The 72,089-nt window shown below is 37.9% G+C and overlaps 1 protein-coding gene across 1 annotated transcript; it reads left to right on the top strand.

Annotated features, from left to right (window-relative positions):
- Positions 1 to 38,632: 38,632 nt before the first annotated feature.
- On the top strand, positions 38,633 to 60,888 carry LOC150089793 (uncharacterized). Its single transcript, XM_090390102.1, has 5 exons — positions 38,633 to 38,746; positions 43,847 to 43,908; positions 54,651 to 54,776; positions 60,332 to 60,427; positions 60,829 to 60,888. The coding sequence occupies exons 1-5, from the start codon at positions 38,656 to 38,658 to the stop codon at positions 60,886 to 60,888; spliced, it is 435 nt and encodes a 144-aa protein (XP_090246228.1). The 5' UTR covers positions 38,633 to 38,655.
- Positions 60,889 to 72,089: the final 11,201 nt, after the last annotated feature.

Here is a 72,089-nt window from a genome sequence, read left to right as displayed (position 1 = left end):
TACAACTACTGTACAAGAAGCTCACCTGCACACACAAGTACCTAGCAGAGAAGTTCACACGAAAGATAATACACTCGGAGACAATCCCGAAGTTCCTCACCGAAGGAGTCACATATCTGAAGCCTAAAGATGAAGATGCAAGAAACCTGGCGAAATACAGGCCAATCACTTGCCTTCCAACAATGAACATGATCCAGATCAGCTGCATAACCAAGAAGATATCAGACCACTTAGAGAGTCAAAACATAATGGCCGAACAGCAGAAAGGATGCAAGCGGAGGCGCAACGGATGCAAAGAGCAATTAACCCTAGATTCCGCAGTTATGCAGCAAGCCTACTAGAAGCACCGCAACCTATACAAGGCCTACATCGACTACCGCAAGGCCTTCGACTCCGTAACTCATAGCAGGCTAATAGAGACCCTGAATATCTAACAAGGTCAATCCGATAGTGATAAACGTTCAAGAAGCAACAATTGCTAAATGAAGTACCACCATTAAGGTCGAGAACATCACAACCAGGCCAGTCCCCATTAGAAGAGGAAGCTTTCAAGGAGATGTTCTGAGCCCACTGTGGTCCTGTCTAGCACTCAACCCGCTATCCACCATGCATAACGGCAGCAAGTATGGATATAATCTCAAAGAAGGAAGAAAGAACCTGTACACCCTCACCCACCTGATGGACATGGATGACATCAAGCTCTATGCGCCAACCGAGAAACAACTCCAGCAACTAGTCCGGATCACCGAAGAATTCAGCAAGGACACCAGGATGGAATTTGGTCTAGACAAATGGAAGACCCACACACCAGGGAAAATTAGTTGGACGAAACTACCAGCTGCTGACTGGTAAAGAGATTAAAGCTATGAAGAAGGAGAGACCTACAAATACCTAGGGATGATGAAGGATGGGCAGTTAGAACACAAGGAATTCAAGAAGTGCCTGACCGAAAAATATCATCAGAGACTCAGAAGCCTGCTGAAATCAAAATTGAACGGAGGGAACACATTTAAAGCCATAAACACCTATGCAGCTCCAGTATTAACATACGCCTTCGGGGTCATAGATTGGACTAACAACGAGTTAGAAGATATCATGTGAATGACAAGGACAATGATGACCAAGAGCCGCCAACACCACCCGAAGTCAGCAGTGGAGAGACTAACAATTGCTCGGAAAGAGGGAGGAAGGGACCTGATAGACTTGATAGGGCAACAGAAAACAGCGAGAGTTAACCTGAAGGATTACTTCGAGAACAATACAGACCCACTCCATCAGGTAGGCCATAAGGAAGATAGCTAAGTGGTTTACCCCACTCAACCTAAGCGATTAACCCCCACCCATACGTTACAAGAAACGAAGTTAGAAAGATGGACAAAGAAGACCCTCCATAGCAGACAATACAATGACCGCCATCGAGATCATATCGATAACATTGCTTCCAATGCATGGCTCACAAGCAGGACGCTCTTACTCGAGACTGAAGGATCCATGTTGACCATTCAAGACCAGGTAATCAACACCAGGAACTATAGAAAGTACATCGCAAAGGAGCCCGGAATGTCAGATGGCACATGTCGATGATGCCACCTCAGAAACGATCCAACACATCACCAAGGATTGGAAGGTGATCACCCAGACTGAATACACTAATAGACACGACCAGGTAGACAGAATCCCAGTAAAGCGAGGTAATCGGTCGCACCATTTTGTGCTCTGCTGAACGTAAGTTAAAAATAATAACTGATTAAATATTACTTGTTTTACCGGTAACTTAACTTAATACAGTCCTCTTTTGTACATATGATTTTAATGTTTGAATCTATATCAATGTTTATCGTCCTGTTGGATTTCATGTAATTGTTATTATGTTTATTGATCTGATCTCAGACACACTGTTAATGGTTACCTGTTGTGTATCTTGTTATTAATAAAAATAAAAATAAAAAATAAAAAATATATTTTCAACCACTGCAGATGTCCATTTGATACTGCAAGAATCCTTGTTCCAACACACGGCTAAATACCATAAAAGGGATAATAGTCGTTCACGTAAATAGATATCTTATATTATTATCATTTTTGAATGCTCTTTATGACGACTGGCACTCGCATATTCTGCATAGCTTCTATTAACTCCACTTATCCTCAGTAATCCTAGCCTACAGCGATCGTAGCGTTGTCTCTGCTGAGGGAAGAACACCTGTCCGCGTCTCAACGCCTTGAGCAGTGGCCGGATGGAACTGACGCTATTAACCCTATACGAAGTCTGCGTGAGTAGCACAGTGGTACCGTCACCGTCTTCCCCACACCGGGTGGAAAAGGCCCGGGTTCGATTCCCGTCGATGATGGGAGGAACTTTAGTGGTATTTTCCCCCCGTGGCTGAGTTAGTTGGTCTCAGGCGTAGATAGCAAGGTTTTTTCCTCAGAAACTGGGATTTTTTCGTCCAGCAAAACAGGCAAATCGACCAGAGAACACAGGCAATTTACAGACACGAATACGGGTTAATGTATATAATTACGGGAAACCCTAAAATAATAATAATAATAATAATAATAACCCTATACGAAATTGAAAGCCCACAAACAATAGCGATCGTCCCTCTTTGTGTCTGCTCTAAAAGAATTATGTGGAAGTCACTGCAAAAGAATTCGGATCAACGTTAAAATTTGCTGCCTTCAAATAGTAGCAGTGAAATAAGCAATATGCGGGTGGAAGATTGTATACACACTTGTCAGGCCTGTCTGAAGAAGGTCAAACATATACTAATATGCAATAGTGATTGCGGCTGCTCCTTATGCGGAAACTGCTCTGGACGGTCACAAATCTTTAAAATGTCAAAGTTAGCTAAAGAGCGTTAGGTTTGTGCTCATTGCCAGAGGGTATCCCCGAGGAAATCTGAAATCTCACCGGAGAAACCCGGTTCGACGTCACAAGACGTGAATCGAGTTCAGAAACAGGAGGGCACACAGCCAGCAACTTCGACCACTGATACTTAAAGTGGCACTCCGTTCCTCGGACTAATTGACTCTGAGGATACTCCCAGTGAAACCAGTAACGCTAAAGCGATCCCCACGACAAAGTGCACCATCGGAACACAGCACGATCGGAATCCTACCTCTCACGTCAGCACTGCCTTAGAGACTGAATGGACCTGCGCACCCGACGCCGCCGCGTCGAGTGTCAGCATGTACCCTGATGCGGAGGTCACAACGGAAATAAATAGGGAGTATTTAATATGGCTGCGAAATGAAAACCCTTCTGTTCGTTCCGCCCAACCTCATATAACTGATGAGCTGCTGTTGCCAATGATGAGTAACTTCAAGGCTACGCTGCTAAAACGTGTACAATCGGAGTTTGACATATTCCACGATAAGTGTTACGAGCTCTTCTCTAGCAAAATTCGTGAGGATATAAAACGCAGCATAAGTCATTCTATTCCTGCCTCACAGTGCTGTGGAATAGCTGCAGAAAGCAATCACTACACAGGAAAAATGTCGCATTCCCATGCAAAAGGCAATAATATACCTGCAATGTGGTCCTCACTGAAACGTCAAATGAAAAGGTAAAAATTCCACCGAGTGACCATTCCATGTCCCTTCCAACCAGCCGTAGCACAGCCATCATGAGTGTCTCACAACCTATACACGTCCACAATTCATGCAGTCGTGAAGAAAGTCCAGAAATGATGCCATCGGTACACACGAGCATTGCACCAAGAAGTGTCATCAGCCATCATACGAAACCGCTAGTTCACGATGCTGAAATTCGCCCTAATAAAAAGGCCATCAGAACAACATGAGCAGGAATTGTGGCTAGATCTCAACCCCATCCCACTCACAACACTCCATCACCAAAGGTCAAACAGTCACACGAACCAGGTGCGCGAATAAAAAATGCATGTGTAACAGCCACGTCAAATTCTTCTAGGCTCAGACCCATTATGCCACATCCCAACAAAACATCTAAGGATTTCTTCATTTCCAGGCTGCATCCCCTAACAACTCCTGAACAAGTAGCTAACGTCCTCCTTCAGGACCTCTACGTCAGTGCGAAAGTCACTAAGCTACCTACCAAGAGCAATAATTACGCTTCATTCAAGTTATCCTGTGAAGCAGCGTTCGTCGAAGCTATCGGTAACCCCTCTTCCTGGCCGATTGGTGTTATTGTTCGACCGTTCTACCCAAGCAACAGCGTCAAAAGGAGAAACATCGCGGAGCACGCATCGGACGCCGGACTAAATGGAAGCTGACTCAAGATCCTGGCTCTACATTGGTCGCGCCCCTTATGCCATACACAAAACAAGACAGTCGGTTCAACCACCGCAATAGACAACAACCCCATTTTACCACATAGCCCAAATTCTCCGAGCAAGCAAGACAAGCTACGCTGGCCGATGCCAACCGTGATCACAATGAGACACCCACGACTTCATGTGGTATTTCCTCCTTCGAGGTCCAAAAATTTAATTCAAGTGTACCGCTCTGATAATGTAAGTGTATTGTTTCAGAACGTTGTTTCAGAATGCGAAATAAAATGGAGACTACGGAGCAAATCTTGGTAGCAGGCGAATTCGATATTTTAGCTAAATCCGAAACATGGCTTGAGCACGAGAAACAGAATATAGTGATAGCTACACCAGCAGGCTATGTGGCAGAGTTCACCTCCAGGAGGAATAGAAGAGGAGGTGGTGTTGCTATGTTCTTCAAAGACGCGACCTTCAAATTGATCAACACTATCTCATCATTTTTTTTTTTTTTCATTTATTTACACACCCAAATATTATGTACAATTTCAAGAAACATAAACAATAATCTATATACAATTTTATGTACATTTTCATTCTCATATATATAATTACCCTAGCATATATATATATATATATATATTTTGTTCACAATACAGTTGAGGAAACAGTACAAAACACGTGTGTGTGTGTCCTGGTATCAAGGGTGGCCCCTAGGCATAGCCCATCTCCACCTAGTAGATCTGTATTGAATGTAGGACCTCTGCAAAGGAGCAGCCAATACCTGTGCAGCTGCTGTCTATCCCCAGGCGCGAGTAGCCAGGCCTGGGTTTTTTTTTTTTTTTAAACTTTCACATGCCAAAGTGCACGAAATCCCGCACCCACTGGAGGTAGTGCAATACCAGTGGGTGCCCGCTATCCCGCTCACAGGCTGCCCAGGCCTAGAGCCAGCAAAAAAAAAAAAAAAAACAAGGCTGGAGCTCCAAAAACCCATTGAAGTCACACAGCCAAGACAAACATTTTTAAAGAGACCTGCAGTTATCAGCAGCATTATATATCAGTTATCCTATTAAGTTTAGCATTAACAAGGAAATAAACTGTTATCATTGATCACTATTTACATTACAGTGAGATTTACCAGTCTCTCTGTTTGACAGTTCTAGCAACAAAATTTCAGAATTATTTACAGTCGTTTTTACAGCAACATTAGTTGTTACTTACCAATAGTTACATGTATTTCTGTTTTATACAATTGTAAAGACTGTCCAGTAGTCTAACTGTTCAGGAAATATTGTCTAACTGTTCAGGAAATATAGAGTCTCATTTAATTTCTTCCCCGGTAGAATCTGAGTTTGTAGAGTAGGGCTATAGAAGTTCCTCGAGGCGATTTCCATGTGGATAGTTCACATATTACTCCTGAGATTTAGGCAGGAGAGGAAGTTCCCAGCATGCATTAAAGGACTCGCAGTAACACTAGCGTTCTTGCAGAAGGTTTTTCTATACGTGTAGCTATAAATTTTGTATACGTGTAGCTATAAATTTTGTATACGTGTAGCATTACATCAGTCACAGAGCAGAAATTGGAGTTTTTTGTGTTCAATTGGCTTGATGGCATTTCAGATTATTGCAGGATTCATCCTATGTGGAGAAGATCTTATTTTATTTATTTATTTTTATTATTTTTTTTTTATTTTTTCTTTTTTAAATAAGATTTCATGAGAGAGAAGCGTGTTGGGGTGCGCAGAAGTATGGATATTCTTAACTGTACGTTAAGCAATTATTTACAATTCTTCGAGGTTAGCTTCCTAATAATTTAGGCCCGTTTATACACAAAGCTTCTTGGAATCCCATCCAGCATCACTTAGAGGAGAAAGGGGTCTACCTGTCATTTCCTGTTGCGTTGATGGCTATCTTCCGATATGTTCTTCCCAAAAGTGAGTTAATCTGGATCATTATGACACCGCAGTAGAGTTTCTAGCAACAAGTCTTTTCTTGAAAACTGCCGCAGAGAACTGTTGAAATGTAGTGAAGACATCAGAATTTTCGATGAGCAAATACATTATTTTCTGAGAAATTATTTATTTTACTCAGCAGTATCTGTCTTTCATTCAAATAATCATTACATTCAAAGAGAACGTGCTGCCATGTCTCAGATGCTCCGCAGTGACAGAAAGGATCAGGCTCAAGGCTCCTTTCGAAAAGTTTAGCCCTGAGCGATCCGTGGCCAGTCATTAAATATGATGTAGTCATGCTAGGCACAAACCATTTTGACACTGTGGGTAATGATGCGAATTCAACATTTGAAATGTATCTTCGTGTAACCTCACCGTGTTCACTTTCAGCCCATCTTTGCTGCCAAACAGCGGTGAGTTCCTTCCAGAGTCTTCGTTTTTCCTCTTTTATTCTGTTCGTAGGGTCTGTTACAATATTGAAAATATTTACAGAAATTCCTTTTTTGAGATTGTAGATCATACCCCTGTAGGAGATATAAAGGTCCAGAGGCAGGGTTCCTGCTAGAACTTGTAGGGCATTATTCGACACCGTCCGAGGAGCTAGTAGAAGTGTGAGCAACACCGAACGCTGTAATGAAAGAAGTTTAGTCCTGGTCTTAGTTTTTGAGATCAACACTATCTTTTTTTTTTTTTTTTTTTTTTTTTTTACATACATACATACATTTTTATTACATATATACACAGATACAAACACTTTCTATTTACAATCGTCGCATTCTGCGTAAAAAAAAACAAAACAATTTTAATTATACAGCTTCACTTGCAAGCAATAAAACAATAAAAGATATACTATGTGTATATGTATGCGGATGTACTTGTTTTGGGTGGCACCTGGACGTTTAGTCGAACTCCACCTTGTAAAATCTGTGTTGAGTGAGAAAGAGAGTTACTGTAGCTACACTGTACAGCGATCAACACCCTGTCAACCACTGCCCATTTCTGAGCATGAGTAGTTGTGCCTGCTTCTATTATCTAGTGGTGCTGCACCAATTTGTCGTCCAGTGGAAGGAGTGCAATACCAAAGGACAGGAGCTCTCAGGCTGCCCAACCCGAGGGGAAAAAAAATAAAATAAAATAATAAAAAATAATAATAAACAAAAAAAAATAAATAAATAATAGTAATAATAAAAAAAAAAAGTTAAAATAAAATAAAAATATGTATAGTTAATACCATTATATACATTGAATGTTGCTACTAATTTAAGAACACAACAGTTAGTTTCTAAGTTAACAGCTGTTTGACCTAGTAAGGTAGAAATATAAGTTCATGAACACATCACTCTACTGTCCACTTCTAGAATTAGAAAACAAGGTGCGTCTTCTTTTAAACACCTTGTCAGAAAAGGATTGGAATGCTGCAAAGTTCTTGGCATCTTGAATCAAAATATCGAGGTTGTCAGTCCTAATAGGTTGAGTGCTGTTAAATAGGTCTTGTCTGAAGTCGTCATAAGCCGGGCAGTAAAGCAGAACATGCCTCCAATCTTCTACAACCCCACAAAAACACAAAGGGTCAGGTTCAAGTCCAAATTTACACAATTTATCCCGTAGTGAGCCATGTCCAGTAATTAAATACGACGTTGTCATAGAAAGATAAAACCATCCCATAACTTTCTTATTTACAGCAAATGTTGCATCTTCAATGAACTCCCTGGTAGTGAGTCCTGTTTCACTGGATTGCCATCTGTATTTCCACTTCTCAGTGAATTTTGTCCAAAGATTAATTTTCTCCTGCCGAATGTCCGTCCGTGGCCGGATTACTTGCAATGTCGAGGATTTGAGTTGCCAAACCTTTCTTTAAGTTAGAAATCATGCCTCGGTATGCCACATAAAGGTCAATCGGAATACAACCTGAGATCACTTGTAAAGCATTGGTTGATGTCGTTCTGCAGCATCTGTGTGTTGCCAATATCATCTTTCTCTGCAATGATAAGAGTTTGGCCTTCACTGTGACGTGAGTAACCCTAGGAAACCATATGGCAGCCGCATATACTACAATTGGCAAAAATATAGCCTTATAATATAATGCCAAAGTTTTGTGCTTTATACCCCATTCTGCTCTTGAGAGCCTAATCACATTGGCAGTAAACTTGTTAATCTTTTCAGCTAAGTTCTTTACGTGGGGGATAAAAGAAAATTTATCATCAATTATGAGACCAAGATATTTATTTTGAGAAACATAAGGAATTTGGACATTGTTAATATGGAGTTTAGGAGGTCTGTTATAATCCAGTTTATTGTTGAAGATCATCATTTTAGTTTTCGTCTGAGAAATTTTTAATTTGTTTATTCTAGACCATTCCAGCAAATCATCCAGGATTTCTTTCCCATGTGTTTCTAGCATAAGTCTTGACCTGCCTGGTATGCACAGCGCTAAATCGTCGGCAAATGCTATTTTATTGCAAATTTGACTTTCTTTTAGTAACCACTGGTCTAAAACAGAATTCCAGACGAGAGGCCCAAGGACCGAGCCTTGTGGGCATCCTCTGGAAATGAATTTTGAAAATACCAAGTGTTGTGAGATGACTTTTATCTGCCTATTTGAAAAATAAGATCTCATAACCTGATATAGTAAATCATCACATTCTGCCTCTCGAAGTGACCTGAGGGCGCTCTCCCACCAGAGTGTATCGAAAGCGCCCTCAAAGTCGATAAAAACAACCATCATGTATTTTTTGTCTGTAGTTTTGCATAGATTCACCAAATTTCTGATGGCGTCTTCAGTGGAGGAGCCTTTTTTAAAGCCGAATTGTGAATTAGAACTCATATTACTTGCAGCCAAAACCTTCTGCATCCTAGGCGCTAATAATCTCTCATAAAGCTTTCCAAGATTTCCTAGAAGGGATATTGGGCGATATGCCTTGGGATCCGTTGCCAATTTTCCAGGCTTTCTGAGCATCTTTACTAATGCAATCTTCCAAAAATTTGGAAAAGTCCCCTCTAATAGACATTTGTTGAAAACATTCAACAATATATGTGGAAAATATTGGTGAAATCTTTTGATTGCCACATTTTCAACTAAGTCCATTCCAGGACATTTTGACTGATTGATTTTAGAAATTGCAAGTGCAAGTTCATCTAGACTAAATAGTTCTGTGTCATTTGATCCCTTGTAAGATCCGTTAACGAACCTTATGTGAGCTTGTTCGGTTGTGTCTTGCTCTGGGTGATCATCACGGAAAAGTCTCTCTATAATAGCTTCAACCGTGGAGAGCCAATCAGTAGTCAGACTTCCGTTAGAGTAAACAGAACTATATATCTCAGGAGTTGCAAGTTTGTCAAGACAAATTTTGTATATTAATCCCCATGGGTCAGAATTTCCTGTCTGGGACACTAGTTTCTGCCATGAGGATCTTTTGGCTTCCGCAATAGCTTCGAAATATTCCTTACGTAATTGACAATAGACTTCTTTTAGTCTCCTAACATCTGTTTCTGTTAAGTATCTGTGCCTCTGGAAATTCTTCCTTGCATCTATAACCCGTCTTCTCAAAAGAGATAACTGGGGATTCCACCGTGGGGTGGAGCCAGGTCTCCTAACTTTCCTTTTAGTGGATTCAGTCAAAGCTCTGTAAAGAGTGTTTTGCACAAAGTAAGCATATTCTACTGCAGATAAACTGTTCAATTGTGCAATTTTATCATCTGAAAATTCTTGTTGCAAGACTTGCTTAAATTTGGTCCAGTTCGTGGTTCTCATAGAGAAGCGGTTTAAATCCTGAAGGTGACCTGAAGAACCTCCATCCGTGCCATTTAATACTAAATCAAAAGTGATAGCACGGTGATCGCTATTGCATACATCCGGGTAGATCATCCAGTTTTTTACATGCTGCGACAAGCATGGAGAGGAAAGGGTGAGGTCTATGTTAGACCGTCCGTGAACGTTCCAAAAGGTTGTTGGCATGTTTGGAAGATTATGCACATTCCAATGGTTAGTCAATATAAATTCTTCAAACACAGAACCTCTAGCGTCGTTGCGTTCGCTAAACCAAAGTTGAGATTTTGCATTGGAGTCAGTTGAAACCAATATATTTGCACTAGGAAAAGTGCTTAAAATTTCTTCCAAAAGGTGCATTGGTACCTCGATATTATCATTTGGAGCGCAATATAAAGAGACCATGTAGAAGTCTAAAAACTGGGTAGAAATATGGATGCAGGTAGAAAAGGATGTACAAAAACGAGATATGACTGTTACAGTTAGAGCTCCATTAAATACAACAATGGCAGTTTTTGGCTGCTTGGATTCATATGCAACGACTCTAGCTACTAACGGGTATCCAACAACGTGATATAATTTATCCGTTTGTCTATACATCGAGTAGGGCTCCTGAATAGCCAAAATGTCTACTTTATCCTGCAAACATGAAGCTCTTAGTTCATCTGCAACGCAACGTGAACGTTGCGCGTTCACCTGCATTATTTTTAGGAAGTATTTGTTGGTAGATCTATTGTAATTTAGATGGTTTATTTGTGTATTATTCATTAGCAATTTTCAGTCTTGCAAGTTCAGCTGCCTTCTGATATTCTGGGCAGAGTGGATCCCTTACAGAATGTGCATTGTCCCTGTTCCTCCTCTTACAGTTTATACATCTCGGGGGTTGTTCTTTATGGGGACAATCTGAGTATATATGTCCCCCAGCCGCACAATGACCGCAAGATACAGTCTTGTGGGTGCAAAACTGCGTGTGGTGACCAAATCCCAAGCAACGGAAGCATTTTGTCACTATTGTAAATTTCCTGTATTTATGGGCTGAGAATCCCAAGAAAATTCTATCGTTTTCTAAAATATGTCTAAATAATCTCGGTGAGAGACCTATTACCCAATTTATCACTTTTGTCTTTGTACCGGAGCTAAAACGTAACATCACCTCTTCCTGAATTTCTTCGAAAGTAAAGCCATAATCTTTAAGATTTTTCATAAAGATGTCCTCTACTATTTCTTCCTTAGTCAAATCTCTTGAAACGTCATAAACTAGTAGGGTAGGAAATGTCATTTTTGGTTTGTCCGATTGTAGTCCAACATCTTTAAATGTGGACGATTGTCTAAGCAGCTCTAAATCCTCCTTGTTAGATGTTTCAACGATCACTCCATTATTTCTCACAATTCTGACGTTTTTAATTTTTAAATTTTTATGTTCAGAACGCAGAGATTTGGCTATTACTTCTTTAACCTCAGTCCCCGAGGCCAGCTTGGAGCCGTCCACCGGTCTAAAGATCGCCACATGCTGAGGGGCACTGATTTGTGTTGTGACAGTTTTAGCTTCCATAAGTATCCTATCTCTAGAGTCAGTTATATTATAGTGTTGCCCTCGTTCCACTCTATCCCCTTCAGAATACATCTGCTTCGTTTGTGTCGAGCTGATCCTGACTTTATCGACGTAAGATTGCTGTAAAGGTGGCATCAAACCAGCCTTGCCACTCATGATTTGGTCAAACATATTAGCTCTTACTTGTAGTTCCTCTGTCTTGACTTTTAACTTCTCATTTTGAATTATCAATGACGTGGTAATAGTTTCCATTTCTGCCCAAAAGCTATGGATTATGTTTGAGGCTGCCTTAGTTACTTTATTGGTTTCAGCAGCCATGAAATCACTCAAGTTTTTCTTTATTTTCGTCAAAGCCACCTGCATACTAGCACTATCTGCAAGGCATTCTGCATCAATCATAAAACCTGGGTCTGTCTTCGACTTATCAGTATTCATTTTATCCGGGCGTTCTTTGTCTTTTATGCCCTTAACCTCAAGAACACCCTTTAACCTGAGAAGTAGACGCGTTAAATTCAGAATCGCTTTGTTCAATATTTACACAAGAAGTCGTACTTTCAGCTTCGATGTCTTTGTCTCCTGACTCAAAACGTATAGTTTTATGAGAAGTGGAGGTAGGTTTAACCCGATCCTGAGCCAGAGGAGGTAAATACTGCTGTGTCAGTTGAGTAACGTGATTAGCGAGGGCGTCCGTAAGCGCGTTTATCAACTCTCCATAGATCACTTGGCCACTCTTATCGCCATTGCCTTTATCAGGATTCAATATAGAGTTTTCTGATGTGGTCAGATTTTCCCTTTGAGAGATGTCTGGGGGTGTAATTCCTACACTTTCCTGATTTTCCTGGGTAACTGGACTTTCTGTCTCTTCTCCAGATGTCAATTCTTTAGTTGTCAGATCTGGTTTTGTGTTAGTTCTCGCGCTGCCACGACAAAAATCACAAGACCATTTTAGTCGCCTTTCTTTCTTTAACTTTTTAAATGAGGGACCTAGGCAGGCTGTACAAAAATTACGGCTACATGTACAGCATTTAAAGATGGCCTCAGGGTTCTGGTGACAGATAACGCATTCCTGTGTCATTTTAGAGCTGATATCCCTTTCAGATTACATACTTTAATTTTAATTTTAACTCGCTTCTACACTTGCCTCTGTGTTACGGTTAAATTTTGGTGTTTGCGAAATTTACAAAGAAACTACTCGGGGTCTACTCTTAATCCTCGTGTTTGTTCTTAGATACTTGCTTCAGGAGGGTTATATCCCTCGGGTATTAACCCTACTCAGTGCGGTGAGTACTTCCTAGTTTAGTGCTTTGCTATTGGCCAGTATACATCAGACCATTCTTATGATTTTTAGTCTTGCATACAAGAAATGACAACAAGATATCGTCCATCTTGGAAAAATTCATTGTCGCAGGCCAAAAAGGGAAAATTATAAAATACTTATCTTTGGCTGGAGCAACGCAGCTGAAATTTCATGCACCAGTAGACAGGCACTTACTGATGACCTCTGTATCACTTGGACGGTCGAGCATTCACTGTAATTCACATAAATCACCTTTAATTAGGAGCACGAAATGCACCAGGTATATAACTAGACGCCACCTGGCGGACCGATCAACACTATCTACAGTGACTCACCAAATTTCGAAACCTTAGCCATGGCACTGCTCCGAAACGCATCCACAATAGATATCTGCGTAATGTATGTCCCGCCGGTACCCACAACTGATATCATTAATGAGGCAGCCAACTGGGCAATCACCCACTTTCACACCTCAGCTCACCATATCGCCATCGGGGATTTCAACCTCATTCCACAGCTCACTGCCCAAAACAAGATCCTTGTTGACTACATGAAGTCAGCGAATATACACCTAATCGATCACTGCCCTACTAGAGGAGAAATCCACCTTGACTTGCTATTTTCCTGCTTAGCATGTATGATTGAAAAACCACCTGAGACGCACTACAAATCGGATCACGACCCTATTTACGCAAAATTAATTATTCCTACTCTGGGACCTCCTGGCCGAAAAAACGTTCAAACCGCCGTCATTGTCAGCCCCAAGCTTCTTAACATCCAAAAATGCATGCAAGCTGCCACCCTTATACCTTGGTATGTCCTTGAAACGTGTGACGTCCCGCTTGCGGTAACACTATTAACAAATTGGGTAAATATCATTGCACAATATTCAGCATCAAAGAAGATAAGGATCTCATCTTACTCCAAAGCCTGGTGGAATCCAACTGTACGCATGGCCTTCCTATTAAACCAGCAGCTACACCAGATCTGGAAAAGAACTCAACAGACTTCCGACCGGATATCTTATTCAAGAGCACGAGCGCAATTTATTAGGGAGAAATCACCAGCAATAACAGAACACCTGGGCACCCAACTTAAAAAAGAGAAAATCCCATACCGCTCACAGATCAACTAAACTCTCTTTTATGTCCTGACAATGAATTACAACAAGACATCTTGCATTCTATCACCATCTCTACACACCAGCTGACAGCAGCGATAAACTCCCTTCCAGCGACAGCAACCGCTGGAAGGGAGTTTAATTTTCCTAAAGCCTGAAATAGCTACCTTGTCAGACCACATCCAAAAGTTCGAAATCCCACTCTACCCAGGCACTTTCGGCCGATAACTAACTCCTCAACGCTCCTGAAAATCCTGGAAAAATCTATGCTGCCCATATTAATGAATCAGATTCTTGGAAATAGGCAGCCACAGGTCCACTACGCCATCCGAAACCGATCCACAGTGACGAACCTCCTTGCAATCACATGTAATATATTGTCCGCCTTTGAACAGCAAAAGGAACTCGCAATCACGTACCTGGATATTGAAGCTGCCTTTGACGCCATCAACGTGTCGGTGCTTCTCCGCTTAATGGAAGACTACTATCTAATCCAAGGTAATATCCTCTGGTTCATAGCATCACTGCTCTATGATAGGGTACTACAAGTCGATGCCTATGGACAATCGCACAAGAAGGCAATTTCTACTGGTGTTCCGCAAGGCGGAGTCCTATCTGGGTTACTATTTACAGCCATAATTGCACCTCTTGTCCGTAACAATGAGAAAATCATCAAGTATGCAAATGATATAAAACTTCTAACACCTATGAATTGTTGCGTCCAACAATCATCTTGAAGCTACAGCAAGCATTAATGATAGCCTCATCAACGTCGCTTCTTACCTCAAACAATATGGACTCTCGATCAACCCACAAAAAAAAAAAAAACTAATAGTGTTCTCTCTCAGACCAACCCCTACAATAATAGCCCCAACACTCGATGAAACTGTAATATCTGCCACTTCTGCACATGCGGATTTGGGAATAGTATTTGACCCAAAACTCCGGTTTCACGCTCATGTAGAAAGCTCACTTCCAGAGCAGCCTCTCTCCGATTGCTAGCTAAACAACAACTAATTTATGTTAAGGAGCCATGTGTAATTAAGAAATTCATCAGAACAGTAATCTGCTCGCCACTCCTCTATGCTGCTGAAGTCTGGGTATCAGCAGCTACTACAACGAAGAAACAAATCCTCGCTGCAGAATTCTGGCTAGGTAAATGGGCTAATCGGAAAGCTTGTCTCCCACCACAGAACAGAACCACAGCCTTAGCTACCTCACTGGGGATGCAGTGATAGCTACAGTTAAAATGATCACGGGCCAGATCTCAACACCGTCCATTTGGGATTCGTGTTACTGGCGAATACCCAAGCCAGAACTTCGGTCAACCCCGATGGAATCGGAAACTCGAGGAATCGGAAGATTCATATCTCAGACCGCTTCCTCCCAAACCAAATGCTACCGGAAGTACAGCACCTCGACGCTGACTTGCAGAGGTTTTGCAGAAATAAAACCTACAGGAAAGAAGTGTTAGCAGCTCGCTCCAATCCCAGAATCGAATGAGAACAAGTTCGTTCGCCCTCCACACCATCTGCCAAGCTCTTCTGTGCCACGACAAAATTCGTTTGACAGAGAAGTTCCATTCATGTATATTATATATTTTTATTATAAATAAAATTGTAAATAAGATCAGCTGTCAGCCTCTAGCACCCATGTAGGTAACTTATTCCAGTAATTTATAACTCGCTGACTCAAATAAAACTTCCTGCAATCCCGTTTAAACAACTCCCCCCCTAACTTAAATTTATGGCCCCTAATTCTAGATCATTTATAATCGTGAAAATTTCGTCCTCATTCCTTTACTTTTTATTATGCCTCTCAGAGCTTTAAACCCCTCAATCAAGTCTCCTCTAAGGTGTCTATTTCCAAGGCTGTGTAATCCACATATTCGAAGTCTTTCCTCATGAGGACATCCTTTTTTACTAATCTCGCCAGGCGAATTACTCGTCAAATAATAGGCCAAACAAATAAATTACTCTTTATAATTTTCCCAAAAATAAATTATATTTGTAAACTTTAAAATCCATGTATTCTGTCATCGTTGAATTATTACAATATAACACCATCAACAAATTGATCAACCACATCTGCTTCATCGGCTTGAATGACATTGCCGGATGTATAAATACATCCGGCAATGTCATCTGGATGTATAAATACAAAATACAAAACAGCATCGCTGCTCTAAAGAGCAGCGATGCTGTTTTGTATTTTGTTATTTCTTGACATTAATGTCACTATACGCTAGCATTATGGAGATTGCATTAGGACTATGATCGGTAGAAAAGATATTTCAGGCTGTACATCAATTAGACAGCTACCAGAAGATAGAATCAGGTCAAATTTATTTTCACCTCTTGTGCGTTGTTGAGTGAGATGGATCATGGCTGCAGCCTATTCAACGTGGTGTCCAGTAGGTTGTTCAGCTATGGTGGAAGGTTGAAATCTTCACATACTCTTTGGGTGGCTGACACATGTAATGTGTTGAGCAAATATGTTAAAACAAAAGTAAAAAAACATCGGAACAAAAGCTTCATGCTGTAAGAGTTTAATTAATACTGGCAGTGAAGTTCTGAGAATCTAAGGGTGACACGAGTAATTACAGACCTGTTAGTTTTGTTCTGGGGAAAATTGTGGCGACACTGGTTAAAGAAGCGTTGCATGATCATCAAGACAAGACAACAGTTATACTTCAGACACAGCATGAGTTTGTTAAGGGGAGATCTTGTCTGACCTATTTCATTGTGTACAATGATGTGGTCACAAAGGAACGGGACGCAAAAAATAATTTTGATATTATATCATTCGATTTCAGGAAAGATATTGATACTGTTGAATGTGAAATTGGTCAAGAACTGTACAAATTGGAGCCGTATGACTTTAAGGACAATTTAAACAGTACCTCTTCAACATAAAACCGGCTCTAAAGAATGCAATAAATCGTCACTCAGATCTTGGAAAATTCATCAGAGAGAGTATAGAATGGAGGCTGCAACTTCCAAATGCCATAAGAGAGACAATAAACCATCGAGGATGGTTGGGCAGACGAATCGACTGATATCGAAAATGTGATCAAGAAAATTTAACAAGTGAGGAATCTTTTTAAAGAAAAAGCAAAAGGAACATTTTCGGAATTAGGGGATCTGCTTCTGCAGATAATGCAGAACCATGCAAAACTCTCTCGACAAATAAGAGAACGTATTTTAGAGAGGAGATTAGAAATACTAGAAGAAATTAGGAATGCTATTAACGGAAATACTAAACATGGCGATCTCACAGAAAAAGCGATAGAAGATGGATGGAATAATGTGTGGGAAGAAGTGGAAAATGAAATACGGGAGGATGCTGATCTTCGAGATTAATTTATTAAAGCTTTGAATCAGCGAACATCACAGTTGAGGCAACTGGTTCAGGACGGAATCAAGAAGAATGTAGAATTCCGCAGGAGAATAAAATAATCAATTTTAGACAAGGCGTGGTATACGAGAAGGCATTCGAGATTCGGAGATTCGGTAAGAGTCATTCGGAACTTAACACTCTGACAAGAAAAGCTGTGAGGAATGGAAAATCAAATGGGTGGGATGTTGTTGAGGGCGTCGTAAATATACGTGCAGGAATCAGAAAAGCAATTAAAGATGGACGATCGCAAATACGCAGTTTCGTAAAGTTGAAAATCAAGAGAGAGAGAACTGTTTCTCAAGAGACAGGAAAAAGAAGCAGTTCTAGACGGTTGGATTAACATACGTTAAGCGATTTCCGATGCTATTGAACACAATCGAACGAATGAAACAATATAATCTTGGAAATTGAGAACGAAGAAAAGGAAACGACTCTGGAAGCTGTTACTGAAATCTTCAATGATGATTTTGATATGCACCGGGAGATCAGAGAGTCAGTGGTGAGGACTTGGATAGTTGTTAAGAAAGTTGTCATGGAAACTGTGAACAGAAAACTCTGAACTGTGAAACTATCCTCGGCAAGCGGATATCCTCTGTTATTTTATTGCAATCGAATCGATGTTTTCTGTTTTACCTCTTTTATCCCCTTGCTTAACTGCATTCTAATTTTAAAATCTATCTCTATTCATATTCAATGTGATCTGTCTTTCATAAAAACATAGTAAAAGTATTGATTCCGGGTGCTGATGCACGCAGATTTATACAAAACACCTCATTGGTTAAATTTCAACTTTCCCAGCCGCTGCTTGGGTATATTTGGTTTAATATTTGAATCTGCGTTTGGGTTTAAAAGGACTAATTTTGTGATGTTTTCTTCAGTTTACTCACAATTTTACAGCCTTAAAATGTCTTATCACGACAACCTATGTTCGTTATTAGTTGAGCTTTACAGTGAAAGCTCACAGTGCTACTTCCCCCTTGGATTCGATGTAAACCTTTTAGAGATAGATGGTAGTGTTGAAGGTTTTGCTTGGGAGTCATCCTCATATTTTTCCAATATGCGATGTTCAACTTCCGTTAGGGATGAACAATACAGCGCTGGTTCCCTAACTACACAGCGATTACCGCTTGATAGTCAGAGCTTAGACAAAACATTGATGGACTTCTCAAACCATGCATACGAGGCAGATATATCGTCATCAAATATATCTCGGTTGGCCTCGGTGCTATCAATACGTTCGGCAGAGGGCGGGAGTGAGGTTCGGGCACCACACATTGATTCTAACGAAGAATATGAAGACATAGTGAATGCTGACATTAATGCACAGTGGAATTTATATGCTGCTGACAAAAGTGGGTTTTCATCTGGAGTGGCCGGAGCTACGAGGTACTTACATCAGATGTTCGGTACTGTAGATGTTGGGTACTCAGCCTTGCCACTATAAGCCCTGATATTTATGCTTTTCTTCAGCGTTTAGAGAATGAAAAAGTCAGCATTTCTACTGATGCAAACTGTTATATTGGAACACCTTCACTGTGTTAGGGATCATCTAAAATCAGATGTGTTTTCAAACTCATTCTCTTTATCTTTTAGCGATGTGAATGGCCATGTGATTCTGTTAAATTTCATCCTTTTCTCTTAATAGTTTAACCTTTTGTGTTTTTGTTTTGTAGCTAACCATGTAAATCTTGTAGCAATAAAAAATATCTTTTGTAAATATTGCGTCTGTCTTTTCTTAGCTACAAGAGAAAAAACTTTGTAAAATTTTACAGTTAATCAATAGTTTTAAAACCTTAAACAACTTGGAGAAATTACTTTTAGAATGATAGTTATACTTTTGATTATATTTTAAATATAGAGAAAAAAATTAAGTTGCAGAAAAGACCGATAGATGGTGCTACCAATCATTGCCTAACATTGGTAAATATATTTTCACATCAAACTGTATAGAACGCATAAAAAAAAAATCTTTACTTTTCAGGTTTTCGAATGTAAAGTATGCCTCTAAACAAGGGAGACATAAATAGTATTAGTACAGAAAAAAAAAAGGTACATTCTAGAATAAGAAGGAAATTTTTTTTCAGCTTGCACAAAGGACCGATAGATGGAGCTACCATTCATAGCCTAAGTTATGGGTAAAATATATAATAGATATATATATATATATATATATATATATATATATATATATATATATATATATATATATATATATATTTAACAATAAAATACATAAAATAAAATTTTAAAAAATCTTTACTTTCAGATTTTTCGCAGGCAAAGTGAACTAACAATAACACAGTATATATTTTAAATAGTATCATTATTGGAAATAAAAAAAAAAAAAATTTTGTTTCAGGTACATCGAACCAGAAGCAATAAACAACGCTCAACGCCAGAGCCTCCCCCACCCCCACCAGTTCATTGCAGAATACAGGTCTCTTGACGTCACTCACACGTTTATACCTATAATTACGACATTTACACACATTCATGCAATAGAAAGGGTAGCACAGTGGGTAGGCACCTGACAGCAGCCACAGAAGACATGGATTTGAACCCCAGCAAGAAAATAAATAAAAATTAGTAAAAGAAAAAACGACATTACTAATGCACAGTGGAATCCATATGCTGCAGACAAAAGTGGGTTTCATCTGGAGTGACTGGATCCCCATCTATTGAAAAAAATTATAATTAAATGATTCTTTTTGTTCCCCTCAACTCAACAACCAATCACAGAGCCAACCTCAACAGCCAATCACAGAACAGGATGGGGCTATATCAATTCCCCGACTCAGCAGACTGTTTCATTACCCCAAATAAACCGCCAATGGCAAAACTGTTTATATCACCGCTTTACCTACTCATCCCCCATGCTCTTCGGCAAAGAGTGCCCTGATACTTTCTGCTTTTGTTTCTTGTCTCAGTCTGGAAACAAAAATTCTCTCTCGGGTCTGGACAGCTGAAATATAAACAGTTTTATATTATATATAATATTATATATCTCCTCAAGTCTCCACGACAGTGGGACTGAGGCAGGTTCGGTTTAACCGACATATTAGGCTACTGGGATGGAATTCTGTTCCCTTGCCTTTTTCACAGCCAAAAAGCTTTGTGCGCAAGCCATTTGTGGGTTATGTCTGGGAAATTGTGCATGAGATTTAAATTGATCAGAGAGACAGAGGCACCCCCTTGAGTGTAGATCCGCACCTCCCTATTTTGACGTGGGGTTTCTCTTATCTCCGTCATGTTGTAACAGTGATGAGGCTGCCTCGAAACCTAGACACCAAGCTTCTTCTGACATCTTCTGCAATGTTGGTAGAGATTAGATTCGCCAGGAATCATGCACTTATCCTGGATAAAAGGATTGTCAGCCTCGAATGTCGGACCGCGCTAATCAGGGCAGGTGTGTGCCGCATGAGGGCCTAAAGGGTTCAACTCCACGGACGAGGCAACGATCTGTTGAGTCGTTCTGTCTGCAAAAAGAGGCGAAAAGTACAAATTTTTGAGATCTGTTGTTGGACACGCCCAATTTGTGTTGAGGGTCTTATAATGCTAATTAAGGCAAAAAATGAAATAAAAATTAAAAATGAAAATAAAATCAAGTAAAAATTAAAAATGAAAATAAAAACAAATAAATTATTTGAAAGCAAAGGAAGGGTCGCTATGATTCACATATCCAGAAGGGAGTACAATTGTACAGTTAAATTTCTTCGCTCACTTTAGAGGAACACATTAAAATAAAATAAATTTCAAAGCTCAGATAACAGATGTATTTGACATTTAAGTTGTTTCTTGAAGAGTCGGTGGACATCATATATCTCCAAATTTGCAATGTTTTTTAATCTTGCCTTCCTGTTACATTAGTTGAAATACGCTTAATATGTCCTTGCATCGGATGCTTTCAGCACTGGATAATATCTTGATGCTCTATACAATGCATTGAAGTTTAATTTTGTAACTCATTTGGAGCAATTAAGAGAATAGAACCGTTTAACAGCTTATTAAATAAGAGAAAATCGGCATTTTATATTCTTTCTTCCAGCGTTTCAAGCTCAAAGAATTCACACCCGTCTTGATAGAATTTCTCACTGTAATGTAATGGTATTACTCTTCTTTTGTTTTGCTTTTTTTGGGGGGTATTTTCTAATTAAAATTTTTGGTAGGCTACATGGGGAGACCAAACCTGTGAATCATGATCTTGGGTTGGCATAACATAAATTTCATAAAGAAACATAAATAATGCCAATTAATAAAATCTCTGATATATATTTTAAGAAAATCTAACTTATTGCTAGTTGGCTTCACAATGTTTTATCAATTAGCCATTGGTTCGGCCTATGGAGAAAGCCTACAAGAGCCCCATCCTGTAAAGTTCTACATCGGCTGTCACAAGGACTTCAAACCACTCCTCATAGATAGACTTCGTAGAAGCAAACATATCAAAGTGGAGAACCACCATCAAGCTCAAAAATAACACAACCAAGACTATCCACATTAGAAGAAGAATCTTGCAGAAAAGTCCCCTGGCTATTTTTCTTTCTAGCACTTAATGCAGTGTACACCATGCTCAACAACAGCAAGTATATATATATCATTAAAGAAGGGAGAAAAAACATAAAAAAACTCTCTCATGTGATGTACATGAATGATAAAAAAATCTTTGTTGCAACGGAAAATCCACTCCAAATAATCGATGACTCCAGCACTGACACCAGGATACAATTTAGGTGAGACAAATACAGGACCTATTTATTATATCAAGGAAATCCACTCAGCAGACTCTACCAGCTGCAGATCGGTAAAGAGATCACAGCCATGACAGAGCGAGAGACCTTCAGAAATTTGCAGGTGATGCATGCGAATTCAACAGCTAGAACACAAGAGCCTTACTGGCTGAGAAATAGCATCAGAGATGTAGTTCTTAGCCAGCCAGGCCTTAATTGTTCCTGCCTGCAAAATACCATTTCTGATTGTATTTCCCAGGCAGGAACATGATCAGTGCCATAAACATCTACGCAGTTCCAGTACTAACATACTCCTTCGGAATCAGAGGTTGGATCAACAACTAGCTGGAGGAGATTATCAGATCCATCATTATAATGTTGACTAAGAGCCGCCAACACCACCCGCAGGCTGCCGTTGGAAAATTCATTGAATTGAAAATTCATTGAACAACTGAGGAAAGCAATAACGAACCTGTGCAATTACTTTCAGGAAGAAGCAGCGCCAATCTACCAAGTCATAAAGAAGATAGACAAATAGCACACACCGCTCAACCTCAACAAGGAGCCCGCATTCACTCAGACAAAAGAAACAAAGACAGAACGGCTGGCGACGAACGCGCTCCATGGCACACATTCAATGACATCAGGTCTACATTGATACGATGGATTACAATGGACGGCTTACGAGCGGTAGCTCGTTTCCGAGACCACCGATTCATGCTCGCCATACAAGACCACATAATTTAACCAGGATGTACAGGAAATACATGTCTAAGGAGACTCCAGAGTGACAGATGATACATGTCGACGAAGCAAACTAGCTCCAGAAACAATCCAGCACATCACCGCTGGGTACAGCTTGATCACCCAGACGGAGTACATTCGTAGACTTGACGAAGTCTCTAGATAATTCACCTGATGCTTGTGCAAAAATATCAGCTGATCAAAGAAAGTATACCGTATCACATGTACGAACCCTCAGGCTGTACTAAAGATTACCCTGGTCAACACGTAAAATGTTACGAAAAGGAAAATACCCAATCTTCACTAATTTTATGCTGGTGAGCAAGAAAATCACGTTAAAATTTGTCGATTGGCACTTGTTTTCGAATTACAGTTGAAGTTTCATATTAGCGAGTTACTCTACAATATATTATCAACTACGGCTCTCGGCAAAACATGTGGCAAAACACCTTACTTTCAGTAACCCCATGCTCTTATCACGTCGAAGGCAACTTTCGCCTCACTCTTCATGATGTGGAAAGTTGCTGTCGCCTCAATTGGGTCTTCGAATCTGTTGCAGTAATCCACGAATACGGTTAGGTACTGAAGGATGATTATTTCCAGTTAACGGTTGTTCTCTGTGAGATTCCTACTTCTTGTGCAGTATTTGTGTCGCGTAAGATTTATATGCCCGCGGTTGTGTGAATATTCAGGATGACTTCTGTAACATATGTAAAGAAGTCATTACCTTCAAGAAGGCGTCCCTTTAAACGAGTCATAAAAAAGGGCTACTTCTTGTACTTTGCGTGTTGAGTAGGCGACAAGGACAAGGACTGGGCTCCACACAAATTCCGCACAACCTGTTGGTCAAAACAAAATGCGTGGGTATATAGAAATGGACGTTTTATGCCTTCCGCAATATCCATGATATGGAGAGAGCCAACAAAACATATCACAGACTTGTTGTTGTTGTTATTTTTTAGGAGCATTAGTAACTAAGGCCATATTGCTCCGGTATATGCGTGGTCATTCCCTGACCTTTCCGCATTCTCCGTATTTGGTGGTGACGGACTCGAACCCCGGTCTAATCAAGAAGCGTGTGCTACGCACTGTTGCTCCTGCCCACCTGGCTACGGAGGCGGCACACAGACTTGTACTTATGTATGGAACCTCCTATTAGAAAAGGGATGGCAATGAGATAAAGTGGCCAGTGACATGACCAAATATTCCATATGGAATTCGTCCCGTGCCTTAGGGCGAAGGGCTACCTATTCCTGAACTTTCTGACCGCTTCTCTGTAATCCAAGTTAGAGAGAGAGAGAAAGAGAGAGAGAGAGAGAGAGAGAGAGAGAGAGAGAGAGAGAGAGAGAGAGAGAGAAAACTTGGAGTCATTCCAGCTCAGAGGAAGCCAGACGCACGAGGTTTCTAGACTAAACGTTGACCTCACCAATTGTGGAAACCTAGCTCGTATGTTAGACAGGTGCTTACTACAAGCACAAGAGCTTGCAATTCACCCGAGGCCCTCGCGACTGTCACACGGTACCTACTGCTTATATTCCGTATTTACCGAGCGCCTCAGACCAGATGTCTAAGAACACACCTGAGTACAACGTGAAATGAATACAACTTCCTGGTAGGAGTTTACGATCTCCGGTCTCGAGAGTAAAAACGCTCATCGTCCCTCTCCTTCGCAGCGGCACTGTATACCGGATCACCTACCACGATTATGGCATCTGCTGTGTAGGAGAAAGCTCTACACGTTTTCAGGACCACCTCCCGGAACATGACAGGTCCATCCGCCTGGGTAACTCTGAGCACTCCTCAATCGCACAGCACTTCTGGTCAACTCAACATGACCTCAACCCCAAGTGCGATAGTGAGGTGATCGACCAATCTTGACACTACTATCACTGTCCATGGTTGAAGTCCCTAAATATATCCAGCTGTCACAAAGTTTTAATCGCAGGAGGGTACAAGGCTACAACCAATTTTGGAGTCAGTAGTTTTGAAGCACGACAAACGCTTGCAGCAATCCCGTATGCGCGCCGCGTACAAACACCAGTCAGGTGATCTGGCCTAGTAACTGAATGAACACTCTGGCGTGCATGTACGCGCTCTTCCAGTCGTCTGAGCCCGCACAGACTATTTAGTTTATTATTATTATCATCAGTTTATTCAACAAACACCCTGTACAGAAATTATCCAGGAGGGTGGCTCATACATACATCCAACTAAACTTATTAGAGTGTAACATAGAATAAAATATCAGCAAATACATAAAATAAATAAATATAGAGGGAAAATTACAAAACTGTACATACACAGAAAAATGGGACCGTCATTTAATCTACGAATTGATTCTGATTGTCATTCTCTGAACAAATAGGAACACCCTCAGTCCTATAAGAGTCTTTTAGAGACATTATAAATCGTTCATTTCAGATTTTTATCAGTTCGAGGGCACTTGAAGTCTTTCTTTAATTATGTTCTTTATCACACTTGTAGCTTCGTATAGAGATCCGCTGCAATGCGGTTCCTGTAAGTTTTCTCATGGCAGTACCTGTCCGGGTCTATTTTGAGGTCTCTAAAGAGCTCCAGAGTATTGGCAGGAAACATCCGCCTTAATCTGTCCGTGTTATTGAGAGCACTTCGGAGACTAAGAGGGTTGCGGCTGCGGACTCCGGAGCGGGGATCAGAAGTTCTGCCAGAGTGCAGATGTTACGTATTGATGTAAGGATGTTACGTACATATCTTAGGCCCATTCTCTTTTATAATGATTTTGCTTCATTTTCCCCTTCACAAACGAACAAAATCCAATCTAAAGAACTGAAGTACCATTAAATGGCTATTTTTTTTTTTTTTTTTTTATAAATCTTTACCCTTCTGAATATCATCATTAACAACAATAGTATTTCATAAAATATCACTTCAAATAAAATTAATTTGAAACTATGTTTCCCGTTGAAGTTCAAATAGCATTTCACTAATTTTACTGACACAAAATGCAATAAAGTTTTATTTTGGAGAATTGTTAAAATCTGGGCACTTCAACTGCGTACAGAAAAATCTGTATTGGACGAGGTATATGTCTTGGAGGTTTGGTAGTTAGGATCCAATTTCTTCAGTGATTGCTGTCTTTTTTGTTATGACTTTATGTTTGAAGTTGAAGTGTAGAAAGGACTTCAGTTCATTCAACAACATGCGTTTCTTATAGAAATATGACAGATTTCTCTCAGAAGTGCCTAAATTTACACTTTTTTTACTTTGATTTTCCCGCGCATTATGCCTTTAAAAGAACAACTGGGTTGCTATTTTTAAAGAGAAACATTTCTTCAAAATGTATAGTCTAATAGGCATATCCAAAATCTTTATTGTTTGTTCACCTTAGTGAAATGCCAAATATTTTCAATCCTGTTGTATTCACTGAAAGGGCAGAATTAAGTGGACAGATGGTTCCTGGGCAACGCACTTACCCCTCTCGCTAGTGGACGAATCCACCTCTTTGCAGGTATATAGGTAAACTGCATCACTGTATTCACTTAGACGGAAATTCGATATCACTATCGATAAACGTTGTGATTCAACCGATTTTGAAAGAGAGATGATAGATGGGTGCTCGACGGATGGGTCATTTTATTACGGAGGTGGTACAGAAATTGCACTATATCCGTTCGTCAGTAACAAGAGTGTAGCGAGAATAGGCCATTTCTGGAATAACATCTCATCATGGATAGCGCTGTAAACTCTTGTGGAGTTTACAAGATACACAGAATACAAGAAACAGCACCGTATTCAGCAGTCACGGTCTTGAACCACCGGTCACTCAAGGCACGTGTACTGATGCACCCACGCGCCTGACCACTAGGCTACTGCGGCCTTCTTATAGTTGAACGTGGCCGTCCACTTCTGCCTCACATTGTTTCATCCACCCGGAGAGCGACAGTGGCACAAATCACCGCCGACTTCCACGAAGGAGGTGCCAGAAACGTATCCACCAAGACTATAACAGGGCTGACGAGCGCCTCCGTAGCCAGGTGGGAAGGAGCAGCAGTGCGTGGGAAGGAGCAGCGACCGGGGTTCGAGCCGGTCGCCACCAAATACGGAGGATGCGGAAAGGTCAATGGAATGACCACCGCATATTCCCGGAGCAATATTGCCTTAGTTGCTAATGCTCCTAAAAACCAAAACAACAACAGGGCTGACAGTAGAGGAACCAGTAGCAGGAAGTGATCAGGGAGTTCTACTGTGGATGATGATGAGAGGGGAAGCAGTAGTAAAAGGCAAAGGAATGGGTTATAATTTCAGAGAAGGAAATTACGATGCCTTAAGGTACTACATGGACTCTATTAACTTGGTAGATATCGCACAGAGAATGAATACATTTGAACTGTGGTATGCTTTTAAAACATTAATCACAGATGCCTTGAATGCGTATTTACCATTAAGAAAAATACTCCACGAGGAGGTTTCCAAGTTGGATGAATAGCGAAGTTGCCACCTTACTTGAGCAAAATAAGGTGGCATGGAAAGGTTACAGAGCAATAAAAAGTACTGAAGCCTATAACAGCTACAAGGTGATGTGTAATAGAGCCACAGAAAAGGTTCGACAGGCAAAGGCAGTTTATGAGAAATCACTAGCAAACAGAGCAAAGAGGGGGGATAAAGAATTCTTCACATATATAAATGCCAAGAAGAGCAGGACAAACCAGATCGGACCTTTACGTAAGGGAAAAGGGATAGTAATAAATACACCAGCTGCCGTTGCAGATGAACTCAACAGTTATTTTGCATCGATATTTACAAATGAAAAGCCGTTTGTGGCAATGGGAAATTGTGGGAGCGAAGTTAAAAAATATGTAATTAATGATATTGAAATTTCGCAAGATTATTTAATTAAAAAACTTTCGCTAGTAAGGCTCCTGGAGTTGATGGAATATACCCTATAATCCTAAGAGAGGCGGCAAGTGAGTGCATTGGACCATTGAGGCTAATTATGCGAGCATCACTAGACTCTGGGGAAATTCCCTTGGATTGGAAAAGTGCAAATGTATCTCCCATACATAAGGGTGGCTCTAAAAGTGAAGTGGGAAATTATCGACCTGTCAGTCTGACTTCAATGGTAGGGAAAATCATGGAGGCAATGATCAAGGGTGGAATTCAGGATCATTTGGATCGAATTGAAATTCTCAAGGATAGTCAGCATGGTTTTGTAAAGGGAAATCATGTTTAACAAATCTGGTTCACTATTTTGAAAGGGTCACTCACGAGCTGGATTTAGGGAATAATTTCGACATTGTTTATTTAGATTTCAGCAAAGTTTTTGACTCAGCCCCACATGAGCGGTTGCTTTATAAGCTGGAACAGGTTGGAATCACTAGGAAAATCCTTAGATGGACAGCAGGATGACTTCAGAGCAAGAGGCGGAGGGTTGTGATAAATGGCTATTCCTAAGATTGGGTTGACAACTTTCCTTCATGCGTATTTCCTGAAAATTACAGTTTACAGAAGTTCAAGTCTAATGTAAACAGATATCTTCTTTCGTCTTCTCAACCTCTAACCCATGCACGATACTATAGGTTCTAATACCTCTCGTGTTTGGAGTATTCATAAAAAAAAAATAAATGAATAACTAAATAAGCAACAAAAATTAATGTTTACTTACTCCTTTATAAAACGCTTTGTCTAGACATTTGACAAACTTAATTCTGTCTTTTTCTAATAGACCTAGTAAAAAATGAATAGTTATTTAATATGTGAGGATCACACATAATATATTAAGCGACTGCTCGCTAGAAATATGAAATATAATTAATAATCTGCATTTGCCAATATTGTTGATTAGCATTCAGTTTTTCATAATAATTCCAATTAGAATTAAACTCTCTCTGAATTAATTGTTTATTTATCCCATGCAGAGAACTTCTTAAATAGAAGAAACATTACAGAATCAAGCATTTAACCTTAAGTAATTTTTTTTGTTGGAACCGTTAAAAGGAGAATATAATTAATCATCATAATACAAATAAAACACTTAAAGCACAAACGGAGTCGTTTCAATATTCATCAGGATCTCGTAATCAGGTCTGAAAGTGGAAATAACAAAAATTTGGACAATAACAAACTACACTATAAGAATGAAAATGGAAGGGGTTACGGATGGGAAGCGTTGAGGAAGCGTTGAATGGATTTTGATTAATCAAATCAGCGTGATGACGAATACTGAAAAACTCTTTCATGTAGTGTGAAGAGAGTACAAACAGTTTATTAACGATACGTAGAAAGTTAGATTTGCGTGTAAGAAGTTGTACGGAAATAAAAGGAATGTAAAAAATGTCGAAAGGGAAGAAAAGACTCAAAGCATGACAGATATCATACCATGCTGCATAGTAATGCGAAGTGAACGGTGGCACCATTTTGTACTCTGCTGAACGTAAGTTTAAAATAATAACATTTTCAAAGACCAGATGTCCATTTGATACTGCCGGAATCCTTGTGCCAACATGCGTCTAAATACAGCCATACCAGCGATAATAGTCATTCAGGTAAATAGATATCTTATATTATTATCATGTTTGAATGCTCTTTATGACGATTGGCAGTCGCATATTCTGCATAGTTTCTATTAACTCCACTTATCTTCAGTAATCGTATTCTACAGCGATCGTAGCATTGTCTCTACTGAGGGAAGAACACCTGTCCGCGTCTCAACGCCTTGAGCAGTGGAAGGACGCCAACTGACAATATTAGCCCTATACGAAATTGAAAGCCCACAAACAATAGTGACCTTCCTTCTTTCTGTCTGCTCTAAAAGAATTACGTGGAAGTCACTGCAAAAGAATTCAGATCAACGTTAAAATTTGTTGCCTTCAAATAGTAGCAGTAAAATAAGCAATATGCAGGTGGAAGATTGTATACACACTTGTCAGGCCTCTCTGAAGAAGGTCAAACATATACTAATATGCAATAGTGACTGCGGCCGCTCCTTATGCGGAAACTGCTGTGGACGGTCACAAATCTTTAAAATGTCAAAGTCAGCTAAAGAGCGTTACATCTGTGCTCATTGCCGGAGGGTATCCCCGAGGAAATCTGAAATCTCACCGGAGAAATCCGGTTCGACGTCACAAGACGTGAATCAAGCTCAGAAACCTGAGGGCACACAGCCAGCTACTTCGACCACTGATACTGAAAGTGCCACTCCGTTCCACGGACTAATTGACTCTGAGGATACTCCCAGCGAAACCAGTAACGCTAAAGAGATCCCCACGACCAAGCGCACCATCGGAACACAGCACGATCTGAATCCTACCTCTCACGTCAGCAATGCCTCACAGAATGAATGGACCCACGCACCCGAGGCTGCCGCGTCGATTTGGACGGCAAGGAGTGTCAGCATGTACCCTGATGCGGATTTAAACGGAAACGAATAGGCAGTATTCAATAGGGCTGCGAAATGAAAACCGTCCTGTTCGTTCCACCCAACGTCATATAACTATTGAGTTCCTGATGCCAATGTTCAGTAACTTCAAGGCTGCGCTACTAAAACGTGTACAATTGGAGTTTGATACATTCTACGATAAGTGTTACGAGTTTTTCTCTAGCAAATTTCGTGAGGATGTGAAACGCAGCATAAGTCATTCTATTCCTGCTTCACCGTGCTGTGGAAAAGTTGCAGAAAGCGATCACTACACAGGAAAAATATCGCATTCCCATGCAAAAGGCATGGAGCATTATCTATTATCTATATGCATTATGTATTATCTCTTTGTCTATTCTGATGTGAGCCCCTGGCCGTTGGCCGTGACGGGACAATTTCAACTTCATTTAAATCTATATATGTACATTGTATTCATTATTTAGTTGCAATAAAGAATTTCTCTCTCTCTCTCTCTCTCTCTCTCTCTCTCTCTCTCTCTCTCTGACTTAGTGCATTGAGAAAAGCTGCTGTTACAAAGGTCGACCGTAATTATTCATGAGAGCAATAGTTAGAAAAACGTAGAATAAACAAAGAGTAATAAAGAAAACGTAAAAAAAAAAAAAAAAAAAATCCTGAGAAAATTTCCTTGATCACGTGTTCATATGTATGTTCTCCACTATCCTGGAAAAATTACTGAAATTTGCAGAGGTTTGAAAGTTTTTGTTCTAGTATAGAGCTAAGATGAAACTCCTGTGAAATTTGTAATTAAAATTGGTCCAGTAGAAAATGAGTTAAACTGGAATAAATTTTCGTAATGCTTTTTTCATGACGTTTGGTCGTTACAAAATTTTTGGAATGACCCCAGTAAAAATGTGTTTAAGGTTAAAACACCGGAAACCATTAATCGTAGTAATCGAAATTGTTTACGACCATAACTAAAAATTACAAAACGCTTAATACCAAAAAGAAACATCGAAATTATTGGTTAGACTGGAGATTAATCCTTAACGGTATCGGATAACATCCCATTGCTTTTCTTGTGACAGACTTCAGGTAGTGTTAGTGTTTGCTAGCTAGAGCGGTTTTAGAGCAGCAGCTTGTGTATTGATTGGTCTTACATGTACAGGTACAGTGTAAAAAGAAGTGCTACTGCGACGAACTCAAAAATTACTCAGTCAGTTTTAGTTTCGCGCATCCCTCTATGCCCTAGTCCAGAAAACGTCGTTGACTGGCTAATTAAAATGCATAAATGTCATCCTCTGGTAAACCTATACGTGACGTAGCTTGCTTATTTTTTAAAAAATTATTATTATTATTATTATTATTTATTTCCATTTTTTTAAAATAAAGATTCGTTTCTGAAGAAACAGTGGGAAAGTCGCTCTGGTCCGTACATTGGTTCCTCTACTGTTAATGGTTGTTAGTCGTCATAATAATTTTAATTCTTACTTCACTGATTTTATACCATAAAATGATTATTTTTATTAGTTTTGACAACGAAAATAAGAGCAACCGTCCGCTGAGTTCTGGTCCCTTCCAGTAAACCTAAAGCATGCATAGAATTTTCAAATAAGTTAAACGTTTTCGAAAAAAAAGAAAAGAAAAGAAAAGCTGTGATCTTTCAGCTACCATAGAATATCACTGAATACGCTGCCGCATCATTGATTTTGAAAGATTCATTGCTAGCCAAATGCTCGCTTAGTAGCGTTTGGCTGTGTTTGTGTAGGTGTGTGTTAATCGCAAAAGCAACTAAGACTATGAGGCGGCAGCGTATTATAACTGTAATTGAACGTGTTCTTTGGTCAGTTTGTTATTTGCTAGAAGAAAAAGCTCACGTTTTCGGGAGAAAAACCCATGAAACCACCTCCTCAGACCGGATAACTGAGCCACTTTATTTAAAAAGCTATAAAAATACGTCGTCTCACTAACAAGATTCGAACCCTTTTCCATTTGGTGCGACGAATGGTGATTACGACCACTATGATACGAGTGAGGAAGGCATTTGGTGTGGCTGTAATATCAGCGTCATAGATGAAATCCGTCGACAGCTAAGCGCCTATTTTGCACTCTTACCAAAATGTAAAACGCACTTTAAAAATTCAGAAATTGTAACGCATTCAAAATTAAATTAAATTAACACTTAATTACATGTTAGACGCTAACTAGTAGTTTACTGATTGTAATTTTGGAAATTACTACCATCTAAAACATCCAAGTTTACTGAGACTTTCTGAAATAAATTTGTATTCTGTTGTGAAGTCATTTGACAGCATTAAATACAACTTTACCCAGACAGAAACCAAAGAAAAACTCCTTTCATTTCTGTCTGAAGACAGCAGTGGAGTTAGGTGTAATTCGTTTAATTTACTTTTAGTTAACTTTCATTGCCGAATTATTTAAAACAAATAACAACTTTGTCGCTTAGCGTCAAAGATCGTCACGATTCAAAACAATTAAAAAATACGAATGCAGATAAACAGGAACACCGACTTATACACAGTAACGAATTCATATTTAAACTATTTTGAGTGAAAAATCTATTGAACATCTAAATAGAAAAACAGGAGGAAAGGGCTCTTCGGGACCACTTACTACACTGATGGCAAAAAGATATAGCTGTGATGTCACTGAATGTAGGAACGGCAGGCTGCCACAGAGCCAGAGAAACAAAAACCAAGGCAATCAACTTCAGGTCCATTTTCTTTACTTCTAGAATTAGAAAGTGCTCGAAAAGCGTTGTGCATCCGTATTTAAAGCAAAACGCTGAATGTTAGAAACATTTCCATTGGTTATGAGAGATGGTCGCATATTGTGATTCTGCGTAGTATGCTCTACCATGTTATTCTACACCTGTGCAACCATCCTCCTTCCATCTGTTCTTTTCTCTATGCTTGCCATTTAGTGACAAGCATAGAGAAAAGTGGACATCATGGTGGGCAAACGTTCACAAATATACGGACGCTCTGTAAAAAAGGTTTTTACAACTAAGTTTAAACTACCCACTATTTTTCCAGCACCGACAAGCTTACCGCAGAACCATTATAAATGAGTATGAATAAAAATTTTATATCACTTTTGAAAACAGTTAACACTCTCAGGCATCAATACATAATGTCTATAAGCAGCATATATTCTTGGATCAATTTTAAAAGAAAAGCCCTGCAACTGCCAACTGAGACCGATTAAGACGGCCATGGCGTGAAGATTCTACAACACTATAGTGGGTTGGCCATTTATCGCACGTTTGGAGCGGCAATAATAAACATATTTATGTTTGTACACTGAGACGGGAACCTAGGGTACGAGGAGTTTAAGTTTAGAGAATACAAGAACATTACCGTATTTAGCAGGCTCAACCATGATGAATTCAAACACATTCACTGCTCAGGTCTAGCATTCACTACTTGACTAACACAGGCAGGATTTCGAACCTGTTGAACAATGAAGATTTTGTTATAAATGTAAAAAAAAATTAATAATGTAACCTTTCATTATTCCAGGAAAAAAATAATTAATTTCCTGTACACTATTGATCATCATTTAATCAATAGAGCTTCTACCATCCTAAATTTTGGTATTACATTAACTGATAATTTTTCATTCGTCACGCATATTAATAATATTGTATCTTCACCCAAACTCTACAGAAAACTAGCTTTCATAAAAAGATCCTCCTAATTCTTCTGAATTGTCTTCTATAATTCCCACTCTCTTTTTCTAAACAGTCCGAAGATGTGCCGCCACCAGCCAACATCCATTTACTGTCCAACTTCAAACTCACAGAACCAGCTTTTCATCTTCCTTGTTTATTCATTCAACTGCCATTTTCTGGAACAACCTTCCTTCATACGTATTTCCTGAAAATTACAGTCTACAGATGTTCAATTCCAATGTCAACAATATCTTCTTTCGTCTTCTCAACCTCCAACCCAAGCACGATACTAAGCATTATAGATTCTAATACCTCCCTTGTTTGGGGCAAAAAAAAAAAAAAAAAAAAAAATACCAGCTCTAGTTTAATGTAAACGTTTTACACTACGGTAATTCTCACAGTATTAGTATTTTCTTGTCATATTTGGTTTTTGCACTCCTCTTCACTGATAAAAAAGTTGAAATAAATTCAAGTTCGTATCTTCATTTACCTCCTTAGACAAGGTGAATTGTTAACAATCAGTATCATAAATATCATTCTTACCTTACAAAATACAACGTGATATCTTTATATGTTAGAAGATACCGCATTCTATTCAAGGATTTGGATTATTTATAATGTCATTCACAACAAGTTCCAAAATAGTTATCTACAGGGTTTGTTTGTTTGTTATTTGCTTTTTAGGAGCATTAGCAACTAAGGCCATATTGCTCGGGGAATATGCAGTGGACATTCCCTGACCGTTCCGCATCCTCCGTGTTTGGTGGTCACGGGTTCGAATCCCGGTCTAATCAAGTAGCGTGTGCTACACACTGCTGATCCTGCCCACCTGGCTACGGAGGCGCCTATCTACAGGGGGTCCCCGGTATCCGAATATTCATTATCCGAGTCACCGCAGTTACGAGGATCTGAAAATTGAAGAATTAAAGCTTTTCCCCTTGAGAAAATTGACCAAGTACTTGGATATTTTTTGTGAGAAGGGTCTTCTTCATGATCGTGCAACAAATGTTAAGCGCGAAGTTAAAGACATAACTAAATGCTACGACACAATTTTATCTGAAAAAAGAAGCCACAAAAAAAAAAAAACACGAACACCTCTGTATTCATTCTTTATTCGTACAACTGAAAAATAGTTTAACTTCAATAAACTTTACTTAACCTTACATTGTGTAACATATTATAATAAAAAATGTCTAATAAAATAATTTCTCATTTTCGGTATCCTTCGTCCATTTTTTACTACGTACAAGTACATAATAACCATTACATATAATATCCGTGTAGATACACATATTTACTCATCTTTCACAACGGGTTGCCCATGTATTGCACTACCTCGAATAAGTAACGCTTCACTTGCAATACCAGGGTACCTGTCCACCCACCGATGAAAAGCAAACTTGCTTTGAAACGGTGCTATCTGAGTGGTGGAGCCACCGACAATAAGAAGCAATAGTCTTCTCTATTTATGAACGTTACTTATTCGATGTAGTGCAATACTTGGGCAACTTGTTGTGAAGGATGACACAATATGAGATACAGATGAAATTATGCTTTTCATGCTGCTGTCATAATTTTCTTTAAGAGTTGTCTATGATGCATCTACACCGATATTATATAGATATAGAATCTTAAACTCTTAATTTGTATGCCTTGTTGCATTAGTTTTATTTAAATAATAAACATTACGAAAATTGGTCCCCGTTTAAAGTGGAATTTTCTAGAACCAATTATCCTCGGATAACGAGGATCCCCTGTACTTCCCAAAATGAATTTTATTTTCATTTTATAAGAGAAAAACACGTCATTACAAGAATTTTTCTTTAATTATAAAACGGACAATGGAAAATACAGTCCACTCAGTTCTCATCTTTTCTTAAAAGTCCATTTTGATTTAGATTCCTTCAGAGGTTTCATGAATTCTGAAAATTAAAGAACCTATATTTGCATCAATACTCAGTTAAATTTCGGTAATGTTCACATTGATGAGAGCATTGGCTTGTATATTTTCTTCTTAGCCAAGATTACATTGAAAATATTCTAAATTGTTTAATTTCAATTTTTTATTTTTACAATTATACCCGGTTTTAAATTTTACATTACAAAATTAATGCTTTTAGTTATTACTGTTAAAATTAAATTTATTAGATTGTGTAATATCGTGTGCACTTTTAAATATATCTTCTGAACATTATGTGCATACTGTTATTTAAAGTTTCATCGATTATTTTTACTGACAGTGAAGAAATACTCGCACATTTAAACTGGGAATCTTTTCTGTAATATGCAAATAAAATAAAATAAAATAAAAGTAATAGCAAAAATTAAATAAAGTCCTCTTAGATTGGTGCTGTTAGGAGATGATAAGCTGAGAGAATGAAGACTTTTTCTCCGTGATTTTGTTTTTTTTGGGGGGTTTTAAGTTGTACAATACGAAAATCGGAAAGGGAATACACATGCACAATACAGGACATAAACAAATAGCTATCTCCATTTAATGTCCTTCAATGAAGCACTTTAAATGGGAAGGATAAACTGATGATAAAACTATTCGTTCCTAAAGTGAATAACTTTTAAGTGCCAAAGGAACTAAGACTATGAAGAGTCAGTATATTGCGTCTATTTTATGGTTGATTTGCCTGTTTGCTGGTGGAAAAACCAGAGTTTCCAAGAGAAAAAACCACACCACCCTTGCCTGAGACCAGAGAATACACGCAAGTTGCATGTATTCTGCCCTCTTCTATCTGATGCAGAAAGGACGAAGATTAAATGCTGCTGTGTTATCCACTAGGATATTTAGTTCCTAACTGTAGAAAATAGTCTGGACAGGGAATTTAATGTACCACTTTCGAACTATAAGCATATAAGCACATGAAGAGAACAAAACTCAACTTTCTGTACTAGTTCTTCTTTATTTTTCTTTGCTAAACGCAGTCCACCGGGTGCATAGTGTGTAATACCATATGAACTTGAATATATATATGGTGTTACCGTGTGAAATCACAGATCTATAAGCTTGACCTGTGTTCCATGGGAAAATAATGGATTCAGTAGTTAAAGAAGAATTGCAGGATAATCTTGGTAGGAATGGAGTTATACGGAAATAGCAGCATGGATTTATTACGGGGAGATCTTGTGTGACCAATCTGATTACCAAGTATGACGCAGTAACAAAAGAACTGGAAACAAATCATATACTTAGATTTGAGAAAGCTATCGATACTGTTGCACATTAAAGACTGATGTATATAGAGTAGTGTTTCATTAGGGGATAAACTTCATTATGGATAAAGTGATAATTAAGTGGCAGAAGACAGAGTGTGGTAATCTTTAGACACTGCTCTTCTTGGACTAATTCATTACTGAAGTCGCTCAGGATTCAGTGCTGGGCTCGTCGATGAGATCAGTGATGACATTATCACTGTGAACAGGACGTTGACAAAATTCCTCCCTCAGGTTATTGTATAATAATAATTTACAATAAATAAATTAAATAACTAAATCAAAGAAAGCAATAATAGAACCTTACAATTTTATAGAATAAAGTCATTGGATTGGGTAAAAAAATCAATCATAAATCAAATTTATAACCTGAGGTAAAATCTTACTTTTCTTCTAAACAGGCGCCTCCGTAGCCAGATGGGCAGGAGCAGCAGCAGCGCATAGCACACGCTTCTTGATTAGACCGTGGTTCAAGCCCATGACCGGAGAATGCGGAAAGGTCAGGAAATGACCACCGCAAATACCAGCAGCAATATGCTCCGGAGATATGCGGTGGTCATCCCCTTTGCTAATGCTCCTAAAAATAAATATAAATTATTTTTACATCTGGGATGGCTCCCCAAAACCTAACTCAAGATCCTTAACTAATAATCCAAGCCCATGGATGACCGAATAGCATGTTTTAAGCAACTCCAACTTTCTGAATGAAAGCATACATCAGATACCACACAATCTGTTTTTTTCACTGTCAATAGACTGTTATATGTAGACTGTAATTTAACACCATAATGTCTATTCATTATGGACGTTCATATAACTTTCATCAATGTATAAAAGGCATTCTCATTCATGAAATGAGAAAAAGAAACGGTGAATTTGAATATTGTTCTTGGCAGCTAATTCAAAAGAGGGGAGTTAGGTTAAATAACGACATGTATTGCTTGAAATTTTGCAATCTACGGAAATTCAAGACTAAGCAGTATCCGTTGACTTCTGGGCCTTCCATCCCACACGTACTATAAGTTCTGATATCTTTTTTATTTGCGATTTTCATAAAAAAATCATATTTCAAATCTAAGGCAAAATAAAAAAAAAATTACATAATATTACTAATTTCGATTGTCTCATTAATAATGCTGTACTGTAATATGAAACTCGTATTCAACGTGGAACCCTTTGTGATATAATATGAAACAAAACAGATGTGTGGTTTAGAAATATAACGGAAACATCCGATACTCCAAGGTCCTGGATGACCGAATACCATGTGTTAAGCAACTGTAACTTCCTGAATGAATGCATACGTCAGATACTGCACCATCTGGTTTTGTTATTGTCAATTGACTGTCACATACACCCTATAATTTAGATCCATAATGACTGTTCAATTTTGACATTCATATATCCTTCATTTATGCATAAAAGCCAGCTATTCATGAAATGAGAAAAACAAACGTTCTAATTTGAATATTGTCCTTGGCAGTTTGTGCAATTTGTTAAAAGGTGTAGCTCAGTTTTATTCACAACAGCTCCGTTAAATCCTCATTTCTCACCTGACAAACAGAAGGCTGGAGTACATTTAAAATGATTTTTTGGATTTTCTCAGCATTCTTATTGCAGCCGGTAGTCTGTGGCTTGTATGAGCTCTCTGTGCAGTCATTCTGTTCGGAATGTGGTAGGTGTAACATTGAGAGTGAAAATATTGAATTTCGTATTATTTGCGTATGTTGATGAGCAGGCCCTTTCAGCAGTGTTAAGGGTTATTTGGGCAGTTGTAATTGTTTGCAACACTATTGCAAAACAGAATTATACTTTTATTCCAAATTTTGAGCCTCAGGACCCGTTCCAAATAATGTTGAGGAATATGAGGGGATTTGTTATGACTTGCTCATGAGTATTTTTTATAAACTATGTAGAATATTGGCTATTGGAATCAGAATGTCTATTTTTTCTTGCAACATATTTCTTATTAACAATATTACAGTGCTTGAAGTGCTATTATTATTATTATTATTATTATTATTTAGTAAATAATTTTGTTTAAGCAAATGCTAATATCACTGTTAAAAATAAGATTGAATTCATTTGCTAAAAAGTGATACACCTCAATGCGAAAGATTATCCTTTCTTAATGTGAATTTTTATTTATTAGAAGTGTTATTATTTATGTTTGTATTTAAATATCACTTTATTTATTTGTTAGAGGGCTTATTATTATTCAATTTTTATTTATGGAAATGCTATGTGCAATATGTTGTTATTCAGATTTTTTCTTTATGGTAACACTGAGGTAATCTATGGAATAGCTGTTAAGAAGACAAGAAAGATATTTAATATTCAAAGTTAAGTAACTTTATAAAATAAAAAAAAAAGAGTGCGTGTAAAGTAATATTAGGTAATGTCAGGTGGGCTGGCAATACTTTTGCAAGGAAAGGGGACGGTTTAGTGAATCGTCCTAAAATAGTTATTTCATTGCTAGAATAAAACTTCCATTTTACGATCACCGAATTTAAAGCATTTTTTATCCATTCCGACGAAAGTATCCTAAGAAAAATGCTGTATATTCTTATAAATTACTTTCTTCCTTCAGTTTCCATTTTACTTTAATCGTCACTAGAGTAAAATTACCTTGCTTTTACTTGCTACGTTATTTCTTATTGGTACATTACGGCCTGGCGTATGAACAGGGGGCGAGTATGGACTACCTTGTCCATATTGTAAATTAATGCTAATTTTATTATTTTTTGTTATGGCTTTATTTCACATTTCAACTACTGTTATGGACAAGTATAGAGACGCAGTTCCGGTTACATGGTCAGGTGTAGTCCCCTGAGAAATTACCTGACCATGCATCAATATACTTCAGCTGACATCAGACTTTGCATTTTTGCCATCCCTGTATTTGACTTATAAATAAATTTGTCCACCCATATCTGATAACAGCTCTACTACTTTTTATTATATTTTACTTTATATTGTTTAATGATTTGATATTAATAATTTTACTTTACATTTCATTCACCTCCAAATTGGCTTTGCAATACAGCCCATAATTTTCTTAATTCATCATAACTTTTAGGATATTAACGTTCTTTTGTTTTTTTTCCAATCTACAATACTTCTTTTTTCTACTATCCTTACCCTTCTAGTCCTTGGCACTTTGTGTAATTTTTACCTTTGTATAATTTTGTATATATATATATATATATCATATGGCTTTTAATCATACTGAAAAATCTAACCCTAAGATTTTAGTTTCGATCTTTTTTTTTTGATTTTCACACTAGAGAAATTTTTTTCTGGGGACTTCTGCGATACAAAATGCAACATTATTTATCTATATTATTATTATATGATATTTCACTAGTAATTTTATTACATCAGCGACGTTTATGTGACATTTTTATTAAAATATTAAATAAATGTTACAATTAATCTTACATTAAAAAAAGCTTCCTGTTATCTGGGTTTATAAGAGAATAATTATAAAATTAATGGAAAATTCCTTACAAGCAATAAATCAGTAAACTCAATTTCAATTTTAAATATTCACTTTTTATTTATTTTTTAAATTTTGTATTTTTGATCGTTTTATTGCATTCCTAAAGATCAATTATGAAGATCTTTGTTATGATATGAAATGAAAATACACAATCTATTATTTGAATCCCCAGTCTGAAAGTTATGTTACAGGAACCTGTTTTGAAGGGGGACGAAACTTTTATTCTTTAAATGCTAAAATGTTAGAGCCAGCAGTTTGTGATCACTTGCAGCTTATCCTTCTGTGCCCATATTTCAGAGTGATATTTCGAGTACAACTGCATTATTTTTCTGCAGCTAATGTTCCAGAACACAGGTGAGCAAAGCAGTCAGGTTGACCAATGACAAAATTAGACTTGTACCGGATGAGCTGTAACACGTACATTATTACTTATCGTTCTCGTGTGTATCACTGTTGGTATAGTCACCGTGTTCCCCACGCTGGATGAAAAAATTCCGGATTCGAACCCGTCAATCAAACGAGGAATTTTGATGAATTCACAACGTGGCTGAGTTAATCGGTGTCAGGCGAGAGTAGCATGGCTTATTTCTCCGGAAACTCGAATTTTTCTTCCAGCAACTCGACTACAGAACACACCCAATATACAGACATATACTGGATATGCGGCGAAATATAGCCTAAGTTGCTGACGCGCCTACAGCAACCAAGTGTAAGGCGTCTCGGTATCATCTTGTGGATGGCCCTCTCTTCTTTGGTTACGTGGCACTTATTGTTTGGGTTTACTCGCTTTCTCGCTTCAAGGTGCCATCTTGTTTCCTCTCGTTTCTGTGGGGCGACGCCCTTTTTCCGTCTAGTCGCTCTAACTCGCAATCTCTTAGGACAAAATCCCCGCCCTCGGTCTCCAGAAGTTATATAACCCCTGTGACTGCAGCAAAGGGTTAGCGTTGTGTTAAAGGATCGGACAATCGCAGTGCGTTGACTCGATCCCCCGCATATAACTTATCTTAGTTGGTTCTTACCTGCGCTGGTGTGATTGGATATAGGCAGAGAGGATGAGACTTAGTGAAACACATAACTATATTTATTAACACAAAACAAACTAAATATACAACACTTGCACTCTACTTAGGTGATCAGTTTAAATTGTGGCATTCAGGCATTAGTGACATTTCATAATGTCAAATGTGTGGATCAGATATTAAACTAGTACATTCCACTCTTCATGGAAATCCTACTTGACTCGCAACATTGATCCTTCACAATTCTTACCTTTTGTAGTGAACTAGATCGTCCTAGATTAAACGTTCAGAATGCTCATAGACATTTTTGATACTACTTATGTTCTGAGACTAAACGCGGGTGGGTGTGGCTGCGTTTCATGTCTTGTTATATCTCGGTGCATCCTTCATCATTCTCTGGGACTCAGCGCTTGATCATGCCCGATTGCACTGCACTTTTCTCATGGACATCAGGATGGGAATTTTCGGATGTCTGCGGGAGCATTATAGTCGTTTAACCTACATTATGTTAACATGTAATTCATTTGGGGTTAAGAAAGAAGCATTGAAAAGGTTATCAGTTTAGTTTCGGTTTTTAATTGTTACATTCACACGAATAATACAATGGCTTACGAGTTAATTCGCTCGCTCCTAGAATTCAGTGATACGGCCTTCTTCTCTCCAGCGAAATCTGGGTGGGGTCCTCTACTGGTTTTCGGGCGATTTGTCTGGTGGCCGCTCTGCTTCTTCTCTGCCTCTCTTGCTGCTCTCCTGATCTCCCTACTAGATGTTCGTCTACGAAGAGCCAACTCTCGTCTCTGTCCTCCTCTATCCGTCTGAGTCATCTGAGTGTCCCCGTGTCGTTTTGGGCCTCAGTCTACCCTTATATCTCTCGCTACAGTGCTACTCTCCCCCTTTAACTTTTTTCTTCGTGGATTACTCAAAAAAGAGGAATTCTTTGCTCCCTCCCAATGACAGTGGGGAAAGTCGTAAATATGATAGAGAACTGTTCTTTTAGTTACCTAAGTCTGCATCATAGCCCGGTGTGCGCCTTGTTTCGCGATCAACATAAACCTTCTTTTTTGCTTATTGTCGTTAGCGCGGGACCCAAAGGTCTCGCTGACTCTTTCTTCCCCGTTACGATCCCCTGTTAAGAGCGAAAGTAAGCTTGTATTAGTCATAGGCTATTTGTCTTCTCATTGGTTTGCTCACATCTCCTCCTCAATACTTTTGGTTTGGCTTTCGCTTGCTTAATCATCGCGGGTTCTAACTGAAAACGGTTTTTCGACAATTTAGCCCCAACATCCTAAATATCGGTTCTATTAATCGAATAGGGAATTAGGCTTACCCGATCGTCGTGAGCTGAGAATCTATCAGTCTCACACAAGTACAGTACGTATTCACATATCCTGCATGAAATCTTAGAACGAGAGCTCTTCTTCCTCCGTTTTGAGTCCATTACAGCTGCAGCTCACAAAATAACACATTTATACGCTATTTCTAAATTAGCAGTACGTGATACCAGTGTACCTTGTAATTTTGGCTTACAGTTAAGGCCCACAAGATTAGTAGAAAAAAAATTTCTTTTAACGAAATATGAATTATCACCAGGATTATTATTATTCTTTGTGTTTGTGTATTTCCCAAAGAATGTAAGAAAATTCAATGAATCAATTACTCAGTCTGATTAATTTTGATTAGGAACATTAATAAGTTGTTTAAAATGGATATGGAAAATTAGAATTGTTGCTAAGTAAAAGCTTTTCACAGACATTGGAACATTAAATATGGCAAAATTTTAATATAATGGTTTTATGATCGGAAATTATTGTTTTCATAATTTTTTTTTTTTGACCGTGAAACTGATTTCAAATTAATCATCCAACTAACACCATTAATATATTATCCAATAATTCTTGGAGAAATATGTGAATTTGTATCGTTCTAAGATGAATGTATTGCCAAGAAGATAAATATATTGCTTAGAATTATTGGAATAATATATTCATTAGCCCATGGTCGCCCAGAAATGTCAAATTTCGATTTAATAAAGAGAATTTGATAGTTATCTGTTAACAGCCTCACATTAAAATTTAAAAAAAAAAGTATAATAGTGCCGATTGTTGTTATTTGGAATTAAGTAGAAAAAATGAACTGGGAAAATAAAATAAATTCAACTTGTAACATAAATTAATTTTGTGAAAGTGATTAACATAAGTGCTAGTTTTTAGGAGACAAATTTTACTTAATATAAGATATTATTCTTATTTCACAGTTTTAGCAGTTGAGCCTCACAAAAATTTTCTGATGTGTCTGGATAAAGCATTCGAATTCAAGGTAAATTATTAATGTAACAAATTACAATTTTAAATATTTAATTTTCATTTATTAAAAAAAAACACTTTAATTTTAAGCGGGCATCTTAAAGGGAAAATTTTACATTTTAAATTCGAATAATCGCATTCCTGAACATAAAGGTCTAAATTTGTTTTTAAATTAAAAATGCACAATCTGTTCAAAAGTTCATCTGTTCTTTTGAAGTTTTAAAGTTAAATTTAATGGGCCATTTATATTAAATGTATGTACTGTGGTTCGTTTTAAGAAAACAGGAAACAAAAATTGTCCTAAAGCTTTGCTGTAGACTAATGATAATTGATTTTAATAAACCTACCCGTTATGAAATGACCCTCCATTTAACATATAAGTAGAACTTCAAAAAAGAATTCACCCGTCCACTTTTCAGTGTGAAATTGGTTCTATTGACCTTTTAAATGTAACGAATAAAATTCGCGCAAACATGGACTACATGCCAAATAACATTCTTTACGTTTCGCAAACTTTTAGTTTTTTTTTTTTTTTTAACGCAACATATAGTATGATAGTATTTAATTATTTAAGATACTAATGATCGCATATTTTTGAACAAGTTCCTCTGGGTCTCTCTTATTACAATTTTATTACAGTGCTATTTTTTTTTAAATACACATTGAAAACTGTGTGATCACTGAGGTTTTAAACGTGAAAATTTTAATTAACAGGAATGTCATAAAAATAAATTATAGAAAGTCACTTGGAATCCCAATTGAATGTAATCAGCTCCTGGACATTAGCGAAATGTTTTTTTTAATATAAATGCGAATAAATTTTTATTCGCATTTATATTTAATAAAACACCAAAAACCTCAAATAAAATGAAAATATTATATATCTCAATTTGTTCACCAAAGAGCCTATTTTTAGATAAGAAAAAAAAAAAAAACAATAAACTGTGAAAATTTCTCTTGTACCCTCAGATAGAATGCTATACTACTGCTGTTGTGTATTATTTTACTAAGCGAAATAAGTCAAGAAACAGGCGAATATTGTTTCAAATCTAATATATTCTATTAAAGATAGCAAAGGATATAAACTTTCTAAATTCCAACAAAAAACGAGGTTCATTCCTGAATTTAGAAATGTTAGGAAGAAAGTCTATTTTGACATACTATATTTTACAATAATAATAATAATAAAAAAATAATAATAATAACACTACTACTACACGTTCCATGAAACAGCACCATCGTCACTTACCCCACTACACGTTCAGAAATCGTTGAACACTTTGGGTATTTCTGCCTCTCAACCTTTTCAACGCTTTTTTTTTTTTTTTTGACAAATAAGTTGATTTATTGAAATTTGATTAATATTGTTATATGTTATCTAAGAAACATTTAATTTTAAAAATGAATTTCTGTGAGATCTGACTATTAATAATTAATAGTATCAATAATGATTTAATAATTATTAACCAGTTAATTAAAATTATATAATAATCAATACTTATATATATATTTCTGTGAAATATATATATTTCTGTGATATATTAGTGATGAAAAACAAAGTTAATAATTATAACGACTGTAACTAATATTTATGGGTCAATGCAGTTGCAGAGCAAACAGGCATTACACCCATAATGAATGTAAAATATTAAAGATAGCAGAAAATAATAGAGAAAGTAAATCAATCAAATAATATATTCAGGGATTTAAGAAAACGCAAAAAAAAAAAAAAAAAAATATATATATATATATATATATATATATATATATATATATATATATATATATATATATATATTATCGCTTTTTATTTTTAAAAATAAAAAGCAATAATTTAAAGTCTGGGTGGCTGGCCCCAGTTGAAGTCTTCTGGATTGGGGGTAAAAAGCGATAATTATTATTATAATTATTATTATTTTTTTTTTTTTTTTTGCGTTTTCTGAAACCCTGATTGTATTATTTGATTGATTTGCTTTCTCTATTATTTTCTATTATCTTTAATATTATATATATATATACAGGGTGATTCACTACCAGTGCGACAAACTTGCAGGAGGTGTAGGGGGTACAAAGACGAATCGGCATCACATAGCATTGCAGGGTCCGAAATGCCTTCGTCATGCAGTAGAGGACGTTGAACTGGAGGTCGCTGGAAGTCAGCATTTGCGAACCATTTCTGTTTAAGAAACCAAGTAGCAAAAGTCCTCCGGAGTGGGTAATCCGCAGGCTCCAATGATTGGACGCCTTTGCAGATGGTATTAACTCATTTGGTTTGTTGATAGTATCCTCCATACAGTGGATTGGGAAATACCCAATCGTTGGCCTATCGCTCGAGTACTCGTACTCGGATTGCCTTCTGCAAGATGTAGGACATTCTCCTCATTGTCTGGCGTCCTCGTCGTTCGCTCCCGATTCATGGTACCTCTCGTGAAACAACCATTCTCACGTAACCTTCTGTGCACACGTGCGAAAATCGTATGATGAGGAGCACGCCTGTGCGGGAAACATTCCTGGTACAAGCGCAGAGCGGCGCGCCCGTTACAGTCCGCAGCTCCATACGCGAGGTGCATGTCGGCCAGTTCAACATTTGAATACTCGTCCATCCTACTGCCTCGGAAACCGGTTCGCAAATGCTGACTTCCAGTGGGATCGCTGTTCACGCGACCTCCCGTTCAACGTCCTCTACCGCATGATGAAGGCATTTCGGACCCTGTAATGCTATGTGATTCCGATTCGTCTTTGTGCCCCCTACACCTCGTGCAAGTTTGTCGCACTGGTAGTGAATCACCCTGTATATATATAAGTATGTGGTAGATGACTTACATCAACCGGTGAAATACCACCACTTTGCTTATTGGAGGCTTGAAGTGGTGAAGCCCATGTTTAGTCTCTAGAGCAAAGTTTCCGGCATCCCCCTTCCCCCCATACTTCCCTTCAACCCATGCACGGTACTAAGTACTATGGTTTTGATACCTTTCGTGTTTGGGGTTTTCATAAAAAAAAATAATAATAAAAAAATAAAAATAAAATAAAATAAAATAGAAGAAAATATAGATGGAGAAGTTATTAACCACAAAATGCCAGGCCTAGATGAAGAAAATAAGAGAGAAAGAATGTTAAGAACATATAAAAAAAAAAAAAAATCAAGTGGAATTAATGCTGAATTAACAGGCAAATCATATGTACAAAAGCTGAAAAGGAAATGACTGAAAGTGAGAGGAAATTAATTAATAAAGATATAAATAAAAGTTATTAAAAATTAAATTGAAAATTAAAAAAATTAAAAAATAAATTGGAAAATTAAAAAAAAATAAAATTAAATTAAAAATATTAAAAAAATTAAAATTTAAACTTTTAAAAAATAAATTAGAAAATTGGTACATAGATCAGGTATTTCATCAGGGGGATACGCCTGATCATGTACGAAACACTGTTTCTATGCAAACCAATGTTGATGGAGAAACTATTAAAATAAAATGGATAAAAAAATTTAGTAAAGCATCCCTGATGGAGAAAATATTAAAATAAAATAGATAAAAAATGGATAAAAAATTGATCTCCAGAAACATGAGTAAGGTAGTCCCAACACAGTGTGTTTAGATTAATAAATTAAGTCAAAAGTATGTAGGTTAAAAGTAAAACAAGGTAGCGGCATAGAAAAAGGAAGTAATGCAAGGTAAGGGAGGGAAAAGATATTAAAAATGTAGAGGAGAAGTTAGTGAGAATGTCCGAATCACCCTCGTATTGCACTAATAGTTCAACGGACGGAAGAAAAAAGAGCAGAAAGTAGAAAGGTGTAAAGAGAAGGAAAAGAGTTTAAAGGATACTAGGCAAGCTAGGTATGTAAGTACCGAACCTCATAGAGAGGGCCTTGGCTGTGAGAGTGTTAGTAGAAGTGGAAATTAATACCGCTAGCTTGTAGTGTATATTTTGAGTGTTAGATGTATAAAATATATGATATAAAATATCGGGAGAAAGACTAATGGAAAGGAAGAAAAATAAAATTAAATGCCTTTAGTATTTAGCAGCATCAAAATGGGTAGAATATAATAAAATTAAGAAATGAAGATACAATTATGCGAACATGATTAAAAAGAACCGAATGTAAACAGAGGGAGAACTATGACAACGATGGTGGAGTTGCTCAGAAGAGAAGAACAATAGGAACCCTCTGTAGTCAAAGAAAAATAGAGAAAGTAGGGATAATTATAAGTAATTACTGGTAATGTTAATAAATAAAATAGAACAAATTAAAAAATTAATAGAATAACTTAGAGAGTAAAATAACACGAACATCATTACAATAGAAGTCATAAGGTGTAATCACTTTCCAAGTAGTGGAAATACCACCATTCGAATTTACAACTATACAACTGTACAAGTATCAATAAATAACCCTAATCAAGGTGGAACGTGGTGAATCCGAATTTTTATTTAATAAAATCAGAGAGATTTTTATAAAAAAATTTATGATATTAATTGGAATGTCATTAATGCGAAGTTTGGTATACAGATCATTTAAAGCACCAATGCAAAGTGATTGATTGCTGCTAATATTTGCAAGACGGATAATTTGTGGGTATATTATGTTTTGATGAACCTTAATAGAAATGTTAGAATTCCAATTAGTTAAATAAATAACATTAAAATTAAATTTGCTTCTTTTATCGAATAATTCTAAATTATGACGAAGAGGAGGACTGTTTAAAGCAATATTTAAATCAAGAAATGCATGTTGGTTACCAATATTTTCTTTATTAAGAGTGAGTTCAATAGGATATATGGATTTTGCAATATTGTCAAAATGAATATTGAGAATAAGAATGCCATCAACATAGCGGAATGCAAAAAAATTAAGGTTCGGGTTGTTATGAATATAAAGATCTTCTAGTATTGAAGAAATAAATTGGACACTATACTAGAAATTTGTGAACCCATGGGAACTCCTGTAGATTGTTTATAAGTGTATTTACCATCGTAAATATAATTATTTAAAATACAAAGGTTGATATAGTTATTCCAGGTAACCTCATCTGATGGTATAGTGTTTTTGTATTTAAGAAACATTTGATTAAGTACACTGACAATCAAATGATGTGGTAAGGAAGCAAATAAATTGGTGAAGTCATAAGTTTCGATACTAAATATGCTGGAATAGGGATTGGAATTGAAAATTTTAATGATACTATGGTTATAGTTGATGATCCAAGTGGAAGGAATATTAATGAGAATAGCAGTTAATAATTTGAAAAATTATTAACTGTTTACCTGGTTGATAACAGCCACTTTTTTGGCACTAGTGAGGAATCTAAAGTGAACTGGATGTTCATGGAATTTGGCTATCATATATAAGAAAGGCAGAGTAGAATTGCGATTTTTGGTATGTAATTTTTTATGCAGGGCTATAATTTTTTTGATGATTGTATTAATGCCGAGATTACAGCGTAGAAAGGTGGAACTGCTTTCGACTTCCTTTCTGAGGGTTGCATAATAAAACTGCTTGCAGAAGATTGCAAAGTTGTTGGAAGCTTTATCTACAGGGGTGATAATAAATTTTTGTTGTAAATCTAAGATGGCTTTTTTGAGATTAGAATACCTGATATGTGAATTATTATAAAGGTTGTAAGTCTTAGAAATAATTTTTTAATGTCTTGATATATAACGTTTATCCAGTTATAAAAGGAGTATTGTATACTTATAAGCCATCTTATTGCAAAAGTTTAAGATATTAAGATATAAATCTTTATGTATATTTTTGAGATTGGCCTTATGGACAGGTCTGAATTTGAATCATTTTTCTATGGCAGACTTTAGTGTAATGTTGTTAATAATTTCCAGGTTGCCAGTAATAACATGTCCATGATGCTGATCAACGTAAGGAGTATATATGGGATTATTACAATGACATGGAAGATCTGAAGCTTGCAAGTTGCCTAAATTTGTAGCTAAAGTTTTAAAATTACAAATTTTGAGTCCAATAGGAGATTCATAGCTGATGCAGTGATGGATCTTGAACTTGAAATTGTTATAAAATGGGAGAAAATTATTACGGTTGTTTAGTAAAATGATGCTAAGGAATTTTATCAAACAAACCAGCTATGCGTGAATTTAATTGTACAGTATTCATTACTGTATGTAGTGATACGACCTACTCTAAAGAGAGAGATATCTAAAATAATATGCTTAAGTTGAATATTTTTATACTTAAAATTGCAAATAAATAGAGTTAAGGCTTTTAGTATAGAGTTTTGATATTAAAGAGACAGAGAGAAATGCTATGTATATCAAGAATGGTGTTGTCACAGGAGCTAATAATATTACGAAAATTGTGCCGAATATACCTGTGATGACGATTTGATTTATTTCCACGTTTGAATCTACGCTTATTGTTATTGAAGAAATGACTGAGATGGAATAAATTGTAAATACAGTGGCTGGTGTTTAAACAACCATTGCTTAAAATAATTTTGTTAATTTTCTTCTCCCTTCCTCTTCTTCGTTTTTATATTTTATATATATATATATTATATGAATAAATAAATTATTATATATTAGCATACAATTAATTAATCCATCATTATTTCAAAATATACCTATACCTTCATAAATAATATTTTGTAAACTGCGCTGTTCAAACAATAAAATCGTGTTATATCCTGTTATAGACTCAATTAACCGATAATTGAAAGAAGGTTTACAGTATAAGCTCTCTCTTCAAGTATTATTGAACTTCTATAACGATAATATCTTCTACGCTTTCTATAATGCTATGAAACTCAATGGCCAAGATCTTGTATATAATTATTCAATTATTCATGCCAAATTTTCATAATTTTCACCCCACGGCTTTAATCCTGGGGCTCGGTCATTACCAAACATCAACACCTTTTGCATAGATAAAAAATAAAGTAGTCCGAACTACAGGGGGGTTTGAATAAGTGAGTTTTACTATACATTAAAACAGATGCATTTACTTATTAATTTACTTAAAAATGTTCTAAAACAACACACTTTATGCCATTCTATTTCATCACAGATTTGTTATTTTCAAGATATTTCTGCTGATTTACTTTGCACAAGTTTTTTATTTTGGTACTGACTGAATTTATATGTTTCTGGTTTCTTTAAGATGTTCCTAATTAGTTACTTGAAAACAAATCCATTGCGGGATTTTGTTGGTGCCTGGGGTCGGGCTCCCTAGGTACTGGATGGTAGCATCCACTAGTCTTGCACTTAACAAGTGGACTTTGGATGTTCTCTCTCTTTTTTTTATTATTATTTATTTTATTACATTTCGTTTTTCTCTTTGAATGATCCCAAACTCTTGGGCATTCAGTACGAGCTACTCGAGGTCAGCCACATTACATGCATATTTGTGGCCCACCTCCCGTGGTGTAGGGGAGGTGGGCAGGCTTTCCAGGTGATCGCCTGCCTGGTGAAAAAGAGGCCAGAAAAAACTAAACAACACAAACATAACATTACACCCATTTCTGGCCTGTTACCGTGATTTATAATCACAGTTTACAAAGGCGGAGTTAAACTCACATTCAGGTGCCGTCCCACATAAGATACTATATATATATATATATATATATATATATATATATATATATCTACATGTCTTATCAAAACCGCACAGAAAGTGGCCAGACTAAGCCAAACTTGTCTCCCAGTGGATCCCGTTCAGGCTAGACTGTCTCCAGAGGAAGAAGCTCAGATGAACGTTTAGTTCTAGTAATGTTGTGAGAAAATTTGAGATTTAAAAGGTCTCAGAAGGTAAAAGCTGCTCTGATATCATCAGTTTAGTTCTCAATTTCCCAAGGATCCAAGCCGCATAAAAATTTTTACAACATAGGAACCAATAGCAAGTATTGACCACAGTATCACAAAATGGTTATGTCCAAAGAGATTTCTGTGGTCAGAGGAAAAGGTGAGAGGCTTCAATTTCAAGAGGTGTAGGGTTTGTAGTAGATTGAGATATTTCTTGCACTCTGTTAACTGGAGAGACAATTATATGCTGTTGGAAACGAGTCGATTATGAAAGTATTCAAGGGAAGCCATAAAACGCATTTGTTTCAGTGGAGAAGTTCCTTAAAAAGAAAGATGGACAAACTGATAATAAGAGAATTAAGTAGTTATGATTCTAACTGAGCAAAATAAAAAAAAGCGCGGGATAGTTACTTTTTATATGATTTTTCTGAAAATCACGGAGTAATTTGCTTTTTTATTATATTTGAGAATTATATGCTTACGAAAAGGTAACGAAACCACTGGTGGTGAGAAGACAGGCAATCAAACAAGCTAGATACGACATAAAACAGTTCGATGCAAGGCTGATACCCGAAAGCTAAAACAGGTGTGATTTAAAGCTACGTGGTGATACGTGGTATAGTCGTATTTGCATTTTTATTTCAATTATTATTATAAGTATAATTATATTTTTATATTATTATTATTATTATTATTATTATTATTAAAATCAGTTTATTTCCCAAGAAACCTTGGGTAACTTCGGGACGGCTCTGTGCCAGAAGGGTGTGAATATTTACAGACTAAGGTGCGAGGAACACAATGGACAATAAACAAGAGTACATGCGTGCTCGACCCGAGACTTTTACAGGATTAAATATACAATAATATACAAAATATATTTCCAGTAATATACAAAATATACAATTTCATGAAGACAAAACAAAGTCTTTGTCATATACAAATAGGCAAGTTTAAAAAAAAAAAAAAAAGTCAGTCAGTCATGTCCAGGAGCAGTTCAGTATCACAGGTTCATTATCTGGTAGCAGTTCTTGAGGATTTCCTTCCTGTATAGCTTGTCTTCACAGAACCTATCAGGATGGATCCTAAATTTATTAAAGATCCGAAGACAATTGGCTGGAAACATATTCCTCAGGGAATCAATGCTTGACAGTGTAAGACGCAGAGGGAGACAGGATTTGGGGTGCTCCCCTCTTGCCTTCCTCGGGCCAGAGGTTAATGTGGATACCGATGGAGCATAAATTCGCCTCGTTATAAGCCGTGCAAGCGTGAGGACATTTTTGTCATGATGATATGTCTCCAGGAATTTAAATAATTATATTACAGGCTATAATAAATTTTATTTGAATTATTGTTATAAACATAATAATTACAATAGCAAAGATTGTAATGATTGTTGAAAGTTTCCTACTTCTCAAATGTAAGCAAAAATTCATGACCACCTTATGGTAAATTTCATGATTGTATCATAATCTAAAGACGAAACTGAGAATCACTGATCGTTAATTTTTCAGTTAGCAGTGTTCTGTAGCAATAAGAATCATAATCTATCGAGTTATGAATGATAATTTGATAATTTAATACAATTTGGAGTGCATTTGAATAAATTGAAAAAAAAAATATATATATACAGGATTTTCTAATATCCTGTATACAGGATTAGTAAGATCCTGAGTTGGATGATGGGTTCTAATTTCTTTAATGACCTTGTCAAGGAGAATCTGTCAGAGTTTGCCGGTATTTTGAAAGTACGAAGGATGGTTGCAAATATAATCTGAAAAAAATTCTGCTGAAGTACTATGCTTCTAAATGTATTGCAGGTTTAGCATTTGGGGAACAGAAATTCAGTTACTTTACAAACTAGGGAGTGAGGAAGTAAAAGTGGATCAATACGAAAGATATTTAGGGTTATGGTCTTCTTCTTCCAGTCATCTAGCTCCCTGAAGGGCTGTTGTGTCCACCAACAAATTCCTCCAACTGCATCGATCGCGTGTGTTATACGAGCAGCATCGCAAAGTGTCATGTACAGAAGTTCATTTATCCGCGGTTTTTCCTTCCATTATATTCTTCAACAGAACGTTTTCCTTTCTTGCTATATGACCAAACATCTTGAGTTTTCTTTTGTTGATGTTATGAAGGCCTGATTTTAGGGTTACCAATTTTATTCAATACCCACTCATTTGTTCTTCGATCCAAGTAAAGAATGTCCAGTATTCTCCCGTTACACCACATTTCAAATGCCTCAATTTTCTTCCTGTCAACTCTTTTCAGATTCCATCCTTCACATCCATAAGTGCCAACTGGAAAAATTAACGAATCAGTGATTCTCAGTTTCGTCTTTAGATTATGATACAATCATGAAATTTACCATAAGGTGCAATACATACAGGCAATTCGGAATGCATACGGTGTCCTGTTTATGATCTATAGAATTTTCGCAAATTGTGAGAGGCTGTCCCTTTTCCTGTGCTTAAAAAGATAACGAGATAGTATTCAGAATATTGTATTCAGATCTGGGAGCCATGACTTAACCTCAACCTCTTTTGCATTTACCCCAAATTGTTGACCGGGATGCCAATCGATGTTCCCTATGTAGAACGGTCAGAAGGTGAGGATTGCAAAACCTCAGCTGCTACACATTTTAGCGAAGAGAAGACGTGACTGAAGTGTATAATCCTCAAGGAGTTATTAAATTGAAGGAGGGTGATCTTTGTTGGTAAGAGAGACAAAAACTAGGAAGCATAAATATAAAATGTTAGGGAGAGCAGACTGCTGGATCTCATCAAATTTGACTTCATCGTAGTTTATTGGAATAAATTACTTGTCAAGGTGGTTGAGGCAGAGAGTTTGGTTAAGTACAGAAAGAGAGTAGGGTATTTTGGCGATGGGGAAAGGTTGAGCCATTTAGCCACTATGATACTAGTATTAATACTATACATGTTTTTTCATTAATTTTGATTTATATGATATAATTTCTTTCCTCAGGTGATAAACGCCTGGTATGAATGTATGACGATCGTAGGAGTATCCCATAACTCAACTATCGAAGGTTTAATTGAATTCCGATGTACAGGAATTTACTCTGATTGCCAATGTGGTTCTCTTACTAAGGTAATTTTGAATGTTTGTGCTGTTTACATTGCGATTTTGATTAAAAATAATAAAAAAAAATTATGATAGAACAATATTGGATTACAGACTGTGATAGTTGTACAGTACCCTCCAATAAAATATGCGTCGGAGTTTTTTACTTGCGCATGGCATTTATAAGACTGATTACAGTGTGTAGTGTGTTCGTGTCTAAGGGTACCAAGGGTTTCCCCATCTGAGCGTTGCTTTCATTGTGGGTGTACCAGTTCACTGTAAAGGACAGAGGGATTTAAAAGTGTATGGATCTTGAGATGTGTAATGTCGTGTACCGTTGTTCTTCTGGCCATTTAGCCGCTAAATCCCTGCTGGTTCCCAACGTTGTCCACACTGTCTCGTGGAGGTAGACCAGGTACTCTAGTATTTAGATGTTTATTCTGGCAGATGCTGCCACCTAAGAGATTTGAGATTTCACTGGACCTAAAAAAAAACAAATAAAATAAAAAATAAAAATAAAAAAATTCTCGCTCTGTGGGGTATAGTATGAACCCTATTTTCGAATTTGTTTTTCCGAAACTCCCGAGTTATAGCTCGGACACAGCATGGTTTTGTTACGGGAAAGTCTTTCCTGACCAATTTGTTGGGATACTATGATGTGGTCACAAAGGAACTGGATGCAGGGAATCACTTTGATAACATATATTTGGATCTTAGAAAGGCTTTTGATTCTGTTGCACATGGAAGACTGCTGCACAAATTGGAGCAGTGTTCATTGGAGGCAAATTGCTGCTATGGATAAAGGGGTAGTTGAGGGGGAGAAGACAGAGATGGACACTGCTCATCAATGGACACTGCTCATCGTGGACTAATGTCATTAGTGGGGTCCCTCAGGGTTCAGTGTTGGGTCCATTGTTGTTTTCTGTATTTATAAATGATATTAGGCCGCCGTAGCCTAGTGGTCAGGCGCGCGGGTGCATAAGTACACGTGCTTTGAGTGACCGGGGTACAAGCCCGTGACTGTTGAATACGGTGCTGTTTCTTGTATTCTGTATAACTTGTAAACTCCTCTGACCATTTGGTCGTCCCGGAGTATAAGCAGAAAAAAATTATTTTTATATTGATGATGGTATATAAGCTTAATGTCCAAGTTTGCAGACGATACGAAGGTTGGCAGGATTGTTAAGGGCACTAATGACAGTACGCTGCTGCAATCGGATCTAGAAAAGTTGAGCAGATGGGGTGAGAGGTGGCAAATGAAGTTTAACATTGACAAATGTAAGCAGTAACCCCCAGAGTGACGTATCAACTCTCTGGTACTACACTGACAGTGGTAGAGAACGAAAAGGACCTGAGGGGGGTATTGTGCAGGCAGATATGAAGTTTTCTGAGCAGTGCAGACGGGCTGCAAGAGTAGCTCATGGTGTCTTGTGAATGATATACAGGAATTTTTCTAGCAGGGATAAGGAGGTGATTATCCCTTTATATAAGGCAATGGTCAGGCCACACCTTGAGTATTGTATGCAGGTCTGGAGGCCTCATTTTAAGAAGAATGTAGAGCTGTTGGAACGAGTACAGAGAAGGGCAACAAGATTATTGAATGGAACAAAGGGTTGCTCTTACGAAGAAAGGCTTAAATTTTGCAAATTACGGTGTCTGGAGACTAGGCACCCGCGAGGTGATCTGATTGAGGTGTATAAAGCCTTGAATGGTTTGGGCATGCTCAGTGCTGATGGGATTCTGCCTCTTGCTCAGAATAATCATTTGAGAGGGCATAAATTCAAATTGAGGAAAGACAGTTGTAGGATAGATGTGTGGAAGTTTGCATTTAGCCAGCGGGTGGTTGGTTGGTTGGTGGAACAGACTTCCATTCTGTATTGTGGAAGTTGAAAGCCTAAATAAATTTAAGGTTGAGCTGCACAGGTATTTGGCTTGGTGAAATGGGAGCGTGTTTTTTTTTTTTTTTTTTTTTTTTTTTGGCTGCTGTTGCATAAGCTTGCTTTCTTGCATCATATGCCTCTACTAATGCTAATGCCAAATGAGTTTAGTTTGAACACAATTAAATTTAGTCGTTATTAAATAGTTACGTGTGGTATACGCTAGCGATTTAGGTAGAGTGGGGAGGAGACTGAAGGCTTTGGGGAAAGATATGGCGACGTACAGAAGGTGACCCCAGATAATTATTGGGGCTGACCCATACATCACCAGGGCAAGAGAGTAGTGGACGGAAAAGACCGTATCCTCCTCTCCCCTGCCGGGGGAGAGCGGAAAGGTAGGGCCATTCAAGTGAGCATGGTTTGAGAGCCAAGTTGACCAGCAGCAAGCTGCAGTTGGTCTTTACTGGTATTGGTGTTCCCATTTGGGATATCACTCATGGGACTAGATGACATCCAGTTTAGTCAAATCATGTCACGTCCAGTGGTTTGTCACTGTTGGTCAAGTGTTGTCCAGGTAGTCGAGGTGGCAATTCCGGGATCCATATCAAGTTCAGTGATCAGGTTTCTTCAGGATTTCAGTAGTAAGGAAAAAAAAAAACACTAACTTTTCCTTATTCTTTGCGCCTTTGTGACAGAGGGTTGCCGGTTATTTTCAGGGTTGCTGATCTTTGGCCAGTTCTGGTGGAACTTGCTGGTTCCAGTTATTGTCAGTCAGTTCGTGTCTTGAGCTGATATTTCTTGCTGATCACGTTTGTCTGTTTCCCTTGCATGCGACGTGCTAGTCCACAGTTTCTCCAGCCAGGGGCTGTGTCTGCGCGTATCATCCTCGCAGGTTGTTGTTTTGTCTACAGTGGTGCAGAACGCCTGTCGGTTGTTAGTACAGGTGTGTTAGTGTGGTTGTCTGCTTCGTGCCGTCCAGTTCTGGAGGTTTATACAGTTCTTGTCATTTGTTAAATATGTTCACTTGTTATTCCTGGTTGTCATGTGTAGTATTCAGTTTTGCTCCATTGCAGCGAGCACTCGTCTTATTGCAAATAGCTCTTGTGCGTAACAGCAGAAAGACAGGTACTCTTGTTTTGTATCCAGTATGTTGTACTACCGTCCTCTAGAACAATACAGGATCTTTGTTATTAGGATGTTGCGGATGTCGTCATAAAGCTGGCAATCATACCTTAGGTGTTGCCAGCTCTCCAGACAGTCTCAAACACAGGTAGGGTCCACTTCAATTCCCAAAAGGAAAAGTTTGGCATTGATGGCGCCATGTCCGATGAGAAGGTATACCGCATGGAGTCCAGGTGAGAATCAGGTTGGAAACTTAGGGTAGACCCTGCCGACGTCAGGTATAAACTTTCTGGTTATCTCCCCAATAGATCCGAACTAAGATTAGGAGTTTGTCCATCTCTCTTGCCACACCTGCAGCAGGTGAGCGTAGAGCCTCTTCTTTTCAGCGGTGCGGTTATTTGCTGAGTCAGTTGTATATCCGAGACAAGTCCTTGAGGTGCCCTTTGCGAGGTGGTAAATAATCCTTTGTCCACCATCTCCAGGTCAAGGGAGAGAACTCCGGTCAGGACCTGTAAAGCGTGGGTGCTCAGCGTGCTGCAGGCGCGAGAAGTAAATAATAGAACCGATCTTTGGGTTGAGTCAATGATACGTCGGTTGACGGTGGTAGTTGCCTTGTGATACCATACGCCAGAGGCATATGTGATGATAATGTGATGATTCAGTCCCTTCAAGCTATCCTAGCAACGAGGGCAGAATATTTCCTAATCTTGGTTCGGATCTATTGTAGGTGGTCTTTGAAGGATAGGTTGTGGTCTAGGATGACCCATAGATACTTGAGTTGTTTGAAGAATTTGATTATCTTCTGGTTTATCTTGATTTTAGGAGGCCGTAGTAGGTCCAGGTTCCCTTTCAGCAAGGCTGAGTAGGTTTTTTCTGGTTATATTCTCAGGAGATTCTGTTTTACCCAGTTCTGCATTAGCTCCAAGGTCAGGTTTTCAGATTCTTCCAGTTTTGCCCTTGAGTTCGCCGAGACGGAGAGAATGAGGTCGTCGGCAAATGCCCGATGGGCGGTTGGATAACGCTTCTCAGCCCACTAGAACGGTTCTTCTTGTAATCAGTATGAATTTCGCCAAAAAGTGACCTTTAATGCCACGGAGATTACATATGTGATACATAAAGGGTAACGTTATTGGTATAGATATATGGTTATAAAGGTTATGTGGGTCGAAAATTTTGACTGTGGTTGTAATATGTTTTGCATTTACTTTAATTATGAAGCTATTTTTAATAAAATTATTACGACATTACGTAGAACAAGGGTGGTTCTCTTGCGATTATGTGTCTATATTATTTGCTAGCCACAAAGATTTGTCATTTAATGGCAAATCATTGCCGCTGACCGTTGGTTTCATAACGTTATTAATTCATCCTGGGAAAGTGTTGAACCTCTACCTCTAAGTTGTATTTTTTTTTTTTTTTTTTTTGCATTTACTGATCGATCGAACGAGAATATATTTCTAAATACTTTGAAGTTTTCGTGAAAATTAATATAAACATTTCTAAAATGTCGAATCCCAAATATAAATGTTTCTGGAGACAATAAGAAGAAATTAAACATGTGCAAAGTTAATTTAATAGACATTAATCTACAATGCAACAATAAAAAAAGTACAAGAAAACAAAATTTTATTTTGCTGTTGAAAAAGAAACATTTATATCGTACAATTGAGGTAACTGAAGAAATGAGCCCCACCTTTCCTACGTTCATAACACAATGGCCCACTGTTTTGATATTTCAAGTACCGTTAGCGATTAATTCATGCGAGAAATTTATAAGTATTTAATCAAAATTAGCAATATGATGAATAGGTACACGTTAAGAGACAGACGGACGGACATGGTGAAAATTGTAAACACTTTACATATGCAAGTTATTTCAAAAAGAAGTAAAACAGTTCGTGTTAGGCTATGTAAGAGCCTTTTTTCTACCTGATTTAACAGGAACTAGGTAGAACTATATAATTTTGGTAAGCCCGTTTTTACAAACCTTTCTTTATTTCAAAACTTTCTAACGCTGTCGAAGTGGTTCTCAATCTTAACATAATTTTTGCTAAAGTCGTTGAGAGTGATGAATATTCCAACAGCTTTAGAAGGGAACATCATAAAAATTCATAATTTGATATTCTGAATTTATCTAATTTCATTTACCAATCATAAACTGTTATTACGAATAGGATAGAAAATAGGGACAGACTCAATCGCTCTGTGAACCTTACCTGGCTCTTCGTTCATAGTTTGCTGATCCCTCTCTTAGAGTATATTTAAGTAATCTACCCTCAATAACAGACTGGACCATTGGGATATCGGAAGATTCGGGTGGGTCGTTATACGATACCAAAATGAGTAGGTATTTTTTTTTCTGTGATGGTACTTTCGAGGTCAATTTAGTTGGGATATCTAGGGTCGCGTATATATTCATCCAGCCAGAAACTGCTACTCTCCGTAGTTTCCTTATTATCACTGCCTGAATGGACACCCTTTAAATTTAGAACGAAATAGGAAATATGAAAATTTCTTTAATTCTTTTATTATTATTATTTTTTTTAATTTTGTACTTTCGATGTTCACTTTTTCATCTTTTAGGAGCAGAAAAATGTTGAAGATTGTCTCGTGAAAAAGCTAAATGAAGATGGCAGTACAATCAATGAATACGTGGAAGTGGCTGTTGTAGTTTATAAGGTAAGCCATTACAATCCATACTTTTATTATAGTAAAGTGATAGCACGTTTAAAAGTGTCAAAAAGGATTCGTCTGTTTACGAAATTTTCAAGTTTGTTTGGCTGTTAAGTATAGTGACCAATCTTCTACGCTCTTGATGATGGATTTTGTGCATTGTCTGTCTTAATTTTGGTCAGCGGTTAAAACTTAAAGCGGCAAAAGGTTATGTTTTAAATATAACTTGAAAAAGTTAGAAAAGAAAACAAACGAAGTATGTTAATGGATCTCATCACGCTAAATAGACTGAAATTATCATTCCATAAATATCAAGTATTAAAATCCTTAATTTTTTACAGTAACGCTGCCGAGTAGTTAAATGCTGCATTTATTATTATTTTTTGTTAGCAATGTGATGTTTTTAGCAATCTTTAAATGCAGATATTATGCAAAAACATAATATTAAAAGTAATGATACAGAATAGCATTAGAAATATGAAATTTAAGAAACTTAATAAGAAATAGATATTTCTAAGTTATTTTATTATTATTTTTTTTCCAATTTTCTGCCTATGTTGTTAATGTTGTCAGTAAAAACGAAGTTGTAGTGAAAGTACTGTTTACTTTTAATTTTTGTATCAATTAGCATTCTCATTATTTATTAATTAACATTTCCATTTTAGGACTGTGGAGTTAACATTGATCCGTTTAAGTGTGCTTATTACGATGAATAATCTTTCCTTGTCATCCCTGGATCTTATAGGCTGGTAAGTTCATTTTGAAGAAAATATTTTAAGAGGATTTGCCAAAACGAGAACAAATCTGTTCGTTTTAGAAGAAGGAAGACAGTCTGGTAATAAATAAAATATTTATAATCCATAGAAATAGCATTATACAGATTTTACACAACTTTTCTCTCTTCCTAACCCCTCTTAAGAAACAGAATATTATAGGATTACCAGAAAAAACTCCTTAATTTTTATAATTGTTGGATTAGATTTTTGATGATTGTTGATCAATGAAGATTCCAATGCTTCAAGCTTTTGTATAATGTTTCCGAAGTCTTAAATTGTGATTAATCACGTGGTGTTGTTCTAGAGCCGTCTTTTAGTGTTCGTAGCCTATAGATAGTTTCCATTCCGAACTCTCATTTCTACATTATATCAAACATATTAAAATGTTCTTGGGTTAATTAACAGACTGCAATCTGGCTCTAACAGCAAGATGGAACCCAACGAGGTCCTGTTATCAACTGCCTTTTGAGGTTCCTGCGACCATAGGCGGAAACATTTTCAATCATACAGTGCTAAGAAGGCTCAAATCAAGTTGACTCTACGCAAGGAAGGCAGTGGGTTGAAGAAGAAGAAGAAGAAGAAAAAGAGAATCTTCATTGAAACAATAATAAGACGTAGGAAATACAGTTTATGTTGTAACCCACACGTCACTGCCACAGACCAGGGGTTTGCATCTTCAGTGATCAGTGAATTTAAATTATATTAAGGTAAAGGGTATTTACAAACATAATATACAAAGTGGCTAATATTTAAATCGAACAATGGGGATTGAAAAACAAGCAATGAATGAAGAGACTGTACGCCTCTTCAGGTTGAAATGCACTCGTCCATTTAACGGAGTATGTACTTAAGAACTTGTGACTTCGTCAACAATGAAGGAACTTCGAAAGGAAGCATCTTCATATTCCAAGAGTTGTAATCCAGCGAGGTTTGCGAGTCTGGAAAAGAAATGACCAGACATCGTTGGCACGATTGTTGGCGTTACGAGGATAACACTTGCTTTTCGTTGCCCTTGTCGATGAAAACTTATGAGGGTCGGCGTTGAGTTTTTATACCTGAGACAACTTCAGTAATCGATGGATATGTTAAATAACATACATCCAGACTACTGGAAGGCAAGGCACAGTTATAAATGTTCAGTTCTGCGAGGATTCTCTTCCTGTATCTTTTGTTATTGATCACTTTTTGGAGGTCACTGTTGATCGCCTGCACTGAGGATAACATTTGATTTGGCAAGAATCTGTCGGTAAGTACTAGCCGGTTATGGTCGGCTAGCAGCTGTACTGGATACTGGAGATAAGGAGGAGAAATGCACCAAGAACAGTGAACCCAGAAATTCGGCTCTGTAATGTTGCCTGTGGCAAACTTGATTGTGAATAGCAGCCTTCTTTCTCGAACGTAGGATCGGATCCTGAGCAGTTAGCATTAGTAAAGGCATATTATGCAAGAACGAAAACTTATACAGTATCAGCAAAAAAAAAAAAATAAATAAATAAATAAATATATATAGTATGTATGGATAGGAAATGCAAAGAAAACGAAAGCAGGAATTGCACCTGAATACGCGAAGCCGCAAAAACAAGATACAAAAGTATATTCATGAAATTAGAAAGAATTAATAGAAAATGCAAAAAGATAGAGAAGTATTTAACAAACACAAGGTGTCGACTCTAATAGACGGAAAGTAAGTAAGGGAAAAGAGTGAGAAAGAAAAAGAATGTTAAGAACCTAAAAAAAATATATATACAGTATATATAGAATTAAAGGCTGAATTAAAAAGCCAATCATATGTAGTTAAGCTGAAAGGGAAAGAAGAAATTTATTATTAAACAATGCTAAATAATAGCGAGCATCAAATTGAGGGTAATAGGACGATAAATAGGGAAAAAATGATGCAAACTAAATAAAATTGAGAGAGAGAGAGAGAGAGAGAGAGAGAGAGAAATTCTTTATTGCAACTAAATGAATACAATGTACATATATAGACTTAAGTGAAGTTGCAATTGTCCCGTCACGGCCAACGGCCAGGGGCTCATATTAGAAGAGATAATTAGTTCAGAGATAATAGATAATGCACATAGATAATGGATAATGCACATTGTAAAATTAAAAATGTAAAATGCAAGCATGCCATTACACTTCTTTACATTACGCAGTATTAACTGTATTTACAAGTTACGTCATACGGTTATATTTGCAATAAAAATATCTTATTTACAATTTTATTATTTAAAAATGTTATTTACAATAAAAATATCCAATATATACCGGTACATGAATGGCACTTCTCTGTCAAACGGATTTTGTCGTGGCATAGGAGAGCTTGGCAGATGGTGTCGACGGCGCACGAAACTTCTTATTCGATTCTGGGATTGGAGCGAGCTTCTAACACTTCTTTCCTGACGTTTTATTGCTGCAAAACCTCTGGAAATCAGCTTCGAGGTGGTGAACTTCAGGTAGCATTTGGTTTGGGAGGAAGCGGTCTGAGATATGAAGAGTCCGATTCCTCGAGCAGAGCATCGGGGTTGACCGAAGTTCTAGCTTGGGTATTAGCCAGTAACACGAATCCCAAATGGACGATATTGAGATCTGCCCCGTGATCATTTTAACTGTAGCTATCAGACGTTGTATTTCGGTGATATCAGGTAGTCGCTGCATCTCCAGTGAGGTAGTTAAGGCTGCAGTTCTGTCCTATAGTGGGAGACAAGCTTTCCGATTAGCCCATTTAAGTATCCAGAATTCTGCAGCGAGCATTGCATTGGTTTCTTCGTTATAGCAGTTGCTCATGCCCACAGTTCAGCAGCATAGAGGAATGGAGAATAGATTACTGTTCTGATGAATTTCTTAATTAAACGAGGCTCCTTAATATAAATTAGTTGTAGTTTAGCTTACCATCGGAGAGAGGCTACTCTGGAAGTGAGCTTGTCTACAAGAGCGCGAAACCGGAGCTTTGGGTCAAATACTATTCCCAAATCCGCATGTGTAGGAGTGGAAGATATTACAGCTCCATCGAGTTTTGGGGCTATTATTGTAGGGGTTGGACTGATAGAGAACTCCATTAGTTTTGTTTTTGTGGGTTGATCGAGAGTCCATACTGTTTGTAGTAAGAGGAGACGTTGATGAGTCTATTATTAATGCTTGCTGTAGCTTCAAGGTTATTGTTGGAAGCAATAGGCGTTAGAATTTTTATATCATCTGCATACGTGATGATTTTCTCATTGTTACGGACAAGGGGCGCAATGACAGCTGTAAATAATAAGCCAGATAGGACGCCTCCTTGCGACCACCAGTTCGCCCTTGTTCTTTGGTCGATCTCGACGTGCACGTACTCGACGATCCAACACATCCCAAAGATGATCGATAGGCTTTTCAGATCAGACTTTGGGCTGGCCAATCCAACTTGTCCACACCCATGTTCTCAAACCACTCTGTTACGACCCAAGCATTCTGGCATGGCGCGTTGCCTTGCTGAAACTGATATGGACGTTCCTCGAAGTATTGCCATAATGTTGGAAGTGCATAATTGTCCACACCCAAGAACGGCCATCAGACTGGTAGATTGCGAACTTCGACAATCTGTCAATAGAACTGTTTTCCACTGCTCTACAGTCCAGGATTCGCGCTCCTTACACCATGTTAATCGGCGTCTAGGATTAGTTGAGGTGATGAATTCTATTGAACTGTTGAGGTAATTCTGTTGAACGTGTCATCTTGCATGCCCACTTTTACAATTGTCTGTTCAAAGCCCAGTGTGCATATTTATAGCAGGTTCTCTGTCGTGTTGCATGCATAGGACCTGTTTCCCCATCCATGATGGGGTGTCCGGATATTAGTGGTAGGGCAGTGTATATACAGTGTATGCACATAAGTAATAGTACACAATGCCGAGAAGGCATAGTACAATACTGCCTTTTAATGACAATGTTACAAGGGTTACATGTTTAATGCAAAGGTGTCTATCAAACATAAACTTAGCTGTTCTTAAACAATGGACTCCATAATATCTAAATAATTAACCGAGTGATTCTAATATCTACATTCAGGAATAGACAGTATGGCTCTAAGTTTAAGTTAGCAATTACAGTGTGTCCGATCAACCAGAGAGAGTGTAAATAAAAACGGTGTTATATTTGCTTGAAAGGACAGTCCAAAAATTTTGTTCAAAGGATAGTTCAAAAATTTTGTTCAAAGTATAGTCCAAAAATTTTGTTCAAAGGATAGTTTAAAAATAAGGGAAGCTGACAAAGAATGTGCTGCATAGGTTACTACTTTAGCTGGGGAAAGACAGTTTCCATGTTTGAAGCCTCTCAGTTGTCAATGAGATGTGTTTAAGAAGTCTGGGGAGCGACAGGATGAACGCCTTATATGGACTGCACTAGTCGGAGTAACTTACTTCTGTTATACTGTTGCTATGTGTAGGACAGTTGAAGCAGGTAGAGATTCCTAAATCACTTTCTGTTTGTACAAATGCGTTTTCTTTTCAGTTAATTTCTGTATAAATCCAATTGTGTATTGATTGGGTACTTTAAATTCGCACGCTGTTCATTGCGGTTAAGTGAATGCGATTGGTTGGGATATAATGGAGTAATTATGGAGTAATACAGATATGCATCATATACCTCCCACCTGAGCACACAAAGGAGACAAGAAACGAACTCTATGCTTGGCTTGCTGCAAATCTAAAGCCATCAGTCGACACAGTAATAGCGGGAGATTTTAATTTGCCTCTTCCGAAACACAGGGAGGCCAAGAAAGAGCTGGATGCGACATTGGGTGCATTGCACTTAACGCAGCTTCCGACACCAGTGACAAGGGGAATGCAGCAACTTGACCTGTTGTACCATAGTTCCTTAGACATAAGGCTAACGCAAAACTGCATAAAATTTAAGTCGGACCACAATCCCATTGAAATAGAAGCAGCACTGAAGATACACAAATACATGCAGGGTAACCACACGAACTGGGAAAAGCAAAGGAAGTATCTTTTCTCCGTGAAGTATATTAATGCAGAGGTCATTCTCAGTCACCTGACTAGTTACAACTGGAATGACCTGCAAGAAAAGCCAGTAGATGAAGCTTTAGAAATGATCACTAAAAAGCTATACCAAACAGCATTGGAAGGAGCAGCAAAAGAAATCAAAATATCTGAGAGAACAAAAGAATGGTTTAACCCACAACTGAAAGCAAGTTTCCTCAGGAAGCAAAAACTGTATAGAAAATGGCAAAGAACGGGTCATCCTGCCGATCACATTCGTTATAAGAAAGAAAGAGCACATTTCATCAAAGCAAAACGACAGGCACACTGCAGTGTTATTCATAACAAACTAAAACGAGCAAAAAGAATTACTAGCAATAGAAATAACACAGAGAATATGACAGAATGCATTTTCAAGGAATGGGCTAATAACACTTTTAGTAACCTGCATGGACTGAATCAAATTGAGAACACTGATAATGGTAACAAAATTTTGGAATTCCTGAAAGATTTAAACAAGCGAAACTATTCGGCAAGAGAGGAACCAACAAGACCTCCATTGAGTGAAATACTAATCACCAAAGAGAGCGTAATGAAAGCAATCAACGATCTGCCCAATAAGGCCACTGTTGGACCAGACAAATTTCCAATGTTCATCCTTAAGATAAGTAGCCCATTTATAATAGATCTATTACTGCACATCTATCAGAAAATCATCAGGACAGGAGCTTTCCCGCAAGCTTGGAAAAATTACATTGTAACCCCAATACCAAAGATTAAACACCCAAAATTGGCTAAGGATTACAGACCAATTTCTGTTAGTTGCACCCTACAGAAGGTATTCGAAAAAGCGCTTCTTCCCACCATCAATCAACACTGCTTCAACCATAGACCACCACATTTGCACTCAGTTATTTCGGGTAGATCAACAATAACAAACTTACTGGAAACCCTTTTTCGCGTGCAGAAAGCACTAAATGAGAAAAAGCAAATTGATATTATTTTTTTGGATATCTCCGCAGCCTACGACAACGTCTCAATTCCAGCGCTCATTGCGATTTTAAAGAATTATTTTAATGTAAGAGGAAATCTGTTAACTATAATAAGCAGCCTGCTAGAACATAGGAAACTTATTGTTAAGCACCAAAAGCTACAATCTTGCTTTACCATCTCGCAAGGAGTGCCTCAAGGGGGAGTTCTTTCGGCTACTCTCTTCGCGGCCGTCCTGGAGCCGTTTCTTGCACGGTACTACAATTTTATAACATATGCTGACGATGTAAAATTCTTCATCACTTCCAAAGACCATGAATCAGCAGAAAGTATTTGCCAGATGGCAAATAGCACAATCCGAGAATTTGAGAGCTACCTGGATTGCATCGGGCTCCGTATTAATGCACAGAAGTCTGCCCAAATGACCATAAGTTACAAGCAGAATAAAAATGACATCTCAATCTCTGTGAACGGGTCTAGTGTGGAAAAAGTTCACTCTCACCTGGACCTGGGTCTTAAGTGGGATGACAGACTCACCTTTGCTCAACACTTCGCCCATATGAAGACAAAAATATTCGCCGCTTTATGGGCTACTAGGCAGGAACTGGTAGGAATTAGGGATCCTCAGCTAGCGACCAAGTACATTTTAATGTGTGTCCTGCCAATTGCAATGTATGCCTCGCAAATCTGGTCTTCAGCTCCAGATTCACATTATAAGTCCGTCCTTGGGATCGAGTACTGGTTCTTGCGATGGCTTAACAGAGTTGCTGGCCACCCTTTTACTATCTCAAGGGCCATTCTCTACTCAAACCTTAACATCACACCCTGGATGCAGCGGACAATTAACAGGAACATACACACTCTCGCACAAATGCTCACAGGCAGAGTGGATGCTCCAGTCCTGGATAATATTCTAGTTAAACCGCGTGCCACTGCTAGACGTTGCGGAGAACTAAATAATCCACTGCGTTCAGTCCTGAACAATCTTAGTAGCCTGCAAAGATTCTTCCCATCAAATGCAGCGAGAATATTTAACTCACTACAGATAGATGCCGAAAAACTGTGTGAGGATGCAACATACCGGAAAGAGATCTTCCAGGATTCGTACAGGCTTACTGAAATATGAATCGGCTGCAAAGTACTAAAGAATTGTGAATAAAAGTGAAGCTTTCTGCTTTAAGAACAATAATCTGTTGACTGTAAAAATATACCTTCTGTAACAGTTATGTTAATATGTAAGTTATATGTGCTGTATAATGTATGTACAGAATCATTAATGTGTAAATACTGTATATATTAAACATAAAATGTGTATATAATATTTCGGGACGAGACTACGTGTTCAGTATATGTAACCCACTGCACGTAGTATCTCGTACCCTGATATGTACTTAGCACCCTCCTGGCACTTTGCCGTCCCGGGGTGGTTTCCTTATGGAAATAAACAGATAATAATAATAATAATAATATTAAACGAGGATGATTTAAATATGAGTGAAAATGTTTGCATAAAACTTTATTGGCGCCACGTATAAGGTATATTCGGGTCAAACGGCACCTCGGGTTTCTCCCATCTCCGCGTATGCACTTTGAATCGGAAACCGAACACTATCAAGCCAGAGATTTGAAAGAGTGTGGGTTGTTCCTCTGGCTTATTGGCCGCCGCACCCCTATTGGGAAACAATGGAGGGGGGGGGGGGTTAAGTAGCAAGGAGGGGATCGATAGTAAAGGTGACCCCGTGTTTTTTTTTTTTTTTCAGTGGGGCATGCCCATGCCCTGCCAGAGTGAAAATTTGGGAAGGCGAGAAGAGGGAACCCTCTCCTCCCGTCCGGGGGAATTGGAAGGAAAAATCCGCTCAAGGGACGGCGGATTAAGAGTCGCCAATAGGCCCTCTCTGTATCAGGAACTCCATAGTGATCCGTGTCCAGGTTTTGTTCATTTTGGGGAGGAGAGTGGGAAGTCCCGTCCGAGAGTCAGTAGTAGTGAGGTTAGGTTCGGAGATAGTCCAGTATTCCGTGGGAAAAACAAGATTCTGTACTTGGTTACATTTCTGGAGTTTTCGTCGTCTGTGCCTTCCTTTGGGACAAAGTCCCATCTTTGGTTTCATGTTGTGATTTTTAAAATGGTTTACTCTTTAGTCCTTGGGACCAGAGGGAGCCCCATCCCTGCATGTTGACCCCAGACATGCGTAGATGTTTGTGTGTTCCGATGCGAACAGATGTTTGTCTGTTCCTTTGTGTTGGTATTCGTTGTTGGGATTTTGCTCTGTCTTCAGTTTTGATGTGCAGTGGTGATATAAGCCAAGATTATGGCGTTGGGAGGGTCCTTTGTCTGTAAAAGAGTTCCTGTGAGAAGTTGGTAAAGACATTATAGGTCTCACTGGATCCCAAGCGGTAATGCTCTTGGTCCTTTGGGTTAAAGTATATTTTGGTAATTAATACACATCTTAGATCTTCGTAGATTGGTCAAGTATATTGGCGCTACGTATCAATGTGAGCTTTCTGCCACCACAGTGGCATATTCACTTGGCAACCCTATATAAAGGTTTGGGTTCGACTATCCTCTTAGACCGCAGCAATTTTTGTTGGGCTTTTCACTCGGGTTCTGTTGTATTTAGGTCTGGAGCCACATCCAGAATACGTTGCTTGTAAGGGTAGCCGAGATGGAGAGTATGGAAACAAAAAGAGGAGGACTAATTGGACAGGTATTTTATTCGAGGGGAATGGTATGAGATAGTTCATTTTTTTTGACCGATGCAGAATCTATTCATTACCTTGCATCTTTTTTTTTTTTTTTCTGTTAGTTGTTGGCGCATCGGCTTCTGTGGCCATAATGCACCTCCCAAAGTTTTTGCATTTTTTTACTCTGATCCAAGCCTGAGGCGGAATGCGAACCCGCGACCTTTGGGTTGCCAAGCAGGCACTTTGCCCACCTGGCTAGTCCGGTCGGCTTACCATGCATCATTATGCACACACACACACAATTTCAGACAGAAGAAAGGAATAGGGTTTCTTTCCTATTGAGTTATTCCACGTTCTTCCTTCTGCACTGTATGGCGATTAGCCGTGAAAAAGCACTTTTACAGACATAGTACACATTCATTCATTTATTAATTACTCACAATATAGTCTCAAGATTATGTACATAAAAATATATACATGATTTATATAAAAAATATATATACATATAATTATATGCTCTGACATAACATTAAACTCTGGTGTGTGTGTGTATGTGCGTAAGTGTGTTCTTAATCAGGGTAGCTCCCAGGCATAAGCCCACATCTACCTTGAGAACTTGGGAATATGTAGTCTTTGCAAAGCAGTCCTGAAAACGTATGTTAAATTACCTGAGTCTGATTTACTCTAGCGCAATTCGCGCATGAAATCCCGCACCCGCTGGAGGTAGTGCAATACCAGTGAGTGCTAGCAATCCGCTCCCCGGGTTGCCCATACCAGGGAGCCAACAGGGGAAAAAATATATATATGTAATAAAACAACAATAATATTCAATAGTCTGGATGGCACAACTATAAACTTCAAAAATCACAGTTCAACTAAATATTTCCTCAGTTGCTGTTTCACATGCACTGGAACCTCCAAAACCAATAAAGGTACTACATGAATACTCCAGAAGGGAGTATTCATGATCGCAGCACAAAAGGAAACAAACCAGAGCACCAGACCCGACACCATGAATCAGGTCCAGCACCCCAGCAGCTACGCAGAGGTAGAACCAAACAGTGAAACTCCATGACGACAATCCACTCACTAGGTCTGCCTCTCAAAGAAAGGCTCTGAGAACAGTTCTTCTTGCAAAAACAGCAGCTGAAGACTTCTGAAATGAATTAAAACAGTCACGATTTGCAATAAGTAAATGCACTGTATCAAATGATAGTCAGGAATATGTGCCAACAAAATCTCCCGTTGGTGTTCATACTCCCGACATAAAAAAATTGCATGCATCCAAGTCTCCTGTTCGCCACATGTACAGAAAGGATCTGTCTCCAACCCTCTCCCATATAATTTGGCCCTAAGTGAGCCGTGTCCTGTTAACAAATAAGAAGTGTACATAGAAGGTGTAAACCAAGATGCCACGGTTTTTGCCAATACATAGTTCACTTGGGGAATATATTTCCTTGACACAGCTCTAATGTCACATCACCACTTTCCCATCTGGTCTGCCATAAATCCATTAATTTATTACATATTCGTTCTTTTTATTCTTTAATATTATTCGCCAGATCAGTTGTTATGTCCAAAAACATTAACGACATACCCTTTTTTCAATTTGTACAAAAAGTCTCTGTAGACAATAAATAAATCCAAGACATGGTACCAACAATTACCTGTAGGGCATTCGTAGACGCTGTTCTAGGTACTTTCAATAAAGTTAATAACATAGAACGCTGAAGCGATAAAAGTTTCGATCGAATCCTAGTTTTAGTTACCACAGAAAACCAAACAACAACCTCATATGGCACTATCTGGAGAAAAATAGTCTTATAATACAATGACAACACCCTCTTATTCAATCCCCACTCCTTACGAGAAATCCTAGCAATGGAGCCTATAAAGTGTGTTACTTTTGCATTTAGGAAAAAAATGTGAAAAATGCGAAACATGTGGGAAAAAGGAAAGTTTGTCATCTATGATTAATCCACATAATACACAGACATAATACACAAAGTAATTATGAAAGTTAATGGCTTTCAATAAATATATTACAGACATAATACACATAGTGGCATAGTGCTTTGTGAAAGGCGCCATCTGTGGTTTCCCACATCTGCACCATAGTACTTTGTAAAGAAGTACAGAATCTCTGTAAAAGCCAGAAAAAGTGTAACGTCTGGTTTCTGTCAGAGTAGTGTTATGTTTTGTTGTTGTGTCTCCGCTTGCTTGGCCGCAGAGCCCCTAGTGGGAC

This window comes from Mastigoproctus giganteus, chromosome 2 (genome assembly GCF_048544385.1).
Source record: "Mastigoproctus giganteus isolate SK-2022 chromosome 2, ASM4854438v1, whole genome shotgun sequence".
NCBI classification, from domain to species: Eukaryota; Metazoa; Arthropoda; class Arachnida; order Uropygi; family Thelyphonidae; genus Mastigoproctus; species Mastigoproctus giganteus.
The sequence above is the reverse complement of the archived record's forward strand: the minus strand, read 5'-3'. Positions and strand labels throughout refer to the sequence as shown.

What these genes read in the sequence shown, in the direction of transcription:
- LOC150089793 (XM_090390102.1), top strand. Translation starts at nt 38,656, where the DNA reads ATGATTTTTTGGATTTTCTCAGCATTCTTATTGCAGCCGGTAGTCTGT. An exon ending in GTCATTCTGTTCGGAATGTG is followed by an intron (nt 38,747 to 43,846) that starts GTAGGTGTAACA and finishes CTTATTTCACAG; the next exon opens with TTTTAGCAGTTGAGCCTCAC. An exon ending in TGGCTGTTGTAGTTTATAAG is followed by an intron (nt 60,428 to 60,828) that starts GTAAGCCATTAC and finishes TGATGTTTTTAG; the next exon opens with CAATCTTTAAATGCAGATAT.